This window comes from Elaeis guineensis, chromosome 5 (genome assembly GCF_000442705.2).
Source record: "Elaeis guineensis isolate ETL-2024a chromosome 5, EG11, whole genome shotgun sequence".
Taxonomy (NCBI): domain Eukaryota; kingdom Viridiplantae; phylum Streptophyta; class Magnoliopsida; order Arecales; family Arecaceae; genus Elaeis; species Elaeis guineensis.
This window is the reverse complement of record NC_025997.2, coordinates 34,525,085-34,597,173: the sequence shown is the minus strand read 5'-3', so window position 1 is coordinate 34,597,173 and position 72,089 is coordinate 34,525,085. Positions and strand designations below refer to the sequence as shown.

The 72,089-nt window shown below is 36.6% G+C and overlaps 2 protein-coding genes across 5 annotated transcripts; both read right to left on the bottom strand.

Moving 5' to 3' along the window:
- Positions 1 to 28,268: 28,268 nt before the first annotated feature.
- LOC105045331 (probable glycerol-3-phosphate dehydrogenase [NAD(+)] 1, cytosolic) lies at positions 28,269 to 36,964 on the bottom strand. Of its 2 annotated transcripts, XM_010923573.4 has the most exons (6): positions 36,562 to 36,964; positions 35,386 to 36,063; positions 34,245 to 34,466; positions 29,475 to 29,722; positions 29,119 to 29,258; positions 28,269 to 28,699 (listed from the first exon to the last, which is right to left on the bottom strand). In XM_010923573.4, exons 2-6 carry the CDS (start codon positions 36,041 to 36,043, stop codon positions 28,582 to 28,584), a joined length of 1,386 nt encoding a protein of 461 aa, XP_010921875.1. In that variant the 5' UTR covers positions 36,044 to 36,063; positions 36,562 to 36,964; the 3' UTR covers positions 28,269 to 28,581. The 2 variants fall into 2 exon arrangements, with proteins under 2 accessions (XP_010921875.1, XP_073113989.1); XM_073257888.1 differs by having other exon boundaries at positions 35,386 to 36,963.
- A 14,251-nt stretch (positions 36,965 to 51,215) lies between these two features.
- LOC105045330 (eukaryotic peptide chain release factor subunit 1-3) lies at positions 51,216 to 69,314 on the bottom strand. 3 transcript variants are annotated; one of them, XR_832043.4, is made up of 3 exons: positions 69,159 to 69,314; positions 51,688 to 53,146; positions 51,216 to 51,561 (listed from the first exon to the last, which is right to left on the bottom strand). XR_832043.4 is itself a non-coding variant. In XM_010923570.4 (2 exons), the coding sequence occupies exon 2, from the start codon at positions 53,107 to 53,109 to the stop codon at positions 51,799 to 51,801; it is 1,311 nt and encodes a 436-aa protein (XP_010921872.1). In that variant the 5' UTR covers positions 53,110 to 53,146; positions 69,159 to 69,314; the 3' UTR covers positions 51,687 to 51,798. The 3 variants fall into 3 exon arrangements, 1 of the variants encoding a protein (XP_010921872.1); XR_003800920.2 differs by having other exon boundaries at positions 51,688 to 53,151; positions 69,159 to 69,256; XM_010923570.4 differs by lacking the exon at positions 51,216 to 51,561 and having other exon boundaries at positions 51,687 to 53,146.
- Between the last annotated feature and the right edge of the window lie 2,775 nt (positions 69,315 to 72,089).

Sequence of the window (72,089 nt, the reverse complement as noted above, 5' to 3'; positions counted from 1 at the left end):
AGTTAAATCATAGGTTATTCTCGAGCATTAGGATCAAAGAGATGAATTATATGGTAATCATACGCCAATAGGTTATTGAATGTTGCTTTGCCATCATTCGATCTATCCGGAGTCAGATCATCATTACTAGATGGTTACATCGATTGGTTCAAAAATTTATTCTTGTGCTATCGACTTATATTCGAACCTATGAGGTTACACTCAAAAAAAAATTTTGACTGATCATGTGGCTGATTAACGATTGAGAATCATTCAAGGGCTTAATCGTCAATTTGATTGATGATTAACCTTATGTAAAAATTATAATAAATTTATTCATCAAGTGTTAGTAAATTAATGAAGGATTAATTAGCAATTAGATTATTGATTAGCTCAATTTGATTGAGCAATGAAGATTAAATAAAATCTAATTGAATTAGATTTAATTAAGTTTGACCCGATAAGGTTATGAGATGACCTAATTGCTAAGGGAGAATTGTCTCTGATTTGATCAGGATATTGGTTCAATCAATTTTTAATTTGATTAAAAATTTATGAATCTAATTAGATTGGATTTTATATATTTTATTTGGACTAAACTAGATGTGATTTGGTTTGGATTCAAATAAGGAAACCTAGAGTCCATATAGGATTGGACTCTTCCTCCCATGCGCCATAAAGTTTTGGATGTCACATTCCTCATGCACAAAATTATTTTGCATGAGATTTCTCTACACCAAAGAAGTTCTTCACCCTCCTTTTCTCCATGCCAAATTTGATTTGGTTTTAATAAAAGGAAGGTTTTGAAATTGAATTTCAAAACATTTCTTATCAAGAGAATCTGTTCTTATCCAAATCACTCCACACGCCAACTTATTTTTTCTCTTTATGTGTGTGATACTTTGAGGAGGATTTTTATCATGAAAAATCAGATTACAATCTGATTTCATGTGGAAAAATAAAAGAAGGGGCGTCCCTTGTTTCTTTTGGGGTGTGGAATTTGTGGAAGGGCGACATATCTTGAAGAGTCCAAGATTCTTAGGACTCTTCACCCAACCCTATTACATGCAAATAAAAAGGGATCTATTTCTCTTTGTGTATGTAAGAGATCAAAGAATGAGTTCTCCACATTGAGGGGCTTTGGGGTGTGGTTCTTGGCATGAAAAAAAGGAGGAAAGTCCTTTCTCTTGGGGTGTGCGCAAAACCTAATCTTCTAGGCTTTCTACCTCAAGATTTGGGAAGAGAGAAAAATAAGAAAGAAAATAGTTTCTTCTCCATCTTTCTTCTATCTTTTTTTTTTCTCCAAAAGTCCATCTTCAATCTCTATGAAGGTTTTAGAGATTTGAAGAAAGGATCCAGATCAATCAAGAAGAAGGTCTTCGCGTGAGCTAGCACTCTTGAGAAGATCGATCAGATCGGGGCTTCGAGTGAACTTTCTGTAGAGGTCGGACGCATGTGCGACTATGAGCAACCGACAAAGATCATTCTTACCATATCTTTCAGTAGCGACGATCGTCAACCCACGCTCAGGTATCAAGTTCTAAACTCAGATTAGAAATAGATGTGATCCACTACTTACATCCATACATACAGATTTTATCATGTGATTATTTCAGATTTTATATGCAACATATCATATCATAGATCCTAGAGTAAGTTGATTTGATGATTAGATCATATGCATGTTAGATTAATTTGATTAATCTAATTATCTTTCACTATAATTTATTCGAAAAAATTTTGAAATACATACATGAAATCATCTTCGTTCACCAACAGATAAAGTGGAGATTGCTTGTCAAAGGATGGTAGAGATGGAGGCAAAGCTTAGGATGATAAAATTTTATTCAGAATAAGCATACTAAGAGGTCACTGTCTTGCTGAAAAAGATGTAGACCACCTATTAGCAAGATGTGGAGGCTGAGAGGAAGGTCACACGACCAATGTAGTGTGACTCTTTGATCGGATCTGAGAGAGAGGTCACCAAGCCTTCGAAGGTAGTGACTTGGTGGAGGTCTCCATGATAAGCTTCTTGGGCCCTCCAAGGAGAGAGAGCATGAGATGGAGGTCAAATTCCTTCTGAATGTTGTAGTCAACAGGGATCTAGCCATCCTCGAGCTACTTCTTGTCAAGGGTGAAATCAAGGTGCAGCATTTTTTCAGCCAGTTGCCTCAATGAATCCATCTATAAATTTTAGGCTCTTTCTTTTCTTTTTGTAAATATGCTCAGACACCAAAATAACACCATGATAATCAGAAGTGATTCATAAAAAAGTTTATTTCTTCTATGTTATTATCTAATGGATGGTGTTGTTGAATAATTACTGAATTGATCATTTGTTTAGAGTGGAGAAATGACTACCATCGAAGTAGTCTTTGGGGCTTTGACCCCCAACCTCAATGATTAGCTGCTTGGAGATTGTCAAGGATCTTATTCCTCAATTTTGGCAGGATTGTACCTATCATGCCCCCGACTCGAGATTGTGAGCCGAGGATCATGGCAACCGCTGCATACTTATGAAGAACTCTCTCCATAAGCATGCAAGGCATCTCATCACGATATCAATGCATCATAGTAGAATAAAATTTAAATAATTATTATTTAATTTTAATTTAAATAATTAAATTAAATATCTTACATCCAAAAAAATTTTACTAAAAATAAAATAATAGATCTAAGTTCAATAAAATTGACAATGCTAAATCTCACCTCTAATAGCTCTATCCTAACATTATTATCCATGCTCATAATTAATTATCTGAATCTGAAAAAAATAAAAAGAATGATAATGAGCTAGACAGTCTGGTAAGTAACAAATATCTCAACTAGATATTTCAGATATTATATAATATTCAAGAATAATACTATAAATAAATATAAAAATATATTTTATGCTAATTCAATGCAAATCCAATCTTTTCAAATATTTATATACAATATAATCATAAATCTGATTCAAATCAAAATACTCATAACTCAACAGTCATGACTATGACCAATATTTAATCTCTATTGATGGAATCCACTGAATACCAGCACACAACCCTCACTGACAGGGTCCACTGAGTACCAACGTATAATTTTTATTGGTAGAGCCCATTGATTACCAATATATAATCCCTATTAGTGGTGCTTACTAAAATATAGTTAGGTTGAGAGCATAAATCCAACCTGTATCAAAATATTTTTGTATCATAACATATCATAACTTCCACTGAACAAATGCATAATCAATAAACTATAGTATTTCAAAATTATTTTTCATTCAAAATATAATTTTATAAATTATGTATAATTTCAAAGAGTAATTATTTACTTTCAAAATAAATATAAAATATCTGAAGAAGATGATTCATTACTTATCTTTCATAGATCACTGAGCGAACAAATTGATTAATCTTTAGAGGATTCTTCAATATCTATTATTTAAAATTATATTCTTACATTAATTCTAATTCAGAATTAGATCTAAACAAATCTCTAATCAAAACTCTACTTAGGATTGGATCCTTCACTAAACTCGATCAAAATCATCAAAAAGGAAGTCTTTCATTAAGCTAATCTTAGAAAAATAATTTCAAGAGAGAGAATCAATCTAGAGAGAGAAAATTTTAGAGAGAGAAAATTTGTAAAAAGAAATTAGAGAGAGAAAGTAGGATTCAACATAGAAAAAGAGGATAGAGAAGAGAGAGAAACTCTCTCTCTTTTTTCTTTTCTTTTTTTTTCTTCATAGGAGAGGGAACCCGCATCCCTCTCTCTTCCTTCTTCCATGGAACAGGAGATCCTTTGATCCCCTTGTTTGCAAGGCAAGGAAGGTCCACTCCCGACCGACGACCATGATGGCCGAAAGAGAAGGCTATGGCGGTGATGACATGCTAGGTTTGGTGATCGGCAATGGCAACTAACGATCGAAAAATCAAAAACATAGGAAAAAATGGGGCATGCAGAAAAAAAAATTTCAAAGGATTTTTGGCAGAAAATTTTAGCAAGAATTTAAGATTTAAAACCCATAGAACTTGCTGAAAAGTTGATTAAATATATTTACTTGATTTTTAGATGGATTTGATCGATTTTTTGGCGGCCAAAGTTGGATCAAATCATCAGTTATACAAGATGAGATGAAAGAAGAGAAACAGTAATTTAATTGATGATTTTTGATGATTTTTTGGTGAGAAGAAATCAAAAGGTTTGAAGGCCTTTAAATAGATCACAAAAAGAAAAGTTTTAGTTCGATTTTTACTCAGATTTCTGAGTGATATTGGGACTTTAAATCGGAGAAGAAACTTCTTTGAGAGTTCACGCACTTACTGCCCCACCTTCCATGCTATTTTCCAGCACATGCAGTGCACATGCTGGTCCAATTTTTTTCTATGCTTTGAGATTTGTGCTGTGGGACTGGGTATTACATTTTATCCTCCTAAAATAAATTTCATCCTCAAAATTCTTCTTACCTATCACCACTACATTGGAAGCCTGTGCATTCTGTTGAGTAAGTGCATAAATTCTTTCCTGAATTTTAGAAATCTGCCCACCATCCTTGTTTTGTCCATCATAAGTTCTTTGGCCAAATTGATTTTTATTGCTTAACGGGTAGTTAGCAATTTTATGATCCATCTAACCATATTTTAAACAAACACATGTATTCCACCAGCAATCCTTGTCAGCATGATTTTTACCACATTTGGAGCATCGCTCACCATCAATCTGTTGAGTCTTATTATCTGTTGCTCTCTTAGCTAAACTTTTGATATTTTTACTATTCTGTCTTTGTGTATCATTTGATCTCGCTCTCTTTCTTTGCTTCCTTTCCCTTTCCATGCATTATTCATTGACTTCTCTTTCAATTATTCATGCTTTATTTACCACATCAGCATAAGTAGTCAATTCATCGGAACCACTTATTTTCGAATTTTAGTTCTCAGCTCCATCTCATATTTGTGAACCTGTTCTTGCTCACTATCTACTAATCTCGAAGCAAATTTAGCTAACTCTATAAATTTCACTTCATATTCAGTCACACTCATACCCCTTTGCTTTAGATAAATAAACTCTTGCTCTTTCTGGATCCTTGTACTCCGAGAAAAATACTAATCGTAGAATGTAATTCAAAATCTCTCCCAGATAAGTATTTCACTATCTTATTCATACTTACACTGTAGTTGCTAACACCAGTTGTACGCTTCTTTTGGTAGTAAATAAGCTGCATATCAAATCTTTTCTTTATCACAGCACTCTTGGATAGCAAAGGCTTTCTCCATCTCTATTATCCAATTGTCAGCCTCTAAAGATTTAGTGGTCCCCTTGAAGGCTAGAGGAACTAGCTTTTTAAATTCTAAAATATTATTTCGTTGCACTGGTTGCTCTCCATATTGTTGCGGTGGATGTTGATGTTATTGTGCATCTTGTTGTATCTGCTGTTGTTCAAGCATTTACTGTTGTATTTGTTGTTGCATCTATATCATCCCAATTAGGGTCTGCATTAACTGAGCCATGTCCGATTCCTGACGTATCCTTGAAGTAGTCTCAATAGGATCTACGACTCCCTCTACCTGAGGGGTGCCACTAATCAGATGGGGAGTGCTACTACTCCGTGGTTGCGATGTCTCTTTTGCGGTCTCTTGAGTAGTTCTTGTCATTCGATGGAGAGACATAATAACCTTTATAGTAGTAAAATCTTATTAAATTCATTTATCTACTTGTTATGATGGATTTGTTATGATACTCATACTTTAACATCCCAATATTCATGATGTTTACCCATCTACACTTATACTATGTCCAATTCTATGTGTTATAATTTATCCATTTATGCTCTGATACCACAACAATTGTCACACCCCTAATCCAAGATTGCGAGCCGAGGGTTATGGCAACCATTGCATACTTATAAAAAACTCTCTTCATAAGCATGCAAGGTATCTCATCACGATATCGATGCATCATAGCATAATAAAATTTAAATAATTATTATTTAATTTTAATTTAAATAACTAAATCAAATATCTTACATCCAATAAAATTTTACTAAAAATAAAATAATAGATCTAAGTTCAATGAAGTTGATAATGCTAAATCTCGCCTCTAAAAGCTCTGTCCCAACATTATTACCCATGCTCTTAATTAATTATCTAAATCTAAAAAAAATAAAAAGAGAGGTAATGAGCTAGACAGCCTAGTAAGTAACAAATATCTTAACTAAATATTTTAGATATTATATAATATTCAAGAATAATACTATGAATAAATATAAAAATATATTTCATGCTAATTCAATACAAATTTAATCTTTTCAAATATTTATATATAATATAATTATAAATCTAATTCAAATCAAAATACTCATAATTCAATAGCCACAACTATGACCAATGTTTCACCCTCATTGGCGGGATCCACTGAATACCAATACACAACATCCACTGATAGGGTCCACTGAGTACTAACAATAATCCTCATTGACAAGGCCCACAATTATCAACATATAATTCTCATTGGTGAGGTCCATTGAAACATAGTTAGGTTGAGAGCATAAATTCGATCTGTATCAAAATACTTTTGTATCATAACATATCATAACTTTCACTGAACATATGGATAATCAATAAACCATAATATTTCAGAATCATTTTTCATTCAAAACATAATTTTATAAATCATACATAATTTTAAAGAGTAATTATTTACTTTTAAAATAAATATGAAATATCTAAAGAAGATGATTTATTACTTATCTTTCATAGACCACTGAACGAACAGATCGATTAACCTTTAGGAGATTCTTCAGTATCTATTATTCAAAATTATATTCTTATATTAATTTTAATTTAAAATTAGATCTAAATAAATTTTAAATCAAAATCTCACTTAGGATCGGATCTTTCACTAAACTCGATCAAAATCATCAAAAAGGAAGCCTTTCACTAGGCTAATCTTAGAAAAATAACTTCAAGAGAGAGAAATCCATCAAGAGAAAGAATAAATCTAGAGAGAGAAAATTTTAGAGAGAGAAAGTATGTAGAGAGAAATTAAAGAGAGAAAGTAGGATTCAACATAGAAAAGGAGGATAGGGGAGAGAGAGAAACTCTCTCTCTCTTTTTCTTTTCTTTTTTTTTTCTTTTTTTTTTCTTTACGGGAGAGGGAACCCGCATCCCTCTCTCTTCCTTCTTCTTCCACGGAACAGGGGATCCTTTGATCCCCTTGTTCACAAGGCAAGGGAGGTCCACTCCTGACCGACGACCATGATGGTCGGAGGAGAAGGCTGTCGTGGCGACGACATGCCAGGTCCGGTGACCGACGATGGCAACCAGCGATCGAAAAATCAAAAATAAAGGGAAAAATAGGGCATCCAGAAAATAAAATTTTCAAGGGATTTTTGGCAAAAAATTTCAGCAAGAATTCAAGATTTAAAACCCATAGAACTTTTTGGAAAGTTGATTAAATGTATTTACCTGATTTTTGGATGGATTTGATTGAATTTTTGATAGCCAAAGTTGGATCAAATCATCGGTTAAACAGGATGAGATGAAAGGAGAGAAACAGCAATTTAATCGATGATTTTTGATGATTTGCTAGTGAGAAGAAATCAAAAGATTTGAGGGCCTTTAAATAGATCACAAAAGAAAGAGTTTTAGTTTGATTTTTATTCAGATTTTTGAGTGATTTTGGGATTTTGAATCGGAGAAGGAACTCCTTTGGGAGTTCACGTGCTCACTGCCCCACCTTCCACGCTATTTTCTAGCACATGCAGTGCACGTGCTGGTCCAATTTTTTTTTCTATGCTTTGAGATTTATGCCATGGGTCTGGGTATTGCAGCACCAAAGTGTAAACTTGGGTGTTTGCCTGTCAGAAGCATTTGATCTCCAAGCTGACCATGCTTTAATTGCTAGGTTGCTGCTTATTTGTTAGGAGCTCTAATTTGGATGGCTAGATTTGCTAGAAGCTTCAACTTGGAAATGTTCAGTCTTGAAGAGGTTGGTTGAGTCACCAAGTCTTTAGCATAGGTCCAAGAGTTGTGCTTGGACTATTTCACCTATGTAGGTCGGTTGGCTCTTGAGGCTTTGGTGCAGGAGCTGGAGGTGCTCAAGCCATCTCGCCCATATAGTTCAGTGGGTCACTGAGACTTTTCAGCATAGGAGCCTAAGGTGTTTGAGTCATCTTGCTTGAGGAGGTCGGTTAGATGCCAAGGCTTTCTAGCATGGGAACCTGAGGTGCTCAGATCATCCTATCTGAGGAGGTTGATTAGACATTGAGACTTTCTCATGCAAGGCCCTAAGGTGCTCAAATTGTCCTACCTGTATAGATCGGTAGGTCACTAAGACTTAAGCATAGAAGTCTGAAGTGCTCAAGTCATGCCACCTGTATAGGTTAGCTGGACACTAAGGCTTTCGATGTGAAAACCTATGTGCTAAAGCTATCAGATAGCTCAGGTGACAACTAGAGGTGTTGCCTCTATAGAGATGTTGGATGGCTCATTTGATATGTTATGCTAGAGAGTATGTATTGGTGATTATTGTAAGACATGCCTAACCTTTGGTTATTTTAAGAGCCATATTCTTGACTTGAAATGCTTGAGAGAAATTCTTGCAAAAAAAAAGGTTTCATTAAAAGTTCAGGTTTATATGAATTTGATGGTACCTCATATTGATAATAGAGTTAGAGGTTGACTGAATTCCATGTTCAAGGAATATGAGTTCCATTTAGATGCTCCAGATAGTAAGTTCCAGGATGCCCGATCTCAAAAATTTGGTATGGTCCTTCCTAGTTGGGTCTAAGCTTCTCATGTTCCATCGGCTGGGCCACCTCAGTCTTCCTAAGGACCAAATCTTTAGGTCAAAAGAATTTGATTTTCACTATATTGAGTTACTCATTGTTGATATTCATATCCAAGCTCATTCTCTAGTTTCTTCAATGAGATCCAAGTTGGATCAGAGATCTTTATGATTCTACTAGTCCAAGAAGTTCACCTAGTGAGAAAGCAAACCAATCTCCAAGGGGATTATAGCTTCAATACCAAAGGAAATGTTGAAGGGTGTTTTCCCTATAAGAGTTCGGTGAGTAGTCCAATAGGCCTAGAGAATGTGTGAAGCTAATCCACCTAGAGTCCTTTGGGTCAATCCAATAGCATCATCTCTAGACTTTGCAGATTGTTCCATTAGTTACTTCAGTTTCCCCGCTAGCTTGAGGATGAAGTGAATTGATAATCAATATGTAGGTCAATAAAGAACTCTCTAAAGTAGTTGTTAAACTACTTCCTATTGCAAGTAATAATCTGAAGAAGTCGGCAGTGGCATATGATGAACTTTCAGATAAAATTCAGACATTCTTTTGAGTGATCCAGGTAGTGATTCAGCCTCGACCTATTTGGTGAAGGAGTTGATGGACCTATCTGATGGCTTATAAAAAGGTCCAAAGATGTCTATTTTTCATTAAGCAAAAGGCCAAGAAGAATTGATCAGAGTAAGTGGGCCCACCAGCTAATGGTAGATATTGGTATGTCCTTAGCATTTATCGTTCCTCTTCATAAAATCAGCTGCATCATTTTGGATACTCAATCAATAGTAGTCTTACCACAAACCTTATAGGACAAAGCCCAACCCCCCAAATGATTTATCTAGATTCTTCATGGATTTTCTAAAGTACACACTTTACTTCAAAGGGTTGAAGGCATCAGAGAAGGGGTAGAGAGAATGACGTCTTGTAGAGCTTCCCTTCAAGCAAAACATAGCGTATGACCTAGTCCTTAATCCTCCGAGCATCATTCTTGTCCTTAGGAAGCTTCCTCTCTTGAAGATAATCAACTAGCAAGTCCATCCAGCTGGCCTTGAAGTCAACTTATAAAATTGGGGTTGATCCTCCTCAATGCTCGATTTGTTGAGCATCTCTAGGTAGGTTATCCTTTGGAGATTAGAGCACTTTGAGGTTGCTAGCATTGAGAGAATACTAGCTCGGGCATTTTCTGACTTAGAAATCTGCAAAATCTCAAATTTGTCAAAGAACAAGGAGATATCCCATACCTCTAGAGATATTTTGCTATTCTTAGAGCTTTGGCTTTGAATTCTCCTAAGACTTTCCCAATGACTAACTGGGAGTTGTTGAGAGCTTTGAGGTGTCGGACTCCCAGCTCTTGGACAAGCTTTGGACTTGCAAAAAGAGTTTTGTACTCAGCCTCATTATTTGATGCTTTGTAGCTGAAGCATAGGGCATGCTCTATAACAACTCCATATGGGCCAGTCAGAATCAACCCAATCCTGCTTTTATTTAGATTGGAGGATCCATCGACATGGAGCATCTAGAAGTCTATTGGCTTCTGCTCCACCAACTCTATGCTAACCTCAGCCTCCTCAAAAATTGTGCACTCCATGAGAAAGCCAGTCAGTGCCTAAGCTTTGATGGATGGTCAGGGCTAATATTGGATGTCAAACTCTCCAAGCAAAATCACCCATTTGGCTAACCTCCTTGGAGTGTCAAGCTTCTTAAGAACTTGCCTCAAAGGTTAGTCCATCAACATAGTGATGGAATGAGCTTAGAAATAGGATCCAAGCCTTCTAGCTAAGACAATGAGGGCATAGCTACCTTCTCAATTTTGGGTTAGCTTGTCTTAGCATCTTGGAGGACTCTACTATAGTAGACCAGCATTTGTATTATGCCTTCTTCTCAGACTAGGACTGAGCTTAGCACCATAGGAGATACAACTAGATAGAGATAAATTATCTCCCTTAAGCAGGGCTTGGCCAAGAGTGGCAATGAGTTAAGATAGCTCCAGAGCTAGTCGAAGGCAATTTAGCACTCCTCCAACTGTAAAAAGTCATTGATATGCTTCAACGGCTTGAATATCAACAACAATTAGTATTTGAATGACATTATTTGTTTGACTTCTTTTTATTGTAATTATTGTTGTATAATGAGAGAGGTGGTGCTTGTTTTGCATCTGTATTACCCTCAATAAAAAATTAAAAAAATTATATTATTTATCTCTAAATATTTATAGAATCTAAAGAATTCATTTTGTATTGAGTGACAAGTGATTGTATGGGTTTTGCATAACAAAGCCACTTAGTTATTTGCAAGAAAATGTGAAACTTATTTTCTTGTTGTTGACCCCAAGGATAATATTAATGATGACCAAATATTGAAGCATAGAGGGATACTAATATGTTTTGAATTTTTCTTAAGAATATTTTTGTAGATGAAAAGTACCATTAAAATGGGTTGAAACAAATTGAGAACATCTTGAGCCAATGAGATATGAGTTGGAGTCGAATTTCATGCAAAAAAATCATTTGAAGGAGATTAAGTCGACTCAAGATGGAATTGAGTCGACTCTGGCATATTTTGAAGATGGCACACAGGAGTGGCACAGTATCGAGATGACTCGAAACAAGCCAAATCGACTCAGTCTCAGAGAACAGAAAATAACTTTCTATGACCTGAGATCAAGTCGACTCAAAATATTTTCGAATTAACTCGAAATAGAACTGAGTCGACGCGAAAAAAAATTGAGACAACTCTGTCTCAAAGGATAAGAATTATAGAGAGCCATATTTCTACCTTCTGAGATCGTGCCAACTCAAAAACCATTCGAGTCGACTCGAAGACCAACCGAGTCGATTCAAAGTCAGTCCGAGTCGACTCATGAAGCCCTGATAGCTATAATGGCTAGTTCTGCAGTAATCCAGATTTTTCACAAAACTCTTCCAACGGCTATATTTCATCTCCAATAGACAAAAATGGCAAGTTTTAGGCTCAAACAACATCAAACTTGATGAAAATTATTTAATATAAAAGAAAAGTTAAGGAAACAAAAAGAGATGACTGTTTTAACTATTCAAAGTAAAAAAGAGTGACTTTTCAGCATTCATTGTATTAAGAGAGTTCACCAACTTCCAACTTACTTCTTTTTGACTTTTGTGAGATCATTGAAGAAACATTCAAGAGTCTTAACTGCAAGCATTCAAGCACTCAACAATCAAGCTTCATCGGCTTTCAATCTGCTCATTAAAGGAGCTTTAGTGCTCTATTATTCTTCTCTTTGATCTTTCATTGTAACTAGTTTCAATTGAGTTTTGAAGCTAGGAGATAGTCACATACAAGTTTGAAAATTAGATTATAAGTCAAGGGGTGGTTTTGTGTAGGCTGTGGTTGGTGATCCAATGTAAAATAAACTAAATTTTGGATAATGAGTCTGAAAAAACTATCGAGCTGTAATCTTGGATAGATTTAGTGAAATTTTCAAGTGGTCTTGGAGAACGGACGTAGGTGCTGGGAGCACCGAACCACTATAAAAATTATGATATTTGTTTTATTGCTTGCTTACTCTTTTGCTCATCATCTTTTTGTATTTTAGTTTACTTAATCCCACAACTTTCAGCACACATTATCACTTCATTGTTTTGCAAAAATAGCATATATCTTATTTAAATTTTTGAAAATTTAATTCACCTCCCCCCACCTTTTGGGTTATCCTGCTAGGCAATAAGTGGTATCAGAGTCCGATACTTATATTTGATCTAATGATCAAGAGTTAAGATTAAATGGCAACCCAAATGAGTACGTCTCTTATCGAAGGGCAATCGACTAACCATCCATCTTTGTTCAATGAAACAAATTACACTTATTGGAAAGCATGCATATGGATTTACATTCAAACACTTGATTATCAAGTTTGGAGAGTTATAATCAAAGATCCTCATACACCCACAATTAAAATAGATGGTAAAGATATTCCTAAACCCAAAGAGGATTGGGATGAGCTTGATATGAAATTAATTGAGTTAAATAGAAAAGTTATTAATGTTTTGTATTGTGCATTAGACGCTAATGAATTCAATAAAATTTTTACTTATATTTTTACTAAGAAAATTTAGGATAGGTTGGAGGTTACCCATGAGGGTACCAACCAGGTTAAAAAATCTAAGATTAATATGCTTGTTCATAGATATAAATTATTTAAAATAGAATCAAATGAATCTATTATTGATATGTTCACTACATTTACTATATCATTAATGGTCTAAAAAGTTTAAAAAAATCTTACGATAACAATGAACTTGTTCATAAAATTCTTAGGTTACTACTAAAGGAGTTGGAGGCCAAAGTCACTGCAATCTAAGAAGCCAAGGACCTCAACAAGCTACCATTGGAAGAACTTCTTGATTCTTTTATTACCCATGAGTTAATCATGAAGCAAAATATTGAGAAAAGTAAAAAGAAGAAAACTATCACCCTCAAATCAACCACATTGGAAGATGATGAATAAGATGATTGATGAAGGTGAAGAAGATGATTTGGCATTAATAGCAAGGAAGTTTAAGAGATTCATAAAAAAAAAGAAGCAAAATTTTAAAAGAAGACCATTTAAAAGAGAATTAAGCAAAGATAGAGAGAAGAAGAAAGACAAGAAACTCTCTATATGCTTTGAATGCAAGAAACCTGGTCACTTCAAAATGAATGGCCCCTTCTCAAGAAATCAAACAAGAAGGTCAAAAAAAAGGTAATGATGGCAACATGGAACGACAGTGAGGACTCAAATTCTGATGAAGAAGCATAAGAAGTGGCCAACCTTTGTTTGATGGCTCATCAAGAGGAGGTAAATGCTGAAATTTCTTTAGATTTTATATTCGATGAATTGTAAGAGACATTTTCAAATCTTTTGACTGAATTTAATAAAGCAAGATTGAAAAATAAAAAATTAAAGAAGTAAAATCTCAGTTTGATTCATGAAAAGGAAGAGATTTCAAAAGAAGTTAAAGTTCTAATGGATGAAAATAACAAAATGAAAGATGAATTGAAAAAGATAAAACTTTTTGTTGAAAAAATTATTTTTAGTTCTGAAAAGTGAAAGTTGATTTAAATGAATAAGAGTGATTTTTAACAAATCGGTCTAGAATTCAAACCTCAAAAAGAGCAAAAATTGTTCAAAAATTTTTTTGTAGAAGCTTCATCAAATACCTCTTTAGGCATTACATGTTTTTATTGCGGAAAGATAGAACATAAATCATATATATGTGATTTTAGAAAATTGAATGAAAACATGATTAGAAAAGTATGGGTTTCAAAAGGAACCATGAGAACTAACCTTAAAGGATCCAAGATGACTTGGGTACCTAAGGCCTCTTCTTGATTTCTTCTTGTAGGCATGTCTTACAGCTAAAGAAAGTAAAAAGCTTTGGAACCTTGATAGTGGCTGCTCAAGGCATATGATGGGTAACAAATCACACTTTATCACTTAAATCAAAGGATGGAGGAATTGTTATCTTTAGAGATAATGGAAAGGGGTGCATCATTGGTATTGGTAACATTCAATTATCACCCTCTACAATCATTCAAAATATATTATTAGTAGATAGATTAAAACATAATTTGCTTAGTATTAACTAATTTTGTGATAAGGAATACAAGGTAACTTTTGAATCATTATTATGCATTGTATCTAGTTCCAATGACAATGGCATCATATTTATTAGATCTCGACATGATAATATATACATGGTTGATCTAAATGATCCTCATATAAAAAATGATCAATATCTTATTATAATGGATGCCAAGATTAGTGAGACTAGTTGGTTGTGACATCGTAGATTAGATCATGCTAGTATGGATTTACTTTCAAAGCTTATTAAGAGAGATCTTGTTAAAGATTTATCAAAATTAAAATTTGAAAGAAATTGAATCTGTGATGCTTGTCAACTTGAAAAACAAACAAGAAACTCTTTTAAACCAAAAAGAATTATTTCAATCACTAGACCTTTAGAATTACTTCATATGGATTTATTTGGTCCAACTAGAACTACAAGTTTAGGAGGTAAAAAATATGGTCTTGTAATTGTAGATGATTTCTCACATTTTACTTAGATTATATTTTTAACATAAAAAGTTGAAGTTTTTTTATTTTTTACCAAATTTTATCAAAAAGTTTTAAATAAAAAGAATACATCCATTATATGCATTTGTAGTGATCATGATATCGAATTTGAAAATCAGTATTTTAAAAATTTTTGTAATGATAAAAGAATTGATCATAATTTTTTTGTACTTAAAATATCTCAACAAAATAGGATGGTAGAAAGAAAAAATCACATATTAAAAAAAATGGCATACACCATGTTATGTAAAAATAATTTACCTAGATATTTTTGGGTGGAAGCTATTAACACAGCATGTTATATCTTAAATCATGTTTTAATTCAGTCTATTTTAAAGAAAACACCATATGAACTTTGACAAGAAAAAAAACCAAACATAAACTATTTTTATATTTTTGGTTGTAGATATTTTATACTAAATAATGGAAAGAATAATTTAAAAAAATTTGATGCCAAGTCGGATGAGGGTATCTTCTTAGGATACTCCACATCAAGTAAAGTATATAGAGTTTTCAGTAAAAGAATCCTTATTGTTGAAGAATCTATTCATATGATTTTTAATGAATCTAATGATAAATCTCCTAGAAAGAAAGATATTTTAAAGAAAAATACAAAAATTTTGAGCAACAAAATAGATAATCTCACACTAAAGGATGATCCTCCCCAAAATGAAGAAGATGATATAAAGAAGGATGATGAAGAGAAAAAGCATGAAGAACCCACTCCAAGTCAAAAGGATGATCTACCTAAAGAGTGGAGGTATGCTCATGGACATTCAAAAGATTTGATTATAGGTGATCCATCTCAAGGGGTAAGAACTCATTTCTTTTTAAGACATGTAAATAATTATCTAATATTTGTATCTAAAATTGAATTCAGAACTATTGAAGAAGAATTAAATCAATTTGAAAGAAATAAAGTTTGGACTTCAACTGAAAGACCTAACAACTATCATGCGATTGGAACTAAATGGGTTTTTAGAAACAAATTAGATGAAAATAAAATTATTGTTAGAAATAAAGCTAGATTGGTAGCTAAAGAATATAATCAAGAGGAAGGCATTGATTTTGATGAAATTTTTACTCTAGTTGTAAGATTAGAAGCAATTAGATTGTTATTTGTATTTACATATTTCATGAACTTCAAACTTTATCAAATAGATATTAAAAGTATATTTTTAAATAGTTATATAACTGAAGAAGTTTATGTAGAATAGCCATCAGAATTTGAAAATCATATTTACCCTAATCATATTTACAAGTTACATAAGGCACTATATGGTTTAAAACAAATACCTCATGCATGATATGAAAGGTTAAGTAAATTTTTATTAGAAAATAAATTTACTAGAAGGAATGTTAATAAAATACTATTTTTGAAAAGAAAAAATGATGATTTATTAGTAGTGCAAATTTACATAGATGATATAATTTTTGGTTCTACTAAGAATTTCTTTGTGAGGAATTTATCAAGTTGATGCAGAGTGAGTTCGAGATGAGCATGATGGAAGAGCTGAACTTTTTTCTCGAATTTCAGATTAACAAAGTAAAAATGAAATCTTCATCAACCAAACAAAATATATAAGAAAAATACTCAAAAAGTTTAGAATGGAGATCTCAAAACCAATGAGCACACCCATGACTTCCTCTCGTAAGTTTGACAAAGATGAAAGGGATAAAAAAGTTGATACTAAACTGCATAGGGGTATGATAGGATCTCTGCTTTATCTTACTGTAAGTAGGTCAGATATTATATTTAGTGCTTGCATGTACATTAGATATCAATCAGATTCTAAAGAATCTCACTTAATTACTGTGAAAAGAATATTTAGATATTTATCTAGAACTATAAATGTAGGACTATGATAAGCTATCTCCATTTGAATTAATAAGATATTCTGATGCTGAGGTTACAAACTAGATAGAAAAAGCATAAGTGGCACTTACCAATTTTTTGATGTTAACTTAATTTGATGGTTTAGTAAGAAATAAAATTCGATAGCATTGTCAATAGCCAAAGCCGAATATATTACTGTTGGAAGTTATTGTATTCAAATCATGTGGATTAAGCAACAACTTGAAAATTTTGATATTAAACTTAACAAAATCCTAATAAGATATGACAATATAAGTACCATTAACTTAACTAAAAATTTAATTTAACACTCAAGATCGAAACACATTGAAATAAGATATCATTTCATAAGAGATCATATTCAAAATATTGATATAATGCTTAAATTTGTACCCACAGATAAATAACTAGCTGACATTTTCATTAAACCTCTTAATGAGGAGAGATTTAATATCATTAAAAGAGATCTAGGGATTTGCTATCACTCAGATTAGATCTCATCCTCTTTACCAAAACTAAATTGATTCAAACTCAAAACAATCAATTTTATCTACATAACCATTGATTGACATCTTTTGAAAACCTCCAGTATACTTAGTGCACTGAATAATTAATGAAACAATAATATGTTTTAGACTCATGCTCGAGTCAATTCAAATATAAATCTGAGTCGACTCATGCATGAGTCGACTCAAGTAAAAATTTGAGTCAACTCATTTATCAGGGCTCATTTTTCTAAAAGGGTTCTGTAAATCCTATTCACCTTTATCTTTCATTGTTTCTTCAAGCCATCTCTCTCCAAGCCCACATCGACTCACTCTGATTCCCATGATTCTCTCTTCAATTTGCTTTTCTGGTGAATTCGAGCTACCCCATGGCACCCAAGACCGAATCTATTGGGAGAAAGTGCCAGAGAGACTTGCGGTCAGTCGAGAAAAGGGCGAAGTATCGATAAGAGGCTTCTGAAGAACCGTCTGCTCCTTCCCACTCTCCTCCCCCTCTTCCTCAACTGTTCATGGCTATGAGAGTTGTCACAACTAGGAGAAAGGTAGATTTTGGATTTTTGGATGATAAGCATTTCTGGATTAGCAATTGGATACGACGGCAAGGTTGGAAAAGGATGTGCTCTTTTGAGGTACCAACTTATCCAAATCTTATGCGAGAGTTCTTTGAAAATTTAAGGGGTAATGAAAAATCTATTGAGTCAATGGTAAAGGGGGTGCAGATTTCTTTATCTGAGAGAAAACTAGGGCAAATCTTGAAAATGCCTAGGATAGGAATCTGGTACCTAAATTTAGATGATAAAACTGAAGCTTTAAAATGTATATTGGAGAGGAAAATTGTATCAAATATTGAGCAAGTAATTGCAAATCAGTAATCTGTGGAGTTGAGGCTACTGTACAGCATAGTCAGCCTCATATTCTTCTCTAAAATAGGGTGTCAAGATTGGGTTGCTAAGAGAGAGCTGGTAGTAATGCTCTACTTGATTCAAGGGACTACAATGAACCTAACCTCAATGATGCTTCAACAAACCAAGGATGTGGCAAATAGATCAAAAGCTTGTCTCCCATACGGCATGGTATTTATTTTAATTTTCAAAGATTTTCAAATTGATCTTGAGGGAGAAGACTTCAGAGAACTCATGTGTACTAACTATTTTAATGCCAAGATCTTGCATCGCATGAAGATTCATAAGGTTCAAGGTAGATGGATTCGAATGGAGTCAAGACAGGAGTAGGCCAGAGGAGAAGTTGAGGGTGAACAGAGCACTTAGATGATTTTGAGCCATATGGACCATCCTCTCCTCCTTTTTCAGCTACTGCAGCTAGCTCACTATCAGTAGAAGGCCCCTCTTCAGCACCTCCTCCAGTAGTACCATAGTATTTCCCAGCTCTAGCCTCTCCCTACACACCCTCCATGCATTATAATGAAAGGGGTGTAGAACAGGCTATGGAGAGGGTGATGAAGAAAATGGAAGAGTTATTTACTAATTTTCAGCAGCAGGTCACTCAGAGTCTTGAGGAGCAAAGAGTTTCATCTAAGGGATAGTTTGAGCATCTTAGTCAGCAGATCAATATCTTGTCCTAAAGGTTGGAAATTTTAGAAAATACTCAATGTAAGACACTTGATTTATCTCAGCAAGTTGAGCATTTGAATGTGGAGGCTGCCAGAATTGCAAGAAGAGTTGAGGAAATTATCATTTCACAACACGACAGCATAAAGATTGTCATCACTACTATTCGAAGGGTTGAGGTGCAGATTGATCAGTTCATGGCTTGGATATCCCCACCTACTATTCAACCTAGACCCTCCTCCAGTTAGCCTCACTCATCCACTGTTAGACCCCTCCTTCAGTGCCTCTGTTAGACCTAGCACTGGCTTTCCTCCTATCTACCCTGAGCCCTTTGCAAGGACCTAAAGCAAGAGATCGGCACCCTCTTCCTCATCCTCTGAACCCATCATCGAGTTTCCATCAGATGAGGAGTAGCTTTCTTAGGGTTAGAAATTAAGTATGTCTTTTAGTCTTTTATGTTTGTTTTGAATGTCATCAAGTATTGTATTGTTTGAATGACATCTTTTTGTAAACAATATAAATATGTTATTTGTGTTTATATTTGTATTAGTCCTTAATCATGTGTTGCTGATAGCCTTGTGTATTGCTTAAAGTCCCTTTTTGTAAAGCCATATACATATATAAAATGTAATAGTTACTTCTTCAATGCAATGCACTTTTGCTTTATTGTCATTGTGCCTCATTGCTTGATTTTGATGATGACAAAAAGGAAGAGAAAAGAAGAGATAAAGAAAATGAATCATGAAAAACTTTGGAATAATAAAAAAGAGCTATAATGCGAAATGAATAATGAAAAAACTTTGGATTAAAAACTTTAAAATTTTAAGAGTTTTAAAAATCTCTAAGAGCCTAAATTAAGGGGGAGCACTCCTTGAGGGAGAGAAAAGTGCTTAATTTTTGCAAATCATACTTAATTATATAGAACTAGTATCATAATTAAGTTCCTATAAATCCACTCATACTCTATATCTAGTTTAATTTGAGTAAAATTTGAGTTATTCTGATGCATATGCTCAATATTTTGTCATCATAAAAAATGAGAAGATTGTTGACCCCAAGGATAATTTTGATGATGATCAAATATTAAAGTATAGAGGGATACTAATATCTTTTGAGTTTTTTTTAAGAATATTCTTGTAGATACAAAGCACCATTGAAATGGGTTGAAATAAAATGAGAACACCTTGAGCCAATGAGATATGAGTTGGAGTCGAATTTCATGCAAAAAGATCATTTGAAGGAGATTGAGTCAACTTAAGATGGAATTGAGTCGACTCTGGCATGTTTTGAAAATAGCATGCAGGAGTGGCATGGTATCGAGACGACTCAAAATAAGTCGAGTCGACTCAGTCTCAGAGACTCAAAATATTTTCGAGTCGACTCGAAATAGAATCGAGTTGACTCAAAAATATTTTGAGTTGACTCAGTCTCAGAGAACAGAGAGTAACTTTCTACGGTCTGAGATTGAGTCGACTCAAAATATTTTTGAGTCAACTCGAAATAGAACCGAGTTGACTCGAAAAAAATCGAGATGACTCAGTCTCAGAGGACAAGAATTATAAAAAGCCATATTTCTATCGTCTAAGATCAAGCCAACTCAAAAACCATCCGAGTCGATTCGAAGTCAGCCCGAGTTGACTCATAAAGCTCTGACGGCTATAACAGCTAGTTCTGCAGCAGTCTTGATTTTTTACAAAACTCTTACAATGGCTATATTTCATCTCCAACGGGCAAAAATGAATAGTTTTAGACTCAAACAACATCAAACTTGATGGAAATCATTAAAATATAAAAGGAAAGGCAAGGAAACAAAAAGGGGTGACTATTTTAACTGTTCAAAGTGAAAAAGAGTGACTTTTCAATATTCATTATGTTTAAGAGAATTCACCAACTTTCAATCTACTTTCTCTTAATTTTTATGAGATCATTGAAGAAGCATTCAAGAGTCTTAACTGCAAGCATTCAAGTACTCAATAACCAAGCTTCATCGACTTCCAATCTGCTCATTAAAAGAATTTTAGTGTTCTATTATTCTTGTCTTTCATCTTTCATTATAACTAGCTTTAATTGAGATTTGAAGCTAGGGATAGGCTCATACAAGCTTGAAAATTGGATTGTAAGCCAAGAGGTGGCTTTGTGTATGTTGTGATTGGTGATCCGACATAAAACCAACTGGTTTTGGACAGTGAGCTCGAAAAAACTATCCGGCTGTAATCTTGGACAAATTATAGTGGATCTTGGAGAGTGGACATAGATCTTGGAGGCATCGGATCACTACAAAAATTATGGTGTTTGTTTTGCTGCTTGCTTGCTTTTTTGCTCATCATCTCTTTGCATTTTAGTTTACTTAATCACATAACTTTCAGCATACATTATCATTTCATTGTTTTGCAAAAACAGTATATATCTTATTTAATTTTTGAAAATTTAATTCACCCCGCCCTCCCTTCCTTCGGGTTGTCTTGCTGGGCAACACTTGTAAAATGATATATGTATTTTATTTCTTGACCTAAGTCAAATAAATAATATGCATCCAATGAATTTCTCATACGCATACATTAAATATCCACTGCTACTACTTCTTTTGTAATAATATCCCAAGCAAAATCTTTTTTTTTTGGTGGGGGGAGGGGGATGATTAATAGTTATGTATACCATGCAAAACCCACTTTGAAAATGTCACTTTTATTTCTATGTTGTTATCTATTATTATATTGTAATATCAATTAATATTTACTATTTTTAATTTCAAATAATTTATGATAAATAATATTTTTTATAACTATCATAAGAGCCAATAACAAATCCAGTAGGAGCCCTTTATAGTATGAAAATTCTCTTATTGAGACCTTGCTTTTATTTTTGGTGAGCCTTGCCCAACAATTTAGGGAGCAAGTTTAGGGAGTTCTCTGGGTTGGAGTAGGAACAAAATAACCATTGACAGGTGGCAACCAAGTCCTATACAGATCTATCGGATGTAACCTGAGTGAAAGATTTATCAATCTAAATCCAACCTATTTATAACCTATTTATTAAATAGATAACAAATTCAGAGCCAAATTCAGTTTATTTATGAAATACATAATCCAATCCAACCTGTATATTCTATTTATTAAATAGGTTGAATCAAATTAAATGGGATAACCAGGTTATATATGGTTTTAACAGATCAAATGGATTTAAATGGATTAAAAAAGTTAAGCTAGTTAGATTAAATGGAACAGAAATAGATTAAGCAAGTTCAAATGAATTAAACAAATTTTAAATATAGGTCAGATCATGACTCGACCCAGTTACTAAATGGGTCAAAATGGGTTTAATAAATCAAAGGTGTAAACTTGAACCCAACCTATTTAATTAACAAGTCTAGGGAGGTTAATCTATTTATGACCTAAACTCATTTATATCAAACTTGAAACTGCTTAAAATAGGCTGTTTGTAGATCTAATTGATGGGTCAGTTATAAAATTGCTACAAATAGCCATTGTAATAGTTTTGGAGAGATCCAACTTTTATACATATCAACAATAACGAATATTTGAATAACATCATTGTTTGATTTTTTTTCTTTTATTATAGCAGTTGTTGCATGATGGGAGCAATAGCGCTTGTTTGGCATGTGCTTTGTCCTAAATAGAAAACTAAAATTTATATATTAGTTTTTCTCTACAATATTTATAGAACCTAAAGAATTAATTTTTTATTGAGTGACAAGAGATTTGTGAGAGTTTTGCATAACAAAATCCACTTAGTTCTTTGCAAGAGAATATCAAATTTATTTTTTTGTAAAATGATATATGTTAAGGGCTTTTCAAGTAATTTTATTCCTAGATCGAAGTCAAATAAAGAATATGCATCTAATAAATATCTCATACACATATATTAAATATCCACTACATTATGTAGACTATTACCTCTTTTGTGCTATATTCTAGGCAAAATTATTGGAAGAAAAAGGTTTTAATCTTTTCTTTGGGCGAAATTAATAATTAGGCATGCTTCATCCAAAATGCATTTTGAAAATGTCATTTTTATTTTTAAGTTGTCATCTATTATTTTATTATAATATCGATATAATAACAACTATTTTAATTTCAAATAATTTATGATAAATAATAATCATTATATCTATTGTAATGCCCAATAAACAAATTCGGTAGGAGCCCATTATAGTATGAAAATTCCCAGAAATGATGGGTGATATTTGAGTTGGTTTCGACTTTATTATTATTACTAGCAAGTAACCCATGCTATGTGGTAGATTTAATTAAATAATAGAAAAAGTCAGTAGGAAGGTAAGGATAAGCAAAATTTATAACTATATTGAACATTAGATAATGAAAAAAATGCTGATAAATTTATTTGAAATGATTATTAAGGAGCTATCATATCTAGTTGTAGATGATATCTAGATACAAAACAGCTATTTTTTCTTACAAAAATATAATTACAATTAACACTTTTTTATTTAGATGCAGACGATATTTACATGATATCTAATTTGTTTGAAATGATCATTCAATGAACAAATTGCTATTAGTCTTTAGGATTATTCGTTTAAATCTATCCATGAGGTTATTAACCATAAATTGATCCCCCACAAAATACCAAAATAGTATATTAATTTATTAAATACTTATAGACAAACTATAGCTTGTCCTTATCAAATATATCTGTTTAACAACCCATCGAAAAAAAAGTGACTTGTGCAAATCCAATAATCCACTATAACAAATTGCCAAACAAAAAAAAAACAAAGGGGGGGAGAGAGAGAGAGAGAGAAAAGAAACTCATCAATATTCTACAATATATCAATAAGTTTGTCTGAGATGATCATGGAAAAGCCAATATTATATCTAGCTATAGATGGTATCTAGCAAGTTCATATGTCTAGGGTATTTGTCTCATGTTCTAAATAGCCCTCAAAGTCTCGACCTTTTTTTAAGAAAAGTTAAAGATGTTCTTGTCCAAAAGTATCCATTATCGATTAATGGACCTATCTATCATCTTGATAACCCAACATGTGTTTTGCTAGAGTACTTATTTTTTTTACCATCTTTTGTGAGAAAACTTAAAACAATTATATCTATTGTTTTGTGTAAGGATGCAAGAAAAAGTAAAAGAGAAAATAGCAAACAGCTAGTTATAATTTATATAATTTTTATTATGAAGAGTTGTGAGAGTGGGTGAGATTATAATCAGAAAAATTTGACTATTATCAAACTATCAAATCAATTAAAGTTCTTAACAGAGTTGTTAAATCACCATTGGATCAATGTTCCTAATTTTGTATGGAGAAATAGGGGAAGAGGGGGGGATTGAGGGAGTATCTAAAGGGATAAGGGATGGATAGGGATGCATATGGCATCCTCTTGCCTCATTGTGATGTAGATGCAAAATAATAATAATAATAATAATAAAATAAAAAATAAAAGGAAGAAGGAAGAGGGGAGGACCAATATAGTGGTTCATCCAAGATTGGGTCAAAAAAAAAAAAAAGATTGACACATGGCATGGCTAATATGGATACTTGGCGGTCTAGAAAAGTTTTGGATTCTTGTTTAGTGTATTGTATATATTTTTAATACTCTAATTTACTTTTGAACTCCAGTTGCCGTACCGTCAACTAAAAAAATAAAAGAAAAAAAGAGAACTTGTTAGCATCTCCCAATCATGATCATATATAAATCTTGCAATGGTCATGATTGCATAAGCTTGTTGCTGTAAAGATGACAGAACTGCATAGGACATGTGCAATCATGACAATCATATAAAATGAAAGATCTTTAAATTAAAATATAACTAAATAATTCAATAAATTAAGTACAAGTAAATTTAATTTAATATAATGTATCTAAGAGATAAGAAAATGGGGGGATGGGGAAGAGATATGCGTACGGAGAGATAGGGATACAAAGGGGAGAGGGATGGGTCTAAGAGATATATGTATGGAGGGATAGGGAGAGAGAAGAGGGGGGATGGAGGGAGGGATGGGACGTGTATGGTGAGAGGATGCCTCTAGCCATGCCATAGATAGGAGAAAATGAAATGAAATGAAGGAGGGAGAGGGGAGGACTGGTATAGCCCAAGGGTTTGCCCTAGCTTTGAGAAAAAAAAGTGTTGACACATAGCTAATATCTGATAATGCCTTGGCTTAGGAGAGCTTTGGACTCTCCTTTAGTATATAGTGTATAGATTTGCTAAAGAGCTTTGGACTCTCCTTTAGTATATAGTGTATAAATTTGCTAAGGAGCATAAAATATCTTGGCAAAAACGAAGTATACTAGTATCTAGCATGACTTCCTTAATAGTACTAAATCATTTTAATAGTCTTAGACCACCTAGCTATAATATAAACACAATATAGGTGCAATGTGATATTAGATGTTCTAAAAGGTAGTGGAGCCCACGAGCTCTTATAGCACATGTGCAATATACTATCATTTGAAATGGATGTAATACCCTAACCCATCTGGGCTTATTAATGGACTAGGCCTAGTCCACTTGACCGGCCAAGCCACTAGAAATGGGCCCAAAAGGACTCCGCATGAAGTTTAAAGCATGACACAAAAAAAAAACTAAAGGAAAACTATGCACAAAGTTTATCAACGGGAGTCTTCCTCCTTGATAGACTCCCGATCAGAGTCAGAAATCGAAATCGGGAGGAAATCTAACTCTTCCCTATGGCTCTATTTAGTACATCGAGATCTCTCTTCCACCTTCCCATCAGAAATCTCGATCTTGGAGGGGATCTTGTTAGAGTTTTACTTGTGAAAGCCCATCACCGTGTCACCAGATTTCAGCCTGGGCACCATTAGATATAAGGTAAGGATCCATCTACCTTTGAGTTAATCCATTTCCACACCCTCTTTAACTCCTAAAGCATGGTTTGTCTTTGGCTATCACCAGAATTTTAGATGAGAATAGAGAACCTTTGTGGTTCTTTGTTTTTTCCCATCTTCTTCTCCTTTTCTAATGTTGTTCGATGTGACCAATCATTGGATCAGAAACCACCACCTGCACCATTAAGATCCCAACCAACACTGGTGGAAGAGAAGAAAGAAAAAAGAAAAAAAGGAAAAGACAAAAAAAAAAAAGAAAGAGAGAGAGTTTTCTTACTCATCCCTCTCTCCCTTCCCTCTCTCTTCACAGCTTTCTCCAATTTCCCTCTCTAATTTCTCTCTATATATTTCTCTCTTTAGATTGTTTTCTCTCTCGTATGATTTTTTGGATCTTTAAGATTGATCCTGGTAAAGGGGTCCTAACCCATGATTGTCAGGCGGCATGCCAGCACCCGCTTTAACTAGATCGGATTCTACTAGATTCCATCACTTATGATTTCTATTGAATTATCTGTATACTAGTTCAATCATAATTTGATGAAATTATCTTGATCATATCAATTGAGATGCCAAGCAATATCACTTGGTCAACTTTGTTCCATTCTCTTAATTTCTCTCTCTTCTTTTCCATCACTTTCTCTCTACTTGATCTATGAACCCAATGGTCTCGAGCCTTATTGCTTTGAATTTGAATTGATCAGATAGAGAAACTTCAAGCTATCCTATTGATTGAGCAATATGCCCACACTATATGAGTCTTTGTCAAACAGCACAAGATCTAATTTTTTTGATCTCTATCGAATCCATGTATCTTAAGAGATTTTGATTCAATGAAGTTATTTGATTAAACTAACCTCTAATCGTCGGGCAACATATATACCGACCTCCACCTCAACTCTTGTTGGACACTACTAATTTGACCATACTCGATCTATGTTAAGCCACTTATATAATAGTATGATCATAATCGAATAAAGTTAGATGACTGAACCAACCTGAATCATTGAATGTGGCTGTCTGTGAATCCTATCTTTCTTGATTATCCATATCTTTTCTAATTATTGGACTCAATTCTATATAGGAGTGTAGTTATCTTAACAAAAAAATATCCAATAGCATGATACTACAATATGATCTATTAACTAAAGATTTCAAAAAAAAATATTTTGTAATTATTTGGATTTGTTGAAATATGTGTAAGATAAGTAATACTTCATTTTTTTCTAAATTCATCAATAAATTCTATAGTATATATATCATTGAATTTTGAATCATATTAATTCTGATTTATGAATATGAAATATAATATTTATTTATTGAATTTATTATAGAATACTATTTAATTTATTATCGAATGTATTGATTCGATTTTGGATTATGATCGATTGATTTCGATTTTGGATAATTTTGCATATGTTTGATTTAAAATATGAAATCGATTATATATATATAAAAAAGAGATTTGATTTGAGATAGATTTTGGATCGCAATCTATGTATCAAAGTCCTACTGTACGGGTTGTGCACTGATACATCAATATTCTATCAGTGGAGATTATGCACTAACATATCGATAACCTATCTGTAGAGATTGTGCATTGATATATCGACATTCTAGCAATGCAAATTATGTGCTGGTATATCAATACCCTACCAATAGGGTTGTGTGCTTGTATATTGATACCCTGCTAGTTGGATTGTATGCAGATATATCAATATTCTGTTAGTGAGAATTATATGTTAGCATATTGATATACTAGTAGAAGTTATATGCTAGCACTTTGATTATTCTGAGCTCATTTTGACCTAGCCATAGAGTATAAGTGTCGTCATAATTCATAGTTGTCGATGTGAACCGGATATTTTGAAATAAATTAATTTATGAATGAAAATAAATTTTGAAAGATTGAATTTGTATACATTTTATTTTGATAGTGTAATATATTTTGAATTAGATTTTGAATTAATATACTTCGCATGTTTATTTTTAGTATATTATTATTACTTGATTTATCTAATTAAAATATCCAATGAGTTGTTGAGTTTATTATTTTATATTTTATTATTTTTATAAATTTTGAGAACTAACATAATATGAAATTATACTCAAAAAAGTGATTAGAGGCGGATCTTCAATATTTTTATTTTAGATTGAAAATTTTAGTAAAATTTGAAGTAAAATCTTTTAAATATTATTAGATTTTATGAAAAATTAAAGTTCAAATTTTAATTATTTAAAAATATATTTATTTTTTAAATTTATTATGCTATCTATTTTATGATATCATGAGAAAATGCCTTGCATGCTTATAAGAAATATTTTTTATGAATATGCAATAGTTACCACAACTCCTAGATTGCGATCTCGGATCAGGGGCATGATAATAGATGACTCTAGACAAAGGAGCATGAAGGAAAAAATCAGGCTAGAGAACAAAAAAAACCAAACTAGAGAATCCCAGCTGGCAGAAGTTGGTCTCCTCTAGTAAATTACCTAGTTGGGTTATACAAAAATGTTTTGATAGCACAATTTGTTGAGTACATGGTGTGAAGTTGACAAAGAACCAGGGCAGCAAGTGGTAAAACTTTAATTCTTACCAGAGATAGAATCAATTAATCTGACACAAATTTCACACAAGACCTTACACATCCTAATGAAATATAAATGAAGAAAGCAATTTGCCTCTTCCAAACAACAGTAGCTTTCTATTTGTGCATACAGAAGGTATCATGATGCATAGGATTTTTATATAGTCATGTGATTCAATAGGATGCCGTCTTGTTTATGTAACAAATAAAAACTAAATCAAGCTAGTTTAAATATACTTCAGAGCAACAAGCATAATTCCTTGTTAACCGAAATAACATATGCACTAAAGCTCTCACAAGCATCAAATGAAACTAAAGTAAACGGTACAACAAGGTGAACCAATTCTCTGTTTTGTTCCGTGATCATCAACTGATGCTCTCATGGTTGGCCGAGAAGAGATGGTCTGTAGAAGCTTTGTGCAATCTCAATCCGTTCACGAGGATCATTCATGGTTTCATCTCTTAATGCTTGAAGAATGGCCTGTGTAGAAACTTCCCTGCAGATCCCAAATCAATTATCATATGAGCCATGCCTACAACAATCAACTCCATCAGGAAAACAGAAATTATTCAGATCCTAATGGCAATATAATGTTATCTTCTTCCATCATTTGTTGAGGGTATGTATTCTTGTATTGTAGAAAAACGAAAGCAGTGCATGTCCTCTCATGACCTGCTAGCTGAGGAGGCCAAAGAGCAGGATGGACATACATGTGACAACCAGCCAATCAAAATGCTTATTACATTGGTATCTCATGTGGATGGCTCAAGGTGCTAAAGGTGTTTCCTTCATTTGTAGTTATAAGAGCTAGGATAGAGATCCCATAAAGTTACTATTGATGTAAGCCATCTTACAAATCCTATTAATTACCAAAAAAAAATTTGAAAAGAGAAGCAGGGAAAGATGGAGCCCAACCTTTTTATTAGAATTCTGTGAAGTGTTTTAAGGATGGGGCACAGCTCAACTGGAGCAACGGGCTTGTTTTCTTCAGGATGCAGCACACTTAAGCTGGGCTGACTAAGAAGCTCATAGAATGCATCAACTGCAGAGACACCCTGCATGAAAAAACAGAAGAATGTGAGTTTGTACAAAGGCATCAAATACAAAATAGTGCTAAATCATGTGAGATACTTAGTTCTAGTTTAGTGGAGCAAGTAAAATGTCTATTGGTTTAGCACCAGTTCAGCAAATTGAGATGAGTCAAAAGTGATTGAGTGCAAATATCTCTGCTGATTATGACAATACTAAGGTACCAGGATCGAGAGGCTAACCTGAATCATCCCTTTCCCCTTGATGCTATCACCCATATCAGGACTTAGTTCCCCTTTCGCTAGCATCTGGCCGTACCATGCATTGCGACCTTTTAAAAGGGTTACATAGGTATCAGCTAGTAATGGGCCAGCAAGTTTCTCTGGCTGCTCTGACAAGAGATGAGTAATAAATATCATCTCAGAAGTGCAGTGGGCAAAGTACACTGATTTGCTTGTTGCACTCTCATTTGTCAGAGCTGCTACCATTCCTGAAGAAGCAAAACTAAATTCACATAAGCATGATTCCAGGAAGAGATTAAAATGACCATCTTAAATAGGATAGATAAATTAACATGCAGTCATGAAAAGTAAGGGCCTTTTTGATATCACTTCTTTCACTTTTTTTTATTTTTAAAAGTGAAAACACAAAAGCCAATGCCGGAAATATATTAGGTTCCCTTTTTTTTTTTATTTTTTATTTTTAAAAGTAACCTCCATAATTTATTGAAAAAATGGAAGTGAAAAAATTTTCCTTTCACTATTTTTAAAAACAACCTTTTGAGCCATGAGATCAAATCAAGCCTTAGCTCTCATAATTTATTTCTGCCCTTGGCGACTACCACCTTGCCGCCTCCACCCACACTTGTTTCACCAAGAAGTTCCTCCTTCCCTCCCTCCCGCCTCCACTGCACCATCCTCCCAATCAACAGTGCTTCTCTGGCATCAACTGTGTCATCAACAACAACAACATGCCACATTGCAGTGGTGAGAGGGACCAGGAAGTATGTGAACATCTAGGGCTACGCTACCTCACCAACAATTGTTTGGCAGGTATCCATGAGATGGACTATATGGAATCGCTAATGCAGTTCATGGTATATCTTACATATCCTCCACCATCTGATGATCACCAGCGGCTGCATGCCTAACATCTACCATGGGAAAAGTATAGCAAAGGGATTTCCTATTTTGGAAAAAAAAAAAATCATGTTTTCCTATTTTTGTTGTGAAAAATGAAAAAAAAAAAAAAAAAAAAAAGCGACCAAGAGGTTTCTGTTGTCAGAACTTTCAGGAAAAAAAACAGAAACAGATTTCCTATTTTTAATTTTTTTGACAAAGAAAAGTGACAATGATGCCAAATGCATCCTAAGGGTAAGACCATATTAAAAAGCACTGAAATTATGTAAACTTGTCAACTGGTACTGAAATAATACCACCTTTTGAGCATTAACCATTATGATAACCAAAACAATATGGAGTTATAAACATGTTTAACTCCATAAATTAAGAAGTGGAAATTGAAAAATATGAACAATGAAAGAAAATTCACAAGCAGTTTCATTGCATATACCAATCACTGGGATCAAGCTGATCCAAGTGAAATATTGAACTGGTTCTGATAGAATCATTATACATTTCACAAGTAAATTTGATAGAGTAAAAGTTACATAGTATAGAGTTCATAGGTTGGATGTAGTCCAATACTATGATAAGAAGAATGAAAGTTAAATAGTCAATATATTCATGCCAAACAAATGATTCAACTAATTTGCTCTTACACCAAATTAACAGGACTATACAAAAGAGCAACATGTAACAGAACAAGAAACAGTGCTCTTTGACTGGACATCGTGAATGCATACATAAAGAATAATAACCAATACTTTTTGATATATCTTCTCATCTAGGTCTCCAATTTATTCTTATCATTGATGAATATGGTCATGTTATTCAATTTAAATTCCTTTTGGCTCTCCCCATTCTTTCTGACCTTCAACTCCTTCCTTTTGGCAATCAGTGATGGCTTCATAGACATATAATCATTCCAGCAGTGAACCTGCAGTGTTGACCGTACCATATGACCCACATGACATCACCTAGGTCCTAACTTTAGTTAGTTCTTAATGGTAAGTTATTATGATCCACACTGTTAATATTAGAGAGAGGAGAGAACAAATTTATAGGTATAACAGTAACTCCAAACATTTGTGGAACTGCAATACATCTTAGTAAGCCTGTTTTGACTCTATAACATCTTCAGTTCAGCAATTAAAGAGCATTTAAGTATCACCAACCATAAAACTTATCCAGAATTGCTTCATAATCAAATAATCCTTTTGAAGACCATTATATTTATAATATGAACATGTTTGAAGATCATGAACACAATTCTACCATAAATTCATGGACCATAACAATATAACAGCTGCTCAATTCTTGCTTTGAACAAACTATTTGACCTATATGAATTCAAGTATTTACATAGAACTTCATACATTGCAGTAGAATCACCTTATATTAGCAATCATTTTGGGAATGACCATAGACATGTACGTGTGTAAGCTCATATATCTAGTGTATCAATGTGGAGATCAAATTTTCACCATCTAAGCCTAAATATGTAACATCTCTTCATCATTCACGTTTTGTTAATTTCTTCTTCTAACAACCAGATGTTGAGAGGAATTGCAAATAAAAAACAGAGAAATAAGGACACGATTAATTTCTCATACCACCATATTCTTTGCCGTTTGTAATCCAACATCATCAGGTTTAAGTCCATCCATTTGAAAGATATATTAAACTGAGCTGTGAAAACCAATTTACTGAGTAATTTGAAAGCCATCTTATATCTAACTTTTTATGCATCTTCACGATAACCAATGTATTGTTGAACTTTTTACTATGGTTCTTATCATGCTGGCAATTTTCCCATCCTTGGTTTTACACTTTCTTCTTTTATGTGTTCCATTTCCATCATCTTTGCATTTTGCATGATCTTAATCTCTTATAACTACTTGGCTTCTGAATGATTTAGTAAAACAACTCTTTTGATGAAATTAATAGTGCCACATTTTCCCCTTGAATTAAGCATCTCACTCAGTATTTTTTTGCTTTTAAATTTTATAACGTATGCAACGCATTGCATTATATATATTGAGCAGAAATGATTTTTCCCTCAAAATCATCGTGACTGCTTCACTTAATACTAGCAGTCTAGGCTCAAATGAATGGTCAATAAACTGCTACCACAAATTTGAAAGTAGAGTATGACCATGTATGTTCAACAGTACTAAGGCTGTGCCATAGTACCAAGGTAAATAAAATACCACCACCCTTCATTTGTTGTCAGATTACCAAGATACATTAAAAATGTAGCACCAATGTAAACAAAGAACTATGATTTTACATATTAAAATCCCCTTATACCTTTAGTAATTCTTCCTTTATAGCGACCTTCCATATCATTTTTAAAATTTATATAGTTATGAAATTTTGTCATAAATTATATAATTATTCCTCAAGGATTCTACCGATAAGAGGGAGGAGTATATAGACATGCATGTGCTTTCTTGGCCAAAATAAAGTAAAATTTTGAAAAATAATCAATTAGATGGTAAGAAAGAGGACTCTGTGATATATGATGGTTTATGGTAGTTGGTGCTAAAGAAGTGCCTGCTTGTTAAATGATTACCAGATAAGGGTCATACGGACAACGGATGCATAATATAATAATCATGATCACTCAAAATTGTTTTCTAATCTCTTCTATTGTATAATTATATAAGAAGGCAAAGTAAGAAATGGGTGGAAGAGAAATATGACTACAATGCACATTCATTAATCCTAATCTTATTTTTTGCATCATGCAATATCAAGGCATACACTAATTTGGAAAGAAAAGAAAAGAAAAGAAAAACTCTTAAAACCCAATTCCAAACACAAATGAAAGTTCAGTAATTAACAAAATGGAACAAGAAGTAATAGTCTTATGCAGTAAGCTATACCCCAATTCTAACACCATAAGAAGATAATAAATTACTTTAGTGGTTCATATATCCTGATCATTGTTTTCAGTGTCATGCAAATGCCAAGACATAATTTAAATTGGGAAAAAAAATATAAGTGGAAAACTTTTGTATTTCAAACTCTAAGAGGAATAATAAAACAAAACTTTATAGAAAGAAAGAATGTGAACATATGCAGCAAGCTTTACTGCAACTAAAAGCAATGACATGAAGAGGAACTGCTATGCTGGTTCATAACTCCTCTTTTACTGTGCATTATGCAATGGTACACTTTAATGTGGGAGTAAAGGTAAAGAAAACTCTTGAAGCCTAGTACTGATTCAAAAAGGTCTATGACACAGAGTTAACAGGCCAGAAGTTTGCTAAGACAATAGAGAAAAAGTAAACATAACATTAAGCAGGCCATAACACTGTTATGGATCAACTTTTTATAGACCATTCTACACGATGACTCCTATGAAGAATTTTTTTCCACTGTCCATACAAATTTATACTATGCAACATGTTCTTACTTTGAGACTACATGCGAAACCCTCCCTGTACAGACCTTTCCTAATCTTGTTCCCATATCCAAATTATCTTATTTGTTTCTTCAAATTGGGAGTCAAAATATTATTCCAGATCATCATACCAATAGGGACTCAAAAGGCAATATCACATAGATCTTCTGAGAAGCTATATTGTAGCAACGCACAAATGATGACTTGTTGAAGTAACACTTCCCTCAGTTCTCTGTAACCCCAGATAGAGCTAAAGCATAATTTCATCTATTCTTTTGATTACTTGTGCTCAACCCCAGATAGCGCTAAAGCATAATTTCATCGGTTCTTTTGATTACTTGTGCTCAACAGCATCAGTGTATGTCTTCCTATAATCTATTCAATGACTATATTATGCACCAGAGAACTATAAAATATATGAATGCTATTGTAGTTTATTTTCTTTTTCAAACAATGAAATACTGACAAAATACTAAACTTACCAGCACCAATAGCATATACATTTTTCAGGCCACCCATAACTTCATGAGTGACAAGATCACTATTATCCCACACAATGAAATGTGGCTGCCTCAAAAACTTAGCAAGAGGTTTTCTCCACTTATCGGATCCACATATTCGAGCATTAGCATATTCCTTGTTATAAATCTCCGAAGCAATGTTTGGGCCCCCAAGATAAAGAATGTTCTCAATTGGAACTCCAGCTGCCAGGCACATATATTCAAGATTGTAAGAGACAAGAAGACAAACTAAAGACTCAAATGGGGATAATATCTTAAAATTTACAAGATGTGAAACCGTATTTCTGGATAAAGGAAAAAAATATTTGAGAAAAAAGAATAAATAGATGTTTTTAAAGAGATTTATTTCTTTAAAGCAAATTAGTGATGAATTTTACTTATGGAAAAAGGACCCAACAAATACAATTTTGAGATTAAAAAAACAGGATGACCATCAGACAGGAACAGTTGTGAAGGGTCATCTATATTTTTTTTAATATCAAAAAAAAAATGATATCATCTACTTCTTTTCCTTACCACACAGATAACAACATAAGACATCACAATTGAAAATTCTAATTTATTTTAACAACATAACATGTGAAATCAGAGGTGGCACCACCATTTAGTTCAAAACAGAAAAAAGGAAAGAAAAAGGAAATAGGGTGAAAACAAAGCTGTATGGATATTGTACTTTGTTTTCCTGTCTGGAGATAAGGTATATAAACTGTAACTAAGTTATAAAAATACAACAACAATGGTGAACTCATGTTTCATAACTATATCCAGTTTGTGGATTTAAAGGAAAAAGAATGTTCTCTTCTAATATTTTGCACTTATAATGCATCCTAGAATACCAATAATTTTGCAATACATCTCTGTTCAATCAAATAAATTGTTTGTGTCAAAGAACAGCCATAAAGATGAGACATAAATCAAGACACACAACTTTGAACAATTGAAGGCCTACATCTGCGTAGTTCCATAGTTTTGCTATCTTATTCTTGGCAGTTACAACTTGCTCACTTACAACTAACTGGGGACTCAACAAGTGGCAAAGCTAACAATCTAAAACTCCTTGCATGATGATTGTAAGCTAGTGGAAAAGAGCAAGAGTACATACTTGCACATCTGATCATCTGTGTGGGCGTTACTATCCTTGGTACTGGATCTAAAGCCGCCTCAATACCCTTCGCCAGAGAGATTATAATTGGAACAGTGATTCTCTCCTTCCAGTATCTATTGATCTCCTCAAACACTTCACGGGTCTCTGTGGAAGGCAAACCATTCACAACGATATCAGCATCCCATACTGCCTCCTGCAAATTAGTCACAACCTTCAGCGGGCAGAGCGGTGTGTCAATCATGTTCAAGCAGAAACCATCCCTTAAGATCTCATCTGCATACAGTGTCCGGTCCCCAAGCCTGCCTTCAACATATTTCAAGTAAGCACACCGTCGAATCAGACGCCTCAAAACATCCTCCCTAGAATTGATTACCTCAAATAGATGCTCTGCTGTGGACCTGTCAACCGATCTCCCAGCCCGTCTCCATATTCTAATCTGAACCTTCTCACGAAAATGACCATAAGCATCTTGCAAGAGAGCAGCAAAAACACTGCCCCAGGCACCAGCCCCTATACCCACAATCTTTAACAGATCTCCATCGGACTTGCCGAGAAGGCGACGGAGCTCATCCAGCCTTTCTTCAGCACCACTGGAGTTGTGAATAGATCCATTAACCTGAAGAGAACCATGATCCCTTTCCACACTGCCAACCATCTTGTTCCAAGCAGAACACCCTGAAATCTCCCAAGTTTGAAATTCCTTATATGTTCCCAATACTCAAATTCTCTGAATCATAGGACAAACAATTTAACAATTCATCCAACAATACTAAGTTTCAATACTTCTAACAGTTTTCAGCGAAACGCAGTTCTCTAATTCTTTGGCTACCAACAAAAAAAAAAAAACTTTATGCCTCTCCCTAGATATCAGAATTTCTTCAGCTTTCACTGATTTTGTAAACAAAAAAAAGAAAAAAAACCAAAGTTGATGCCTCTCCTACCAACCAGAACTCCAAAATTCTATAATTCAAGATCCTGGACGATACAATCTGCCTCAGAACCCTCACAAAGACCCAAAAAGCTGTCGTTTTTGCTACAAATAGTACCAAATTCCTCTTCAAAAAACCAATCTTTCTCCAAGAGGTCGACTCCAAAACACTCAAACTTGTCCTATCTACCTCTTAACTCCTGCCAGATCAAGAGATAAAGCCCGCAAGTAAACTCAAAGCATACCTTTGTGATTGCCGCTGGAGTTCTGGTCATCTACTCCAACCAATATTAAAACACCCAGATTTCGTGTCGGAGACTCCAAAGCCGGCACTGCCCACGTGATCTGCTATAATCCTTTCACCCAAAGCCCACAGTAACAAGAGAAGGAGCTGGTTGAGCAGTAGACGGGCGGTTGGGCTCCTTCAAGCTCTCTTAGGCACAGGGGAAGGATGGGAACAGCGCCTGAGATTTGAAGGCCGAAGTTTCGATACGGAAATGGGGAAGATGCGAGAGAGGAGTAGGAGAGTGAAGGGTTGGGCTTTTGGAGGGGTCTGGTAAAGCTGTTATGATTTGGAATTGGGTGTGGCATTAAAGACTTGTGATGTTGCCAGCTTCCCAACGGCCATAAATAGGGTGGCCCTCTTGTTGTAGGTGCAGGAGTTTCTAAGCGCGGATACTCGCGCACACAGGAAAAAAAAAAAAAAAGTCTCGCAAAGGCTCGTTTTGTTTGACGGCCGTCCATCGCTTGACCACAATCTTAAGCCTCCATATTACATGCATCACGTTCAATTGGACCGTGTCAAATCCTATGAATAACACGCCATGCTATGCTCCATATTTCACCAATTTCCGGTTGCATAGTATCTACCGTGTATATGCTTCAAGATTTGCCTTATTCATTTACACTTGATGCATACAATAATTTCTCGTAGTCTCGAAGCACTGCACAGCATTCTGCGGTGCAAATCGGATACCACAAAGAGCCCATATTTTTGTTGATATTAGACATTTGGCAGGATTTCAAAGTGACAATGTGGCAGCTGGCACTAAATGTGTTTTTGCATGGATTTTTGCATGACCGCTTGTTTGTTTTTTCATGAGATGTGAACATGATATAAGTGCACATGTGGCATCTCTGGTGTGAGTTTTAGATCATTTCTAATTCTGGATTGAAGTGGAGAGATCCAGCTCTAAATCATGGATTATTCATGTAGGCTTGCAACGAAATAGAGCCCACCATCCATTACAGGGCCGGTCCTGACATTTTTTTAGACCTAGGGCTAAATGAAAAAATGGGACCTTCTCTATTAAAAATTAACATACTTTAAATATTAATTATCATTAAAAAATTAATCTACGTGCAATAATTTTCTATAGATATATTCGTTAAGCAGTGTATAAAACCCATTATTAATCTATTTAATTATTTTTCTTGTTATAATATTATAGAAAATCATCCTTGCACCCTATTGGAACATCAATACAAGGTCTAGGCCTGGGGCCTGGGGCGGTCGCCCAATTTGACCTGCCCCAGGGCCGGCCCTAATCCATTATGGTCTCTTGTCAATCATGGGCCATTCAGTAACATAGAGACAGTGATGCGGAACTAGGCTTCTGTAATGCAACATCCAAACTCATTAAATGTGTCAATGTGATAAATTTAATTAATCCTTTGAGAATACAGTTTTGGATACGTCATGGCACAAATTTAATGCATGAACATGCTAGAACTTATTGATTCTTGTAACTTTATTATTTTTTTTTTTTGGGTAGGAGTAACTTTTTCGAATATATGCATGCAGCACTCACTGCTTACAGAAAAGTGAAATTACTATGAAAGACCTAGAAGAGGGGTTTCCTGGTCTAGTTACACATGTTTGGACTCTGAATTCCTCGTATAGCAGAATGCTGTGCTGCAGTATACAGTATGAGGCATCCCATCATGACAACAATCACATTGGTGGCCAAGCGACTCATCTTGCAAAAAGCTATCTGATAAGCAACTTTTATGGAATGGAGAACAGCATTAAGGATCATCTGGGCTATTTCTTGCTTTTTGAGATTGGTCCTATCAAACTGTCCTTGCTAATTTGCAGTGTTTTGATGAAAATTTTGGCTGGCAGAGATCAACGCACGGCAATATGAGCCCATTTATGTTGATAACGTGGATCATTAAGGGAATAATCTAGTCTCTTGGAAGTGATTGGTTAAGTAATGTATTTTGATGCCATCATTCTGGGACTGATCTGGCAATACAGAGAGTCTCAAACACTATGAGCTTGTTTTCAACGGTATTCCAAGAAAAAATATTGGCAGTCTGGTATTTACAAATAGATCTAGGAATTAGTATAAATACTGTGACAATTTGATACTTGAAAACATATCCAAAAAAAATATTGCTAAAAGAAATACTCTTTGCATGGCGCTTTCCTTGGCATCCTAAGGATGGGCATGCTAGAAAACTGATTTGACAAGTCATTAAAAAAAATAAATAGATAGATGCATGGGCATTCTACCGACGTTAATGCAACTGGAGAGAGTGTGATTAAAAAGAGCAAGTATGCAAATGAGTTAAGCTACTTGCAAGTTTTTCAAACTCAACTTGACTTGGCTATTATCAAGCTCGAGTAGCTCAAATAATTTTTCGAGTTGAGCTTGAGTAGTAGGATAATCAACTTGAAAGTTGCGGGTTTATTCTAGTTTATAATATAATTTTTAATTAATATTTTTATTTATAATTTATATTAATATATATTGATTATTAGAAGGCTAAGGTTCGAATATGAGTTCGAACTCGAGCTTAAGTATGCTCAGTTGGTATTCGAGTCAAATCAAGACGATCTTGAGTTTTACATTTTCATCGAATCAAACTTAAACTTGATATATTATGGCTCAATAGATCTCGAGTTGAGTTTGGAGCCCAAATATTTCGAATCGAGTCAAGCTTGAATTTCTAGCTATTCGATTTAATTCAGCTCGATTGCATCCTAAAAAAGAGGATATGAGAGTAGCACATGTAAGTATTTTGATTTTTAAGGACTTCCGCTATCATAACATCATTGTTCAAGGAAGATGGATTGGGATGGATTGTAGATTGGGTACAATAGGAGAAATCTAAGTTAATACTATGACTAAGGTATCAGAAATTAAAGGATAAAATAAGATTCATCAATATGGACATCGAAGGGTCTTTGTTTTTAGATTATAATGTGATAATTGTAAGTGGCTCTAATTATATCATGCCCCACATAGCATAGCCGGTGGTACCATGAAGTATCGCCCATAATAACACAAAGCCTACAATATAAAATCTATATAAAATTTATACAAAAATAAAAGTCTAAAGTTTTTTTTCTATTTATTAAACAAAGATGTGTGGGTATAGAGTGCCTAAATCCAGTATTTAAATATCTAAAACTACATAATCCATAATTTTGTAGCCATAACTAAATTTATTATTAGCTTGTGACTAAGCTTGGAGCTTGTTATCATGACTTTCACTTGGTTTATCCCTTAGTGCTTCATTTTAGGTCAAATTTTTTTCACTCTTAGTAACCTTATTTATCTAAAAAGAACAAAAAAAAAAGGATGAGCTTTACAACCCAATAAATAACCATGCACTAACTTACTAGATCAAGTACCAATTTTATATAATTTATAATATCATTAGAAAATAATTTTTGTTATAAATCAAGCATTTTATAGATACAATAATATAATAACCATGACATAAAAATTTAATCATGTATGCATAAATCATGCATATTCATAAATACAGTCCAAATATATAACTTAAATATAATCTTAATTTATTAAATCATTTAGCCATGTAATTAGAGCATTTCATAATTACCACACGGTAAAATATATCATAAAATCAATCAGGTTATTGCTTATACACAAAATCATTCAAATTTCATAAATAGCTATATCATAACACAAAAACAATACTCTCAAACCAAATACTAAGGTCACTTTATATTTGTGATAGTGTCGTAATCGACTGGATATCATGGTTTGCCAAGTATTATACCTATTGGCAAGGCCATTACCAACTATTATACCTGATGTCGAGGTCACATGCCAACTATTATACTTACTAGCAAGAGTTGTACATAGTTATCTGAGAACCTATAATTTTATTCTTGAATCATATTTTCTTAAAACATATTTTTTTAATCACACATAAATAAGATATTAAGCGGCTTTATAGAGTTTGTGATCCATAAATAGTCTCTAATAATAAAACTATCATGAAATTATTTACAATAAATCAATTATTTTTGAAAATTTATAATTCATAATTGGACTCTATATATATCATCTTAGTAGCAAAATGCATTTGTTTCATAATTTGGAAATCATTCACTTATAAGTATCCATGAGACAATGCTATGAAAACATGAATTATTTCTTAATCATATGCTTGATCCTAAATTTTTAAGAAAATATAGAGCTAATCATATCAACATAATTTATATTTTCATACTTGATATAAATTGAAATTCACCGGTAACTAAAAAAATTAATAAGATTTGTATTAGGGTCAGTTACATTGATTCGTCCAAAGATTACTAGGTTTAGATGGGCAAATCAGCTACACCTATCCAAAACTATTTAACAAAATAAATAAATTTAAACTCAACTATTTAAAATTTAAATAAAAAAATAATCTCTAGGGGATCGAAATGGACTCAATCTAACTTCATACCCAAATTAGGAGAAAGAGATAGAAAAGACTGATCCAAGCAGTTGCTGTAGTCTAGGATCCTCTATTGAGGTCCATCCAATGTTACATAAAGGAAAATAGAACTTTCAAATGAGATCAATATATAGGTTAAGTAGAGAGCAAAAGATTCAATCAGGTGATGGAATCTATTATTTCTTTTTTTTTCTTTTCTTTCTCTCTCTATCTCTCTTCCCTTCTCACAAACTAATAGGAAGCATGAGGAGGCCACCCCATGGGGCTAGCAATGGCTGTGACCGATTTTTTAGCTAGGAAGGGGGCTGGCCATGTGAGTCATGGAAAGAAAAATAGAGAGCTTGATTATAAGGTGGAACAAAGGAAATGCTTTATTTTGAAATAAAGCCAGAGGGTCAGCATGGGACCATGCTCATAGTACACCACTACTATGCAGTGGTATCCAATAGGAGCACAATGACTATAGGCCACTCGGGAGTAAATGAGATAGAACCAAGGGAAAGGAAAGCAACAATGACCTAGCTTGAAGGGGAGAATTTATGCTCCTAAATAAGGTTGATGCTAATCAAAGGTTGGGGGAACTGGAGGAGGTGGAGCAGAAATGGAGTCATGAAGGAGAGATAGAAGAGTAGGATTGGATCATAATAATGGGAGTCATGAAAAGGAGGAAATAAGGTGGAGACTGGTTGACTTGCAACCTCCTCAATTTGCTTCCTAATTTAGAGAGGAAAAATCACTCACCATGGTGGAAAAACAATGAAAAAAAAAAGCGGGGGGGGGGGGGGGGGGGGGGACAAGGCTCTAATGTTTTTACATGCCATTTTCCTCTTCAAGGCAAAAGATCATGCTCACTTTCCCCTTCTTTTCTGTTTCTATTTCTTTTTTTCTTTTTGGGTGGTGTCACCATCACATTTTATCCAGTCAAAAAATCAAATTCTCATAAATTAACTACTAAGATGGGGGCTATTACTCATTTTAGATACTTATTCTTACTATTATATGCTGTATACCCTACTATTGACATAGTAAATAGTACTATTATACCTCTTATATCATTAGTAGGAAGATGGATGCTACTAAGTTTGGACAAATGTCTTTACTATTATATGCCATTGCCCACTATTGCTATGCATGGTAGATAATACTATCATTCTGCTCACTTTTTAGATAGTACGTTTATCCCTCTCACATTATGGTGGACCACTATCTTTGGACTCCTCCATTGATAGTCTTACCTTAAGTCAATAGCATTCTCAATACCTTGGCCTGCAACCTTTTTTTGTGTATTGGTCTTCAAATCATAATTGGTCTAGATGAATATGTAGAAAATCTTAATCTGAATGCAGAAAACTATCATACCTTCAGCTATTGTTGTTCAAGTCCCAGATGAATCAACGATTAAAAGCTTGCAATGATCAGCAACCTGCAATCACAAGAAAATCAATTCTGAATATTCCTTATTGTCAATAAGCAATACCTTGGTTTTTCTGACCCTAATCCGAGTATTTTCGATGGAGAGGATCTCACAAGCTCTTGAATAGACAAAGGACCAAATCCGTAGAAGCCCATTTATAACATGCCTCACCCATCAGAAACAGTATCTGAATCAGCCATAAAGATTAGAAGATGGATTGTATTCATAATGGTTGTATTAGGCTCAACTTTATTGAACCATCTAATATATTTCTTTCACTCTATCAGAGATTTATCTTTAGTCAGAGTTCAGATCAATTAAAATATATAAAATAAATCTGGATGCGTGTTAGTGTGGACCACATCCGGATGGGTTTAATAAGAGAAATCACAATATTCTCCCACTTAGCCCAACCTAACAAAGTATCTTCTTTTTAATTATTTAAAGCATTTCTAAAACTTTTAATAAAATTTTATCTGGATCTGATAATTGAAAAACTGGTGTGGCCATATTTAAAAAATTTAATTTTTCTATAGGATATATACTGTATACTTGATTATAAAATAATCATCAATACGAATCATGATGGCAAATATGTTATGAATCAATACACATGACCTTACATATATCACAATACCAATGACACCTCACAACTAAGTTCTTTATATGGAACTTTACTTTATGAATAGATAAAACTTTATGCATATTTCTTAGTCATCTTTATATCATACGGTAAATAGCTGATCAGTATAAAATAAATTAAACTTTATCATAAAATCTAATATAATGACTTTATATATAGTATCCAATACATATCATAAAATAAGCTATATCACATATGATCCACTTGATGCACAAAATTTCAGAAATGATTCTTTTAGTCAGTGGATCTACAATTATCAGCTTTTCTTTAATATATTTTACAGACACTATGTTCTCCTTTATTCTTTTACGAAGAGCAAAATATTTAATATCTATATGCTTGCAAGCATATGTATTCTTTGTATTATAAGAGAATCTTACTGTAAAATTATCATAGTATTTCTTTATTGATCTGCTGATAGAGTCAACCACTCTAAGTCCTATGATAAAATTCTACAATCTTAAAGCTTGTGAAGAGTCTCATATAGGCAGTACTTTGCTTCCATAATAGATATAGTAAACAAAATCATATTTTACATACATCCCTAATATAACACTTCCTGTAAATAGAAAGATATATCGGTAAAAGACTTTCTACTATTGGTGCATCCAGTAAAGTGTAAATCCTAATAGCCTATTACTTTATAATGATGAGATCGATTGTATGTAAGTATGTAAACTTTTATACCCTATGAGTAATATTTAATTTTCTTTGCAACTTTCTTATGCTCCACTTCTAGATCATGTTAATAATGTCCAAATATCAATGCAATATAACCAAAATTAGATCCATATAAATATGTACATGGGCTCTCAACATCAGATGCATAGGTTATGAACCTTATTTTCTTTATCTTTATCTTAATTCTTGAATATTAAGTTTTATTGAATTTATCACTTTTTACAATATGAGCACATCTAGAGGAATATTTTTTATCCCAAATTTTGTATTATAGATATAAGCCCCTTAAGACAGTCCAAGTAGCCTCAAGGATCTATTTCTGTGAATCTGAATGTCGATAACATAAACGACTTCACTTGTATCTTACATCTTAAAATTTTAGAATAAAAACTGTTTGGTTTTCTTAAGTGGACTAAAATCATATTGACAAGCAGAATATTATCTATATAATATCAAAATTATAAACTTACTCCCACTAACCTTCAGATATATACATTAATCAATAGCATTTATCTTTAGACCCAAAGAATGTAATTATCCCATTAAAATGAAACACCACTATATGAAAGCCTATATAAGTCCATAATTGAATTTCTTTATTCTACAAATCATATGCACTTATCCACTGACCACAAAAATCCTCAGGTTGTTTTATATAGACCCTTTTCTTTAGATCATCATTAAAAAAGGCCGTTCTTACATCCACCTGATATAGCTCTAAGCCAAAATGAGCTACCACGGTGATGATAATCTTAAAAGAAGAATAGTCAATGCCTTTATTTTTATATAGACCCCTTTGCCACAAGTCTGGCTTTCTATTGTTTGACCTTTTCATTGGGATTCTTTTTGGTCATATAGACCTGTGCAACTTATTTTGTCGCATTCTTTAGGTAGGTCAACTTATTTTTAGGCATAATTGTTATCCATAGAGCCCTGCTCTTCTTTTTATGGCATCCAACTATTATAAGGAGTTCTCACTTTTTGTGGCTTGTAAGAATATCTTAAGGTCATCAACCTTTTCATCCATACCTATCAAATATACCATATAATTTTATATTAATAGATCTCTAGAGAGCTATCCCTTGATCTACTTATGGCAATGGTTAGACAGTTACTTCATCGGCAATGAAAACCTCATGGAGTAAAACTTGATAAAGTGGTGATCCCTCTTGAATGTTATCTCGAGGAATAACAATAGGAATCATCACTTTAGTCTGCTTTACAGACCCAATATTACCTTAAAGACAATGTCTCTAGGTTCTCCACTCCTACTAAATATGCCATTCTCTAGAAATCTAGCTTTATTAGTTCTTATTATCTATGATTTATGAGATGGATAATAAAATCTATACTATTTTTGATCTCTCCAGATAATCAATGAAAAATCACTGATCATACAGAGATCAATTATCTTTTCTTGTGGGTTATGAATTTTGGCTTCAGCTGGACAACCCCATATACACATATATTTCAAAATAAATTTTCTATCAATTTATAACTCATGAGGAGTCTTTTGAACTGCCTTAGTAGGGACTTTATTCAAGATATGTATAGCTGTCTTTATAGCCTCACATCATAAATAAATAGGTATAACAAAATAACTTATCATAATATGAACCATCTTTTTTAAGCATCATATTCTTTCTTTTAGCAACACCATTTTGATTTGGCATGCTTTGACATTATATAATATAATGCCATGTTCTTTTAGGAATTTCGTTAATGGTCCTGATCATTGTTCCATCTCTATTTATTTATCATATTATCCATCACTTCTATTAGATCTAACTACTTAAATCACTTTCTTTGATTATCTCTCTACCTCCATTTCAAAATTTCTTAATGGCCTCAAACATATCAGTCTTATCAAATAGAAGGTATAGATTTATATTGCGAATAGTTATCCGTGAGTGTGATGAAATATTTTTCACCTATTAGATATGGAGAAAAGATTTATATACAATAGTGTAAACGATTTCCAAAGTTCTTTTAATCAAACTGGCATCTTTTTTAAATATGTATGCCTGCTTTTCCTTTCAATACATAATCAAAATCAGTGAAGTTTAATGATCCTAAGATCCTATCCTTCACTAGTCTTATAACTCTTCCTTTAGAGATATGTCTCTCTTTCTAATACTATAACATAAAAAAATTTCAAAAGAATATGAAAACTTACTCCAAGATCTAAGATTATTCTGTAGCATCCAACTATCTTGATAAGTGAATATACTTGATTTTTCATGAGAATAGATTGTTCACTTTCAGTCAGACGCCTTCTTAATAGGAAGCCCTATAATTTGTTGGCAATGGGCACAAATGCACTAGAGTCGATGTACTAAATAGAATTAGAAATATTTACTAAATTGGATTGAAAACACACTCAAGAGTAAAAGGTTATTCTTTTGCAGCAACTCTTCATACTTTATGCAGTTTTTCTTTAAATATATATATATATTTTTTTTTTTACAGAAGAAGCATTTGACAACCTTATTAATAGTTTTACCTAATGCCATAACAAATATTTTTTTCTTTTGCATTGGGTACACTATTTCCTTATCTACTTTTCTATTAACTTGATATGAAGCAAAGTTCATACTCTCTATCTTCTCTTTCTCTCAATCTTTTCTGTATTTGCACACATTTGATCAATAATTCACTAGCTGTCCAATTTTTATTGTGCATACTTGTAGGAGATCTTAAAGAGATCATGCTCTGATGGAAGAGAAGTGAGAGTAAAGTGGACAAAAAAATATCTGATATAAAAATTTTAATATCAGATTATTATGGTGTAATATTTCTTATCTATATAATATGCTCACGGATGTCAGTCTTTGTGTTATTAGAGCTTATTTATTTCTGCTCTACATTATCTAAAAAAATACATACTTTATGACATGAAGGAAAGAATCTCCTAATGTGTCATGTCAGATTTCTTATAGAGCAAAGTAAGTTGAATAGTTCACTCACATTTTTCAAAAATACTCTTTTCTTTTTTAGTATTCTTTCATCCATCAGTGGAGAAAATTTATCCACTTAAAATATCATATTAAGATCAGAACATCCTAATTTGAGTATTATATTACTCTCTTTATTCCAAAAAATTCAATCTATTAAAAAGAAAAATTTTTCTATGCTATTATCAATAATAGTAGGAATTAATGCCGTAACTAATATATGCTCATGATATCATCAAATAATGAGATTAACTAAACTATTATCTGAAATAATCAATATTATTTCAGTAGTAAATTCTAACCTTCCTGTGGGCAGAGATTGCATCACGCATAGAATTTACTAATACTTTATTAATAAGACCAGTAATATAGATATCAAAAATAAAAAATTTTTATACCTGTAGGCCTAGAAAAAAATCTATCCTTAATATCAAGATTACCATCTTATTCCAATTAAATCACAGAAATAATCACTCTCCGTGGGTAAAGTTAATTATCTCTCTAACTTAATTATAATTTTATTCGCATACCATTAAATTTTAATTTATAGTCTTTATGTGATTTTTTCCACATTCAGAATACTGTGGCTACTCTTGAACACAATAAACCCACTAACTTTATATAGTTTTTATTATATCCAAAATATTGTGGCTACTCCTGAATATAATAAACCCACTAATTATATGGCATTGAACAATCCAAATAATTATATAAAATTTTATTATGATTTTTTATCTCTATCATGATCACTATGATAATAGGTCCGTAATTTTTTATTTGCATATAAATAAATTAAAAAAAATATATAAATCGACCATATAATGTCTAAATTTATAATAAAACCATGTAACAGGACCTTATCATAATTATCAAAAAAAATCTTTATATAATTAAGTTTATGATAGGGACTAAATAATAATCTAAGGATCTATATGTAATAAATTTTATTACAGAAATCAAAATACAATTTAATGAATTTTTATGAAATTTGTTATTTTGTTAGGGATTAAATTGAAACAATCTCTAAATTTGCCGATCACATGAAAGAACCTTTATTGAATATATACCTTTTTAGGGGCTTAAATGAAAAAATACCCATTTAGTAGACGGGTCCTACCGGATTTCGGGTTGGGACCCAAAACTCAAAACCCGTTTAATCTGTTCTTCCTCCTTACTCCCCTCTTTCCCAATCAAAACCCTAAATCCCCTTTTGTCGGTGATTAACCACCCATAAACACCGCCGGGGCGGCACGGGACCATCGTTAACCACCGGCGGCTGGCCTGAGATCGCCGTCCCGACTGCCGGTGAGCCAGCGATGGTCCAATTTTGATGGGAGATGGGCGGGTGCAAGATGACCAAACTGGTGGTTTTATCCTCCAAATCCCGGCCAGTGGCCGCCGGAATACCTCAATCGACCGACCGCTGACCTTTTCGGGAACTGAAGACTCCTTTTGCCCCTGATGAGGGAGGGGAAACCGCCGGTTTGCCTTGATCCGGTGGTTCCAACTTTACCGCCTGCGATTTTTTATTTTTATTTTTATTTTTATTTTTTTTTAAACAACGGGCGGGTTGAACGCTGGTGATCTATTCCCCTTCCCCCTTTCCGGTCGGCTATAAAACTTGATTCCGGCCCAGATGGTTGCCGGCGTCGGGTCCGGAGGCGATGAAACCCATCTCCTCTTGAATCTGGACGAGAGACAAAGATGCAGGAGGAGAGATCTCCGACGCCACGGCTTCATGAGACTCGCCTCACCGTCGGTCTGTCCCCGCAGCAGTCGGAGGTCGACCGGAGTCCGGCCACCGTGATGGGAGGAGGAGCAAGGCGGTCGGCCCTCTTCGTCTTCGTTATCCTTTTATTATTTATTTAAACAACAAGTCTAAATCACAGGCCCAAAAATAGCAATACCATGAATGATAGGTGCTGCTACCTTTTTTTTTTCTTACTTTTTGAATAGTACGCCTATCCTCCCCATGTCATTAGTGGATCACCATCCTTTTGACTCCTCCATTAACGGTCTTGGCTTAGGCCAATAGCTCTTTACCTTTTTTATGTAATAATTGCTAAGTCTTATATATCTTTTTGGTATATAAGACTGCACTTTTAGTATTTCAACTTGCATCTTTTTTAGTGCATCGACCTTTAGATCACAGCCTATTTGGATATAATGCAGATAAAAATACAAATCCAAAATATGTGACACAAGAAATAAAATAAAATGAATTTTTTAGGACACTGCTTTAACTCAAGTCGGCATATGGTATTATGATATAAAAATAAAAATAAAAATGTATGCAAGAATCCCCATCCCCCAATTCAATATTAGCTAGCACTGCACAACCGTTGGCCGAGATAACAAGTTGTTTCAAGATCACATTATATCCTTCAAAGAGAGATTTCTCTCTTCTGAGCACGGTATTACTGCAGAGAGAATAACATCATTTGCAATTGAGAATGTGTCTCATTCGTAAACCAAATTGATAACGAACAAAAGTACGGCTAGCATCCAATTAAACTACCAGACTCTAGCAATGTTACTGTCCGTGAATACATCAACATGTACTGTTGACCAACAAATCTGGTCTAAAATGTTGATATTTGTAAAGTGAAATGTATACTATCTGTGTTGGAGTGAGCAAGGTGGTCTCGTAAGGACAAGAAAAAAGAGTGGGGAGAAAAGAATTTTAGGCCGAAGAACATTAAAAGCCATATAAGTTTGTATAGTAATATTGAGTACAAGAGTTTAGCCTTAGCAATAAACGAAAGAAAGAAAGAAAAAGGACCGTATGTGAGCATTGAGAACTGGAGTCAAAACAAAAAACTATGACAAAATGATGAAACTTTTTTTTTGAATAAAGTATTTGCCAAATGACAACTAAGCTCTTATTGAGAGAGGAGATCTCGCACTCGGTTGGCATTTTTGACAGAAAGTAGAATTCGGGTGGAACAAACAAATCAGGTAGTTTACTTCCAATCAAATTTTAACGTTACACGTATCCGTTAAGGGGTAGGGCAATAAGCAATCACAGACATCCATCAACATCATCATATATCTTGTGTTATCAACATATGATTTATTTTTTAATTTTGTGCATAGCCTATTGTCACTAATTAGTTGGAAGTCCTGTACCACAGTAGCTAATTGATGACATTAGCATTAAATTTCCTTGTCACATGGATTAAATCCACATGGGACCTCTGCAATGGTGAGATGTGCCCATAAACTTAATCATCCAACCAACTGCTTAAGTTTATTCTGATCCACCTGGCCTTTGCATGAGTGCCGGTATGCGGGTAAGTCAACGTCATGGTGCAGTGAGTTGGCCACATATGCCCAACCCACTAACAAGGTTATGGGTTAGAAATGCAGAAACCCAGTTATGGGCTGTATGTGCAGTGACCTACGGGGCCTATTCGAGGAAGGCTTCTTCCCATCATCCGGCCTGCTAGCCTTAAAAATACATATAAAAAAATAAAAAAGAAATCACATTTTGAGTTTGCTCTTCCCCTCTTTGAAAAAAAGAGACAAATGATGGTTAAACAACAACAAAAAACCGAGAGCCATGCGAAGTGAACGCATAAACCATGTTGTTATATTTTGATACCAGACATCACTTTTGCTAATTTTGTGAATACATATGAATATGCTGATAATATTTTATTTCTATTTTTATTTTTATATCTATTTTTTAGTTATTTAAATTCTTTCAAACATCATCCTCGAACCATAGGACATAACGATACACATGTAAGCGGGTTACAGCTAGCATTAGCGACACTCAATAAACATTCACCAAAGTATGGACTCAAAGCATTGGTTTGCAGATAATTTAGGACCTAAAGCCTGTAACCCAGTTGCTGTTTGAGCTACGGAAGCCTTCACACTCCAATAGTGAAAGCCCTAAATGTCAAATTATGCTCCATGCACCTGCCCGGCTATCTGGTATTAGTATTATAACCCCATGCACTTCTTAGTTGCCGATAGCCTTTAACAGAGATCACACACAAAACCACCGGACAAAGTTACGGTGCAACATCAAATTACAAGGAACACCTGCATGCCATAAAAGAAAAAAAAATGCAGTACTTTGTATTCCAGGCATTTGAATCTGTTTCACAACATATTTAACATCTGATAACCAGATAAGAACTCAGAACCAATCTTCAAAAAGGCAAATACTGAAATCTAGCATCACTCGTCACCTTTCATTTTGGGCAGCAATGAGACAACCTCAACATGCCACTGCTCACGGGAAGAAACACATTGATTATTGACAGATTTCCTGCAATTATAGCAAACTGTTTCCAAAACATTGGACCAAAACAACCAAACACAGGGAAGACAATCTGTTCCTCAATAAGCTGCCCCCAATTTCAAGCTTACAGAGCTTGTCCCGTGCAGGTGATACATGTTTTGATAAAAGTGTTGCTCTAACATCCAAGTGACATCATAGACAGCTAAGGAATCTAGAATAACACATTTAGCAGCTCAAACAAGCACATATAAAAGAAAATAGATTTTACAATAATAAAATAGCTGCAATACTCATAACATATGTCCAACCATAACATACCCAGCAGATATTTTTCAGTTGTAATAAAAACACAGTCAGGAAAGTCATAAAAACAGAGTCAGGGAACTCTTCAACCATGCTACAATGACAGGCACACCATAGTATAATATCAAACAGGAAAGGTGTCTGGTTATTTGACACAAAGACCTCACAAGGCACTAACAAACCAGGGTCTCAGCAGCGGACATCTGAGAAATCTTCAATTTACCATGTCATATCATCATGACAGCCCCTGAAATGATCCATAGTGATCACTGTGTATCTGTTCGTTTGCTCCTGAAGGCAAAAATAAAACCATCTATCAGCAAAATGAAGATCAACCTGAGAAGTGTAAATCCAAAAAATCATGATATGGAAATGCAAGTGTCTAAAGATCAACAGCAACAGAAAGAAGGCACAAACCCATCACAGTTTTTTTGAAGATATGTGCAGCCCCCGAGGAGCATGTCCGGCCACAGGCAGGGCCAGCACAGGCTCCCCCTGGACCGGATCCAGTTCAAGGTTGGTTGATTGCTAATCAGAATCTTCATAGTATTCTCCATCCGACAGCTCATCAAAAGCCCTTATATCCAACTGATAGCGAAGGATCCCACCAATGCCACCAAAGCCCCTGCAAAACTGAGAGCCCTCTTGAGATTTGTTGGTAACAAACTCGAGAGAGCAACCAAAACGCTTGTACTCATTAGCAAACCACTCCAAGAGAGACATCTTCTCTTGCACCTCCAAATCTGCAGATGTTACAGGATCTCGAAAGTTGTTCTGATCTGCTTCTTGATCCTTGTTATAATGCTTTATAATGACTTCCCCACTAGTGCTGTGCTTTAGCACATATCTGTTGATATCCAAATTTTCCCACACAATTAGGATCTCAACAGCACCCATTTCCAGAGCTTTAAGTGTATCATCTACACCAAAGACATATTTTCCAGTGTCTTGGCTTATCTCCTCAAAATACTTTCCTATCAACTTCTTTTCCTGTATGAACTTGACATTCGATAGAATCTCTGCAGACAATTCAATGGCCTGATTGAAACCATTCTCACCTCCATATGAGACATCAACCACGTTGAGAATCTTAGCCTGTAGGCGAGCATCAAACATGTCAGACTGACTCAACTCTGTCTTAAAATCAGCAGAACCAGCCAAAATTAATCCAGAAACATTTGGTTGACTTGTGGCAGGATTGATGAAGAATTGTGTAGCCAGTTCAGCTGTCTTGCGGACATAGTTATGACGCTTCTCCATACGAAGGCGAGCAAATCGCAATGCCGACTGCCCTCCTCTTCCATGCTTCTTTGGAAGATCCACAGAGAACTTGTGAAGCACTTCACGAGTATTGCCACTTAAAGTACCAAAAAGAGTTCCATTTCCATCCATTACTATGAAACCAAACTTGTCATCAGATTCAAGAAGCTCATTCAGTGCCTCGGTATGAAACTTGTTATCACAGAGGTATAGCGATGCATTAATGGGCTTGAATGGCTCAAAATCTATGGTGACCTTCTTTTCTTTGCCATCTTCAGTAACAATGGTACCCGTATACAGAACTAGTCCATTGGGAGGAACCTTGCTGTAAAGCTTCAATCTCTGCTGCGCAGAGGTAATGGCAGCCAACACAGATTGTCGATTGACTCTGCTTTTGATGTTCGAGGCAGTTCCATATTCATCACCCAACATTTTAGCAACCCGAGAGATTTGATCACGAGGTGGCATGATGAGAGAGATCATGCTAGTGCCATTACCTCGTGCAGTTTCCAACGCCTTAATTAATTTCTTAATCTTCCATATCTCAATATTCTTATTGGTTTCATGTCCATCAGCCATTTTAAGAAAGCCCACAGCACAAAGGGCAGAGTTCTACCTGCACTAATATATTATCCATAAATATATGCTAAGAAGCACATCATGAACAAAATAAAGAATGATAGAAAATGCAATGTAGATAAATAATATTTCTTAAAGAACCACAGTAGACACTCAAATGTTATATAGCATGCTGTGCACAAAATGTTGGAAAGCACAATTGAAAATGTTGGCACAAAATAAGTGATAGTATAATGAAAACAAAATGGAAACAGTAGTGCACCCAATGGTGACAGCACATGTCATGATTTGGTAATTTGATGTACCATACATGATACAACTACTCCAGAGCACATAATTATTTAGGATCATTAAAACCACCTATGTCATAGATCATTGCCCATTTGTTAATAAGATCCAAGACAACCCTATATATCGCACCAAGGCCTTTCTGATGTAGCTGCATGACCATCAACAAATAGATTAATTGCAATGAAAATGAGATATATTCTAGTTCATATGACCTGTTTGTAATTCTGATAAACCAGGAGTCATTTGTGAAGGAACTTGATTAAAAAAGTAATCAGATTCAAAAGGAAATGGCATTCAGCTAGTATACTAGAACTCAAACACAGACAGCTCCTCCTCCTTGACAAAATATGTCCAATCAAATTTGAAGTTTACTCTCTAATGTCAGCAAGTGAAAATCAAAAAAGAAAAAGGTAAGCAAAAAAGCTTTAGGCCCGGTCTCATCACCATAAATATAGGATAAGATCAGATATATCTGAACTCATGCAACATTCCCCTCCTATTCTCGGGTGATCACTTCTCAGTCAGTTCCATAATTAAAATTAATAAATTTTTGCCTTCAAATAGGTGTCAGGTCATATAACAGAGAACCATTCTTAAAAATTCTTTGGTTGATCATAGCATGGTTAATTGGTGTGACATTAATCACTTCAAAAAACTCTTGGGTCAATCACATTTAGTGGTATAAGCATGGACAGAATAAAAAAATATTTAGTATATCAAATGAAAGACGCAGCAGAAATGAACTCCAAGAGTGTACTGATCAATGTATCAGAAAATGTTACTGATAAAACTTTTCCATAGAGTACTGAAGCTACATATATTGGGTCACAATGATGTTGCAGACACATATAACAGGCATCAAGGCTCTTTGTAATTGCCAGGAAAATGTAATAAAAAGAAAGTAGATTCATCCCAAAAAAAGAAAAGAAAAGCAATTGGAAGTCTCCATGTGTTTGGTTGAAATAAGAGTTTTCAGAGAAACTTATGAAGGAAGTGACTAAGATATGTTTAAATTTTTTGATCCAATTCTTTTCTCATTGTTTCTTTCCACACTGCATTTAGGACAACAAAATTTTAGGAGCCTTAGGGAACATTTAACTTTAAAAAAAAAAAAAGATCAAATAATGCATCCAGGCTGTTCTTGTTGTTGCCAACCAATGGATAAGAAGATTCTCCTCCTAAATTTCCTCTCTAATTGTCTCAGGAACCAACAAAACTTAAGAGACAACAATGATAGAATAGGTAACAATTTAACAAAAATAACAAACTAGATAAAGCTTAGATGATACATTGGAATAGAACAAAGTGATCCTAAACATTGAGATGCTTAGCTTGCAGGTTGTGAATGGGGAAGGGAAAGTTTGATAACCCCCATTCATCAATATGGCAAGCAATATCGACAAAAAAAACTAGGGCATTCAAGAGTAGACACAAAGTGATAGGCTTGTCGGGCATGATAACTACATGCAAAATATCACATATGCTGAGTTGCTGACCAAGAATTAAAAAAGAAATCAACATTCATGTAGAAAAACATTAATGAAGGAGTTATAATAGTGTATACCTCAAAAGTTAGGGGGCCTCGGCATGTATGGGTTGGTTAACAAAAATGCAGGTAAAAACCTAAGAACACCTGGCCAAATTTCTGAATTAAGGATCACAAGGCCTATAGAATATCATAAGATGAAAGTACAGACATATCTGTGGTTTGTAAGTTTTTGGCTATGCACATGTCAAGAGGCGAGAGGTACAAGAAATTACAAAGAAAAACTTGGCTAATGTGTTCCACAACATTCAAGATTATAATTCACTAAATTGATAACTTCAGGACTCCTGCTGCTTAAATGACCATTTACACATAGCTTGCATTTTCCTATTAGGCCCTCCACAAAAGGTTCCTCTGTCAATGTGTGTTGTGCAGCTAGCTTGTCCTTCAGCCATGATAACCCTTAAACAGACCTCAAATCTATTGATTTATCATAACAAAGTGAATGTGGACCATTAAAACCACTGCACTGAGTTGACCACCCATTTAGAACCAAGAAGATGGTGGAAAAGTAGAAGATACCACAAACAACTTTTTATTTTAATGAATTGAACTAATATCAATGGAATTCAGAAACATATCCATTAGGAACCAGATTTACATGAATCCAAGACTAAGGCTGATCTAGAAGAGATCTCAGAGATAAAGAAAGAAGTTTGGAAATTAAAAGCAAAAAGAATGCAAAGAAAGACAATTTTCAGTTTAATATTTCCAAGCAGAGAATTGAAGGAAAGATGATAATTAGAGAAGCAAACCACAACAGAGAATAATATTTTTTTATTAAATGATTTTCTAAAATTCCAGCATATGGGGAGGTGTGCTCATTAAGTTTCTCATCCTGGTAGTGACAACATCAACTTCTAATCAGGTTTGTATTTTTTGAGATCTGATAAAACAAACAAGAGAGAACAAGAAAGGATCCGCATGGCTGGTATGCTTAATCTTCAATTCTTTTCTAGGATGACCCCATACCTAAGAGATAAAATTCATCTTATATTGCAGCAACTGTTCTTATCAAAGAATTCCAAATAGAGCACAATTAGTGAGCCTAACTATGCTAATCAAATCTTTAAATTACCATAAGGGACTTCTCCCAATAGCTGTCAACTGAACACATAGTGATCATTCTGTACTCAAAAATAAGTTCCCTTGATATCTTTAATAAAAAATGTTTGAAAAAAAGACAGATCAAATCTGAGCCCAATTTCTTTCCTTTCAAGATGGTCCAAGGGGAAAACTGCATGCTTGCATGACTTGGATAAAGGCTCAAGATTTAGAGAGTTTCAGGATTCAAGTACCCATCATAGCTTCCAACCTTCGAAAAATTCCCTCTTTTCCAGGTTTTCAAAGCTTGATAAGTGGATCATGGATGCGAATAGATTCTTCCTTGTAATATAGTAAAGAAGATAGTAACGTTGGACCAATCAACAAAGAAGGAAAGTAATTTGAATTTTCATGGTCCAGATGCAAAATTGAATTCTTGTCACCAATTTCCAGCAAATGGCTCCAATTGGCTCAATCCCTAGCCCCCTAATCACTAATTCATATGGAAAAGCTTGTTTCCCAGCAACTACAACCTTGGATACCCAACTCTACATCAATGCAAAATAGCATGTAATTCATCAAAGAAACCAAAAGGATTAATCAATTATTATCTATTATCCAGAAAGGATGGGACAATGACTCCAATCAGGCTGATCACCTGTTGCTTTTAGCTGGGAAGCTAGTTTCTTGGCAGCTATAATTAGAAGCATGCAACTTCACAGCAAAATGCAATAACATGCCTTTCAAAGAGAACTGTGTACACCAAAAAATCTCAAACAGTTCAAGTCACACAAATGAGTCGCTGCCCTAAGTCAGCATCCTAACAAACAGCAATATCTCCCCTCAAGTTTGCAATCACTAAGCATGTCCACAAAACTTACTAACTCTATATTACAGGTTTCTTTTTTGCCTAAAAAAAAAATAGCAGATTGAATTCATAAAAGGATTACAGCTGATGTGGTGTATATTTGCCAACCTGACCTCAGTAACTTATCCCAAGTGATGACCTCAGCATGAACCAAGCTGACAGTCTTGGCCGCTCATTAGGCCACCAGCCACGGAAGTCAACTGAACTGTTGACCTTGGTGTTTAACAAGGTGCCAACTTGAACCTTCAGGCTAATCATAGCAAGTTGGCCAACCAAAGATGAAATATCACGTCTCCAATTCAAGTACAATTAAAGCAATTAACCACCATTGTTACTAATGATTCCCGAGGTGGCTCCAAGGTTGGTGTGTTCAGTAGGCGCCAGGATGAAGTTGAGGTTGGGCTAGGCTTGAGTGAGCCGAGGTGGGTGGCACCAATCGGTGGAGGAACTTGCAAATGAAGTCCCTGACCTGAAGCATTTCTAAAGGGGACTTTCTGATGCTCAAGTCAGTAGATAATCAAAGAACAGGGAGAGATAGAGAAAGGAGCGTTTACGATGGATTTTGACTTACCTAGGATCTCCCTTTTCCCCTTTATTTATGGAGAGGGAGCAACATCCCTTCCCGCACTAAGCGGTGGCCGTTATGGAAGGTGCACGTGGATGCACCAGCGAAGATCGCATTCCGCATTCAGGACGCAGGGCAAGCTAGTTGTCACCTAGCTGTCGCATGGATCCTCCTGGTGCGATTAAGATTGTCTTATCTGGCTCACCACGACCAGAGGATTGATCCCCTTCAGAATTAGGTCTTACCAAATTGGCCCAACAGTCTCTTCATTGTCGACAAGGTCCGGTCGATTGGGTCCGACCTTGCATCCTCGACAATGACCGACGTCATAGGAACCTCATATTCAGTCGAGGTCAGGATGACATCCCCAACACTTGGCCCCCACTCTCGAGCTCGAGCTGAAATTGAGGTCGAATGAAGGGAGTTAGATATGTGACCGAGGCCAAGTCATGCTCGGTGACGGGGGTTGTAATAAATGTGTCTCGGTGGGTGAAACAGTGGGCGAATAGCGAGCACCACATGTTGTGATCCTGTTCGTCCAAGCCGCCATCTCTACTGATCTAGGCCGTTGGTGTTGGCCATCAGCAGGAGGTCATGTGCTCCATCCTCGAGCTGCCACCTATCAACCATCTACTGTGGCTAAGTGAATCATCACCTAATTGGAGCCACCTAAAGCCCTATAAATAGTTGGTTCCCCCACGCTTTCATTTTCACTGTTCATTGAGAGAAGGTACTGCCCTTGGTAATTTCCAACCGAATTCTCGGTGATCACTGTCGGCCACCTCAGTCGGAGCTCTGTTTGGTCCGAACTCTTTGAGATCAGCCCCAAGGTCAATTGCGCCCGAGCTGTTTGGTCATATTTCTTCCACGGCATTCTCCAACGTAGGTTAGCTTCTAAGCTCCAATCCTCATAGGTTTTTGTCAATGGTCTTTTATTTTCTCGGCTCTCCCTTCTCTCTGGATGAGCCGATCAGGTACTTCAATAGAAAGTTGGTCCTCAGACCGTGGCTCGTCAAATGACCAGGGGTCCCTAACTCGGGACCACGACCCTACCTCGGATGGTTCCAAGGTGGGAGCAGGGCCGACCTTCGCCCTTACAAAATTGTGTCCATCCTCGCTCGCGAGGATCTGGAGGTTGTACGCCTCCAATTCCATGTTCCTTCCGGGTTCCAGCTGGAGCTCGCTGATCCCGATGATCGGATAGTTGAGCCCCCTCTAGGCCAGATCAAGTTGCACAAGGAGTCACTCAAAGTCGACCTGCGGCTCCCCTTCCACCCCTTCATCGTAGAACTTTTTAGGTCTTTCCAATTGTCCCGAGTTCAGTGGCACCGAACTCATGGCGGTCGATTGTCGCCTTTTTTTTCCATTGTCTCCTCAAAGTCGTGCTGACCATGCACCTCTTTTGAATGTGCTTCATCTTTAAGGAGATCCTACAGAGGTCGGCTGATGGTACATTTCTCCTCGAACGAGATAAAGTCTTATCTAAGGTGCTCCTTTGGTTCACGGATGGTACATTTTTTCTTTGTTTCATCCGAACAGTCATGGGGGTTCAACACCACATGGGTCGGCCTTGGAGGTCGTTGAGCAAGGCTCCAAGGTTGTCCGATGCCGAGGAGTGATCCTTGGACACAATTTATGGGCATGCCATTCCGCCCTTATGGGAGCTCCTTTTCGAGCAGACTCTCTCCAATGTCAGCTTAAGCCCTGCCGGCCCTAGTGGTAAGCTCCTCAGTAGTATAGTTTTTTCTTTAGTTTTTAGCTCATTTTGACTTCTGACTTTGGTTCTTCTTGTTTCAGACATGAGGCCCAAGAAGCTGGAGATGGTCCATCGAAGGTCACGGTCGGGCCCCCAATGCCCAAACGAGGCAAGACCGAAACGATCTTGGTGCAATCGACAGCCGAGACTTCCCATGCCTCAGGTTGAAGCGCAACGCCAAGGAAGGGGACCTTGTAGTTTGAGGTCCAAAACGCCAATCCCCTTCGAGCAGTCGGCCCAGGGTCATAGCCCCCAACTCAGGTGGCCCCTCCAATACCCCAAGGTGAGGCGGGACCTTGGGGATCTTCTGGTTACTCCCCCCACCAGGCCTGGTCTGCGGTGCCGGACCCTTAGTCGGCCCCTGCCAAGGTTGGGAAGGGGTTGCAAAGTTCGAGGTCAAGTTTGCAAGATTATCGAATTGCCTAGGAACTTCGGGCACCATTCTCCCGACCAATATGGAGCTCCTGAAGGCCGAGCAGCCTGGGTTCCATACCAAATACTCCTACCATTCAATCCTTCAAATAAGTCTAATCTGCCCCTCTGTTTATTCCTTCGCAACTGTTTTAACCTCCTTTCCTTTTCAACTCATCCGCCACTTCAAGTACTTCGTCGAGTCGTTGAAGGTGACCAGGAAGGCTACAGAGGAGGTCAAGGCCAAGGGGCAGTCGAGGCAGAGGTGGTCTAGACATAGGCGGCCAAGGACAAAGCTCGAAGGGCCGTCCTCGAAGCCAGCCAAGAGATTTGCGGCCTTAACATGAAGCTTAGAGAGACCAAGGAGAAAGCGGCCCAGGCTAAGGCTTGAGTCGTCGAAGCCCTCCGTGGTGTCGACATTAAGTGGGGGGAAGAGCTCCAGGCTACAAAGAAAAGGGTGGTTGTGGAGTTCCACACCTTGGTCGAGCTTCAGGAGAAGACCGAGTTCGCCATTGACTCATACCTGGAGGGTGTGGTGGATTGCCAGGCTCGAGTATAGTGTCTCTTCCTCGAGCTTGACCTTAGCTACCTAGACGACGACGACGTGGAACTGGCCAAGGTCAAGGTGATCGTTGAAGTTGAATCCCAAGAAGTCACTGATGCAGAGGTCATCAATGCTACCATCCCGATCCCAGTTACTACCGATGAGGAAACTCCCCTGCCAGTCGATGTCTAAGCTTTTGATGGCTTTTATCTTTTTTCTTGTCCTTTTGTAGGTATTGCTTGGGCCTGTCCAAGCATACTTTTCAACTCAGTCTTGCCCGACCTTTTTTGTCATGACTTTCTAGTGATGAAGTTTTCTCCTTACAAGTGGTTGTGTTCGTATGCGAACGAGGATCACTTCGTCTTGCACTTCACCATAGGGACCCATTGGGTTTTTTCTACAACCCAAGTCAAACATCGCTGACCTCGCACTCGAACAAGGTCGGCCTATCTTCAACTCGACTTGCACTCAAACAGGAGCTTGGGGATCCCACTCGAGGGTATCCCACGTGGCCCAGATCAAGCATCTCCAACCTTGAGCTCGGACAAGGTTGACTCGTCTTCAACTTACACTCAAAGGAGGACCTTAGGGATCCCGCTCGGGGGTATCCTAAATGGCCTAGGTCGGGCATCTCCGACCTCATCCTCGGACGAGGTTGAATCATCTTCGACTCGACTTGCACTCAGGCAAGGAGCTTGGAGATCCCACTCGAGGGTATACCAAGTGGTCCAGATCGAGTATCTCCGACCTCGCACTCGAATGGGATTAGCTCATCTTCAGCTTGACTCACACTCGGACAAGGAGCTTGGAAATCCCAATCGGGGTATCCCAAGTGGCCCAGATTGAGCATCCCCGACCTCACTCAAACGAGATCGACTCGACTCGCACTTAGGCGTGGAGCTTGAGAATCCACTCGAGGTATCCCAAGCGACCCAGATCGAGCATCTCCGACCTTGCACTCAGATGAGGTCGACTCAACTCGCACTTTGGCGAGGAGCTTGGGGATCCCACTCCAGGTTATTCCAAGTGGCCTAGGTCAGGTATCTCATATCTCATGCTCGAACATGGTCAACTCGTCTTCGGCTTAACTCGCACTCGAACAAGGAGCTTGGGGATCCCACTCGAGGGTAACCCAAGTGACCCAGATCAAGCACCTCCAACCTCACACTCGGACAGGGTCGGCTCATCTGACTCGACTTTCACTCGGATGAGGAGCTTAGGGATCCCACTCAGGGGTATCCCTAGTGGCCTAGATCGGACATCTCCGACCTCATGCTCGGATAAGGTCAACTCATCTTCGACTTGAGCACTTGGGCAAGGAGCTTGGGGATCCCACTCGGGAGTATCCCAAGTAGCGTAGGTTAGGCAATGGGCATCTTCGATCTCATGTTAGGACGAGGTTAACTTATCTTCGACTCAACTCGCACTCTGACAAGGAGCTTGGGGATCCCACTCAGGTATCCCAAGTGTCCTAGGTCGGGCATCTTCGATTTCGTGTTCAGACGAGGTCAACTCAACTCGCACTCTGGCGACGAGCTTGGGGATCCCATTCGGAGGTATCCCAAGTAGCCTAAATCGGGCATCTCCGACCTCGTGCTCAGACAGGTTGGCTCGACTCGCACTAGGACGAGGAGCTTGGGGATCCACTCGAGGGGGTCCCAAGTGGCCCATATCAAGCATCTTTGACCTCACGCTCAGACAAGGTCAGCTCGTCTTCAGCTCGACTCACACTCGGACGAGCTTAGGGATCCTACTTGAGGGTATTCCAAGTGGCCTAGATTGGATCTCTGACCTCGAGAGCAGGATCGGCTCGACTCACTTGATCGAGGAGCTTAGGGATCTCGCTCGGGAGTATCCCCAGTGGCCTAGATCGGGCATCTCCAACCTCATGCTCGGATGGGGTCTGTTTGTCTTCGGCTCGACTCGCACTTGGCGAGGAGCTTGGGGATCCCACTCAAGGGTATCCTAAGTGACCTAGGCCGGGCATCTCTGATCTCCTACTCGAACGAGGACGGCTTGTCTTTGGCTCAACTTAGACACATCCTACCAGCTTTCATTTGGAGCACATAAAGCTGGTCCAAGTTTGAGGCCTTTTGTTTATTGTAGTCAAAGAATACATCATTGAGAATAGGTTCGCATATTTTTGAAATTCCAAGTCCAAAGAATTAAAGTTCTGTCCAAATGCTGAAGTTGATAAGTTCCTGACCGAACCACATCATCGATCCAATATAGGCCTTCCCAGTTTGACGATACTTCCCTTGTTCTCCTAGTTGAGATACTTATGCCCTTCGAAGGACAAAAAGTCCCACTCAGAATCTCCTGATCGACCCTTGAATAGTAATATCGAACAACCTTTTATTGATAGGCCGCCATCTAAAGCCATGCACGTTCTCAGATTTTTTTCTTAATAGATCCAGGTTCGCGTGGAGGCCCTCTAAATTATTCCCCAAGTGCAAGTTCTCGATCCGAAGTGATGGAAGGCTGATCTTAAGGGGTATGACTGCTTCAATCCCAAAGGCAAGGTTGAAGGGAATCTCTCCAGTGGGGATTTGTTGTGTCGTCCGATACACCTACAGCACGTGTTCTTCCATCCAGAGGCCCATAGCTCGGTCCAACCTAATCTTCAGTCCTTGTAGCAAAGTTTGGTTGGTTACCTCAGCGTTTTCATTGCTCTGTGAATGGACCATCAAGGTTAGACGATGTATGATTCCGAGCTCTTCGCAAAATTTTTTGAATTTTATGTTGTGGAATTAGCGGTCATTATCAATGATGACCTGTGGGAGTCCAAACCGACAGATGGACTTTCAGATGATGTCATGGACTTTGGCTTCAATGATACAAGCTAGTGGCTCAGCCTCGACCCACTTCATAAAATAGATGATGGAAATAAGTAGAAACTTCCGCTATGCAGATGCCATAGAGAATGAGCCATGGATGTCCATCCCCCACCGCAAGAAGGCCCAGGCCGCAATGATCAGCGTTAAGGGAGCTAACGGACGACATTGTATGCTAGCATTCCATTCACACTAGTCGCATCTCCATACTAAGTCTGCTGCATCTTACTGAATGATCGGCCAAAAGTACCCTTGCCTCCAAAAGTCAGAACCATGGGGGCTAATGACCTACCCCCCATATGAGTAGCCCGGATGCCTTCATGCACCTCCTAGAGCACGTAGTCAGCTTCAGACGAACCCAAGCAGCACAACATGGGCAAAGAATAAGCACTTTTATACAATTTCCCATCATAGAGGATGTAGTGGGGCACTTGGCATCTAAATTTCCTTGCCTCATCATGGTTGGCAAGGAGTACTCCAGCTCCAAATACTACAAGTTGGGATCTATCCAGCTTGATTCTATACTGACCTACCTCACTTGAGCTTCTTCTTCGGTGCTTAGCTTGTCCAAGACTTCGAAGTATGAGCTCTTCTAGAGGTCAATCACCCTTGACATGGTGAGCTTTGCAGGAGGTCAACCTCGCATTTTCAATCCTCGAGATTTGCTGGACTTTAAAGTCATGAAAGTTGAGGAGAGATCCTTCACTTTCTGTAGGTATTTGATCATGCCAGATTCTCACACCTCATATTCTCCCCATACTTGACCAATGACGAGCTGTGAATCACTGTGGACCTTCAGGTTTTGCATTCCTAAATCCCTGGCAATCTTGAATCCAATAACAAAGGCCTTATATTAGGCTTCATTATTCAAAGTTTAGAATGCGAAGCACAGAGCATGTTCCACGACAACTCCTATCGAACTGGTGAGAATCAGTTTGGCTCCGAAACCTACCGCACTGGAGGACCCATCTACATGTAAGAGCCAGCACTCTCCAGGCTCTTTTTTCTCCGATTCTTTCTCGGGGGCTTCCTCCTCTTTCGGGATGGTGCATTCCAAAATAAAGTTGACGAGGACCTATGCTTTGATGGTCGGCCAAGACTGATACCTCACATTGAATTTTTCGAGCTCAACTGCCCACTTGAAAAACTAGCCTAAAGTCTCTAGTCGATGAAGGATTGCTTTCGTTAGTTGGTCAGTCAGGACAACCACCATATAATCTTGAAAGTAGGGATGTAGCTTTCTCACCGAGATTACCATCTTCTCAAGCCTGAAATATCTGACCTCTGCATCGTAAAGAACTCTACTGATGTAATAGACTGGCTTTTGTAGGATTCCCTCCTGCTAGACAAGTACCAAGCTGACCGCTGATAGGGGGGCCATAAGATACAAGTACAACTCGCTTTAGGTTCGGACTTAGTGAGAAGTGAAGGGGAGCCAAGGCACTGCTTTAGCTCATCAAATGCGGTCTAGCATTCCTCAGTCCATCGGAAGTTCTTCGTTTGCTTGACTTTAAAAAATGACAAGCTTTTCTCGATCGATCTAGATGCGAACCTACTAACAGCTATCCTCCCGATCAAGTGTTGTACCTCCTTAATTATCTTCGACAAGGCCATCTCTCTTAGTACTTGAATCATCTCAGGATTTACCTCAATCCTTTGCTGTGACACCATAAGACCGAAGAACTTATCGGAGGTTGACTTCGAAAACACACTTGATCAAATTAAGTTTCATTCGAAATTGCCAGAGCATTGCAAAGGTCTCCACGAGGTCGACTATATGTTGGTCTACAGCTCAGCTCTTGAACATGTCATCTATGTGGATCTCCATATTTCTCCCAATTTGCTTTTTGAAAATTTTGTTCACAAGCCTTTGATAAGTCGCTCTCGCATTTTTTAAGCCAAACGACATAATCCTCTAATAAAAAAGACCACAATCAATAGTAAAAGCTGTTTTCTCCTCGTCCTCGCGCACCATAGGGATTTGATTATATCTCAAGAAGGCATCTATGAAAGAGAGGAGTTGGTGGCCCAAGGTGGCATCCACGAGCTGATCAATTCGAGATAGTGGGTAGCTATCCTTTGGACACATCTTGTTGAGGTCGATATAATTGATCCATACGCACCATTTCCCATTTGCCTTTTTGACAAGAACCACGTTCATTAGCCACTCCGAATAGTTGACTTCTCAAATGAAGTTGGCTTTTGAGAAGCTTGTCCACCTCATGTTCAATCACCTTCTGTCACTCCAAAGTGAAACTCCACTTCTTCTATCTGACTGGTTAGTGCCCTAGATCCACATCCAATCGATGCATCATCACATCAGGGTCAATGCCAAGCATGTCTGAGATCGACCAGGTGAAGACATCAGCATTCGCACATAAACATCAAGTGAGATGCTATCGAACTGCTTCATCTAGGCACGAGCCGTCTGAACAATTTTGGTCGGATCAGCTTCCTCCACTAACATCAGGACAAGGTCCTCGACTGGTTCTCATTTATCTAGCTTGTCTTGCATGTCAAGATCTTCAATAGGTAGGGACACCATAGGGTCTTTCCCACATAAGGTTGCCATATAGCACTGCCTCACCAATGCTTGGTCTCCTCGTACTTTGTTGACCCCAGTTTCAATTAGAAACCTCATCAACAAGTGATACATCAATGCGATAGCCTAGAATGCATTAAGCTCCAATCATCCCAGTATAGCATTGTAAGCCAAGGAGACTCTTACGACCAAGAAGTTGAGATGAACGATCGATTGATATGGTGACCATCCTGTGGTCACTGATAGGATGATAAGCCCTTCTACAAGTACGGCATCTCCAAAAAAAACCAACAAGGGGGGAGTCTAACCTCCCGAACCGATCTCGGATTAGTCCCATTCTTGAGAAGGCATCGTAAAACAAAACATCCGCTAGACCTCTATTATCAACCAAAATACAACATACATCATAATTCGCGACATTAAAGACACTATAACTGCATCATCATGTGGAGATTCCACTTCTTGGAGGTCGATCTCAGGAATGTGATGACATCCTTTGTCCTCTGCCTTTTTGAAGCATCTTCTCCAATTCGATCATGGCTCCTGGTCAGGCTGCCAAGGTGCCCCGGAGATTGTATTGATGACGTCCATAATTTTTTGATTCTGAGGATTCCTTTCGAGCCACAGGGGCTCAACTTGTGCATCATCGTGATTTGGCCACGTGTCTACGTATCGCCTGAGCCGACCTCTCCTAATGAGTACTTCGATCTCATCACACAGCTGCATACACTCCTTGGTGTCGTGATGATGGTCGCGGTGGTACCGACAGTATTTTCGAACATTACGCCTATAGCCCGAAGTTAACATGCTCCGAGATCGAGGTCAATCTTCTTCTCTTTCTATCTCCATGATTATTTGGGCCCGAGGCATATTTAAAGGTGTAGGTCTCATACTTCCGAGGAGTGCAAGACCAGCAGTTACAAGAAGGCATCTTGGATTGGTTATTACAGGGAGGGATCCTCGATCGCCGTGACTTCCTCGCACTTCGACAGCTCTCCCACCTTGACTTGCTCTTTTTGTCCTCATTGCAGTCTCTTCCTTCTTGAGGCTTCTCAACTGGCAATTCTTTGTGTAGCTCCATCGCCTCTTTGGCATTGGCATACTTCTCCATTCAAGCCAGCTTTTCAACGAAGTCCTTAGCATACCTCTTCTCTAAAGAGAAGAGGAATAAGTTCTTTCTAAGATCATCTTTGAGTGAGATCATGATGACCGAAGGATCCAGATCACGCACTTCCAAGGTAGCAGCGTTGAGGTGGCTCATGTAATTCCTGAGGGATCCATCTTTCCTCTATTTGATGTCAATGAGAGAATCCAAGCTGTGGCCCTGCTGCCGAATGCTAACAAAGTGCACCAAAAAAACTTGATTGAGCTGCTTGAAAGAGTCGATCGAACCTGATTGGAGGCTGGAGTACCAGTACCTTGCAGCCTTCCAAATATAAGAGGGAAGGCTCAGCAAAGAATGCCGTCAGTTACTCCATAGAGAAGCATGAGAGCCTTAAAGCTCTCTAGATGATTGATGGGATCAATGGTCCCATCGTAAGACTCCAATTGTAGCATTTTGAACCAAGGTGGCATTGGTTCATCCATGACCCTCTTGGTAAAAGGTGAATCAGTTGAAGTTTGGTTCACCGTTTTAAAGCTGTGCCCGACCTTGAAGTGCCTCGATCCGTGGTTCATCTCTCGAAGTTTTCTTTCTACCTCGACGTCTCGGACAGTTTGGTGGTCCAAGGGCCGAGGTGAAAAATGTCTTAGGATCAAGTCTTTCCCCAATCATGGGCTCGAAGAGCGCCTTCTGGGTCTATGATCAGGGCTTCCAAGTCGACTATGGCGGCTAGGATGCCTCTACCTTGGACTGCGAAGAAGAGATTGCTGACCTAGAAGTTGGGCTAAGGCCTATCAAGGCGGTGCACACAGCGGTTGAGACGTAATCATTTGCTGCATCCTTTGTACTACATCAGTGAGGGCCTGCACCTGTTGGATAGCAGATTGAACTGCTCATTGATCACCACAAGTGTCTGCTAAGATAGAGCCGATGCTTCAATGGGAGCAGGCGCTGCAGGTTCTGGCTGAGCACCATTAGAGCAGCACGAAGCGTTCGATGTTCCTCTTCGAGATCTCATGATGGTCGAAAAAGATTCTTTCACAAATAGGGCTGTAAATGATTCTTCTTCTGGCACCAATCTATTGCCGTCGATTTTCAAGCATATTTCGAGGTCGGTGGACTCAACGACACCGAGCTGAAGTTGAGATCAGCCAAGATTGGAGTGAACTGAGGTGGGTGGGGCCAATCGATGGAGGAGAAACCTGCAAATGAAGCTTCTGACCGAAATTATTTTCAGAGAATCCTCCGACACTCAAGTCAGTAAATAATTGGAGAACAAAAGAGACAGAGAGAGGAGCATCTACGATGGGTTTCAACTTACCTTGAATCTCCCTTTTCTCCTCTATTTATAGAGAGGGGGCAACGGCCCTTCCTGCACTGAGCGCTAGCCGTTATCTATTGAAAATCATGTTTTCTATTCGAGATGCAGGGCAAGCTAGCTGTCGTCTGGCTGTCACGTGGATCCTTCCTAATGTGATTGAGATTGCCTTATCTAGCTCACCATCAGAGGATCGATCTTCTTCTGGATTAGAAGGTCTTACCTAATTGGGCCAACCCTCTTTTCGTTGTCGATGAGCTCAGGTTGGCTAGACCAGACCTTGCATCCTCAGCAGCGGCCAATCTCATAGGAACCTTGGATCCAGCTGAGGTTAGGATGACACCCCAAACAACCATTAAAGGCGAGACCTGCCAATTGAGAAGCAGTTATGGCTCATCCCAGGCAGGTCATTTGTTACTACACAATTAGTGCAGTTAATGCTCACCACCTGCACAAGTTGGAACCATCACCAAGCAGTTAAGCCCCGCTTCTGCCATACTCAGTAAAACCCCGCTTCTGCCATACTCAGTAACGGGCGTCAGCTCTCTTTCTATATAAGAGGTCAGGGGGACCCAAGGTAAGTCTATTCTAAGATCTCACACACCCTCTCATTCTCTGCAACTCTCCCAAATTTCTCCTGTGCATCTGGAATCCAGAGAGTCCCCTGCCCAACAAATCCTGGTCAGACCGAAGCCGCCAAGACTCTCCCAGCAGAACTTTTTAACTCAGAGCATACCTCACCGCTTCACCTCAGATTCCATCCGACCTCAGCGATTTAGCTCAGATTTTGGCGACAACAGTAGCCACAAGCAAAATCATCCTACTGGTTCTATATCCCTTGGGGATTTTAAGAAATCCCATACAAGCCAACAGAATCAAACAAAACATAGAACAAACAGACACAAATTAAAATAAAAAGTGAAAATCCTAGCATTTAGGAATTATAGGATTTCCCTCGCAAAACCAAAAAAAGAAAAAGGAAATTCATCAATCAAGAATCACCAATACATACTCATGGATCTAAACCGGATTCATGAGAAATCTAAAGAAAAATCCAGATCAAAGAAGCAGCAGATTAAGATAGGATCAAAGAGAAACGGATTAAAATCCTAACAATATCAATCAACAATTATAGCAAATAAAAAATTAAGACAAATCCTTAGAGCGATCGGAGGACAATAGAATCAGTAAGGGGAAAAACGATAGAAAAGAGAACGGAAGAGATGACCTCGGAGGGCTGCAGCGATCTTTGGTCTTGGGTCCGAAAGGCCGCAGTGCTTCAGGGAACTAGATATTTATGCCGGGGGAGCGGAGAAACCTGTCCTTCTAAAAGCATTATCGAGGCCCTCATGGCCGTCGGACTTTTTTCGATCTAACGGTCTAAAACTTTTCAACTTATTAATAAAAGAGTGTTAAAATAATAAAGGGGACAGTGCGGTACCCGGTTTAGATTTCGGGATGTCGTATATCCGCGTAAATGCTCCACGGCCCTCTCGCCTTTACGTATCCTGTTCAAAAGCCGCCGCCCGCCTGTCCGAACCCAAGCATTTCGGATAAATCCGAATCTGATTTCTAAGCCCGACGGCTCAGATTAGATGTCAAATTTGAGCCCGTATATTAGACAGACAGAACTCGAAATTAAAATGATTTAACCCGAACCCATCCAACCCCAATTATTCATATAATATATATAAGGGTGGCAAATTGATCGATCCATCGAATATCCGATCTGTCGTGATCCAATTAAAATCTAAAATAAATATAAATTTTATAAAAAAATATTAAAAATAGATTCGAAATGGATATACTTGATGATATATCCTAATAATATATATATATATATATATATATATATATATATATATATATATATTGTTGCCGTCAAAACTGAGGTCGATGTGGTTGGATCAGTCTCCTTCGGATAAGACAAAGTGAAAGAGTCCTTGATAAGAGATGAGGTGGAAGGATCCTTGACCGATGACGAGATACCAACGAAAATGATGTCTCCTGGGCAGTGGAGCTAGACTTGCAAAAAATTTCAGATCAGAAAATTTTCTGATAGGACCCTTCGACATTTAAGTTGGCTAGGAATTAAAGAACAGAGAGTAGTGGAGCATCTTGAGGCTCTCGAGAACTTATCTTTTTTTTTCCTTTTTTATGAAAGGCGAGTAAGAGTCCTGCATATCGGAGGCACTAGCCGTTCCTAGAAAGTGTGCAAGAATCATGCTAGCGAGAATCACGCATCATATTTGCAATATGAAACCAGCTAGTAATTGTCTGATAAACATTTAAATTAAGTCACTAGAGATATATTATTTTATTTAATTATTTTTTATTTATTAAGAATTTGATGTTTTCTAGTCTATTTTGCAGAAAATTAAGAGATTAGGCTCATACAAACAAAAAAACTTAATTTGGCTCAGATTTGAGTAAACCAAACAATCAGCTTAAGAGCTAATCGAATCCGAGTATGAACATAACTTACTCATGAAGGGATTAGATACAAGCTCTTAAGATCAAAGGTCAAGAAGCAACCTCTCCAATCAAGGATCCAGATTAGAAAATAATATTTCATCCAGATTCCAGTGTGAATACAAATACTCAATCAATAAAAAATAAGCAGAGCACTCCATCTAATAGCTCACATTGAATTCATCACTCCAAAAACCCTAGAAACAACTTGGCGCCACATCCAAAGCCCTCAAGTGCTGCCCCAACTTAATTTCAATGTGGAATTTTTTACGTGAAGGAAAAGAAGGAAAGAAGTGCTGCCCCAACTCAAGTCTCACGCCCCACCTCCTCTCCTCTATTTTTCATGCCATATCCCACATCCTTTCACACTGAAATCTTTCTCATCAAAACTCTACATGCCTCCTCACAAAGTCCTCATGTAAGAAAACTCCTAATGCTCAAGATTTCACATGGCTTATTTATTCACACTAAACCCTAGCAACCCACTCCCTCTTCTATAAATAGAGCCTCACGTCCTCCTCCTTTAATAGATTCTCAACACCCTAAAGCCTCCATCCTTTCCTCACATTCTCTCCCTAGCCGCCATCCTCTCCCCCTCTCAAGCACTCTTTCTCCAAGCCATCCCCCTCATTTCCCTTCTCTTCTCTATGCCCGAGAAGTCTAAGTGAGGTCTTAATCCTAGCATTCCTTCCACCAAATCTAGGAGAGGTCCTAATCCTAGTGCCTCTATCCTTCTTCTCTATTATCTCCATACTTCCATGACTTTTCTTCCTTGGAGTTTCTAAACTAAGCCTTCCAGTCATCCTGCCACTATCTACATGAAAAAAAATAAAGGATTCAAAGAAGCACACCTACCATCAGATGTAGTTAGAATATTCAACTTGGAGTTAATTGTCTTGTATCACTTTTATTTTTTCTTTTATGTATGCTTTATTAGATTAATAAAAAAAAAATTTATTGCAATTCTTTTTTTATTTATTAGTTTCTTTCAATCTATTATTTATTTTTTTTTATTTTTGAAATAATTTGACTAAGACCCTTGTAGATACGATTCTGACTCATCCTATCTATATAGTAGTGACTAGGGTTAATTTCGATGCGCTATGACATGCATCATTGCCATTTTGGGGCATGAGCAAATCCTAGTAGTTAGGATTTTCTTATCTAGTCTCCCTGCAATTGTAAGAAGGATTACCCACCTACTATGGTCATCTTAATGAATTGGGCTAAATCTGGTAGATTGGGACCAAGATCCTTGGATTACATCAAGTCGACCATAGCCGACCCTTACACACCTTGGCTAAAATCAAAAACTAGATCAACCAAGGTCGGGGTGAAGGCCCATAACACTCGCACCCCCCCACTCTCGAGTCCAAGCTCGAGTTGAGGTCAGGCAAAGAGAGTAGAAGCGTAGGGCCGAGTTTATCCTGTCAGGCCTAATCAATGCACCTCGGTAGTTGAACCTATGGATCGATTGCAATCGACCATATGTCACAAGTCCATGCACTCGATCTCTTTGATCTTTCAATCTAGGCTGTTGAAGGCATAGATCCATATAGAATCAGCTGCATCCATCTTCGGGCTGCCACCTAACGGCCATCTATGTTGGCTAGATAAATCATCACCTGATTGGAGCCATTCGAGCTCCTATAAATAGGCACCTTTCTCTAGTTTTACCTTTACCATT

What these genes read in the sequence shown, in the direction of transcription:
- LOC105045330 (XM_010923570.4), bottom strand. Translation starts at nt 53,109, where the DNA reads ATGGCTGATGGACATGAAACCAATAAGAATATTGAGATATGGAAGATT.
- LOC105045331 (XM_010923573.4), bottom strand. Translation starts at nt 36,043, where the DNA reads ATGGTTGGCAGTGTGGAAAGGGATCATGGTTCTCTTCAGGTTAATGGA. An exon ending in AGGGGAAAGGGATGATTCAG is followed by an intron (nt 29,259 to 29,474) that starts GTTAGCCTCTCG and finishes TTTTTCATGCAG; the next exon opens with GGTGTCTCTGCAGTTGATGC. An exon ending in CACAGAATTCTAATAAAAAG is followed by an intron (nt 28,700 to 29,118) that starts GTTGGGCTCCAT and finishes TGGGATCTGCAG; the next exon opens with GGAAGTTTCTACACAGGCCA.